Raw genomic sequence first — 72,089 nt, 5'->3', positions numbered from 1 at the left:
CAAACTGAGGACCACGGTCAGATACAATACTAGAAGGAGCTCCATGCAGTCTGAGAATATGCTCAACATATAGATCTGCTAGTTTTTCGGCATTGGTCTTGGTCTTAACTGGTACAAAGTGAGCAATCTTGGTCAAACGATCAACAATCACCCAGATGGAATCATTGCCTTTCTGTGAACGGGGCAATCCAACTATGAAATCCATAGATATACTCTCCCATTTCCACTCAGGAACGTCAAGAGGTTTTAGCAATCCTGCAGGCCTTTGATGTTCAGCTTTGACTCTATTACAGGTGTCACATCGTGCCACATGTCCTACAATGTCTGTCTTCATGCCTTTCCACCAGAAGTGTTTCTTCAAGTCTTGATACATCTTTGAACCTCCTGGGTGAATACAGTACTTGGAATCATGAGCTTCTGACAGAATTCCCTCTCGTAGTACCAGGTCAGATGGAACACAGATTCTGTTCTTGAACCAGATGGTTCCTTGTTCATCTTCCTAGTGGTTGGTCTTGTAGCCTAGTTTCATTAGACCATGGAGATATTTGATCTCTTCGCAACTTTTCTGAGCCTGACGGATGCGATCTGTGAGATCATACTGTATGTGGAGCTCATTCAACAAGCCATGCGGTAGTATCTCTAGTTGGAAATCATCAATCTCTTCCTTGAGCTTAGGTGGTACGGATTTAGTGATCAAGGTGTGACAGTAACTCTTGCGACTAAGAGCATCTACGACTACATTAGCTTTTCCCGAATGATAGTGAATTTCTAGGTCATAATCCTTGATCAACTCTAGCCATCGGTGTTGCCTCATATTTAGATCTTTTTGAGTGAAAAAGTACTTCAAGCTCTTGTGATCCGTATAGATATCACACTTGTTGCCTATCAAGTAGTGTCTCTAGATCTTCAAGGCATGCACAACTACTGCTAACTCAAGATCATGGGTTGGGTAACGATTCTCGTGTTCTTTCAACTATCGAGACACATATGCTATCACTCTCCCATCTTGCATCAGTACACAACCAAGTCCTTGATGGGATGCATCACAATAGACTATGAAATCTTTACTGATATCAGGCAATGCTAGCATAGGAGTTATGGTAAGCTTCTGTTTCAATTTCTAGAAGCTTTGTTCGTACGTGGGTGTCCATTCAAACGCCTTAGTCTTCTTCAGAAGGTTGGTCATTGGACGGGCTATCTTGGAGAAGTTTTCGATGAATCGGTGATAATATCCAGCCAATCCCAAGAAACTTCTGATTTCTATCACATTACGGGGTTGATCCCACTCTTTCATAGCTTCAATCTTGGCTGGGTCAACTGCGACACCTTTAGCTAATAGTACATGGCCTAGGAAGGCAACTTTCTGTAGCCAAAATTCGCATTTGCTGAACTTTGTGTAGAGCTGATGTTGGGCTAGTTTCTCAAGTACGGTTCTCAGATGATGTTTGTGTTCTTTAGCGGTGTGTGAATAGACGAGGATGTCATCAATGAATACTACCACAAACTTATCTAGTTCATTCATGAAAACCTTATTCATCATGTTCATGAAGTAGGCGGGAGCATTCATGAGTCCAAAGGACACCACGGTGAACTCAAACTGCCCATACCTAGTCACAAAAGCTGTCTTCGGGATGTCACTCTCTCAAATCTTCATCTGATGATAGCCAGATCTGAGATCAATCTTGGAGAAATACTTGGCACCTCGAAGCTAATCAAGCAGATCATCGATTCTCGGCAGAGGGTACTTGTTCTTGATGGTGACTGTGTTCAAGTTCCGGTAATCAATGCACATTCTCATTGAGCCATCCTTCTTCTTAACAAACAGAACAGGGGATCCCTAGGGTGAAGCACTGGGTCTGATATATCCCTTCAAGATGAGCTCATCAAGCTATTTCTTGAGCTCAGCCAGTTCATCAACTAACATACGATAGGGTCTCTTGGCAATGGGTCCTGTTCTCGGCAAGAGATCAATGATGAACTCTACATCATGGTCTAGTGGCATACTCGGTAATTTTTCAGGGAATACATCGGGATAGTCTCTGACCACAGGCACATCATGAACTGTCTTCTCCTCTTTTTGTGATTCTAAACTCGCTTTAAGGGCACATAAGATAGAGGTGGACTTTCCAGACTGGGGTTCACATCTAATGACTTGGCCTGATGGGTGGGTCACTTGGACATATCTAGGTGAGCATGATATGATACCTCGATGAATGGTTAACCAATCCATACCTAAGATGACATCTAGGTTTGTGGAAGGTAACAGGGTTAGGTCAGCTTTCAAGATAAGACCCTCAATGGTAAGACTCACCCCCTTATAGATATGGGTGCACTTTAGGTCTCCTAAAGGTGAGCTAGTGATGATAGGCTTTTCATGTGGGGTTATAGGCAGGTCATGTTCTCGTGCAAACTTGAATGATATGTAAGAACAAGTTGCTCCAGAGTCAAATAGAACTGATGCAGTATTGCCATTAACTAAAAATATACCGTACACAATGTCAGGGGCAGCTTGTGCTTCCTCGGCATCCAGATGGTTGAGATGTCCACGAGTAGCAGATCCCTTGAACTGAGACTTCTGAGCAGCTGAGTTCTGAGGGCATTCAGTGGCTTTGTGACCTAGTTGGCCACAAGCAAAGCAGGTGAAAGGCATACCACCTATAGGGGTTGGCATGGGTGCCTTCCAGTTTCCAGTGCTTGGTGCGAAGCGGTTCTGTGCTGGGCATTCATTCACGGAGCGGGAACGGTTGAAATAGTCCTAAGTGTTGCGGTCCTAAGTATAACGGTCCCAAGTGTATCGCTCCTGAGTAGGGCAGGAGTATTTGGTGGTGTAACCTCCACTACCCCTACTCGATCCAGGGTTGTCATCCCTGTTGTGGAGAGAGCGTTCCCTGGATGGTGCATCTCTAAGAAACCTCTTGCGATCATGGCCACGGAAGGACTCCTTAGGCTTACGCTTCCTCTCCCTGTACTCCTCCCCAGCTTTAGCACGTCCTTCTCAATCTGGATGCAGCGATCCACTAGAGCACGCAACGTGTTACTCTCAATACCGCCAAACTTTAGCTTGATGTGCGGGTTAAGTCCCTTGCGGTAATAGTATAGCTTTTCCTTCTCAGAGTTCACAACATAGGGAGGTGCATAGCATAGAAGGTTGGTGAAACGAGTAGTGTACTCAGTCACCCTATCCTTTCCCATCTTGATGTTGCGGAACTCCTCAGCTTTGGCCTCCATGACACCCTTGGGAATGTGATACTCAGTGAATGCTTTGGCGAACTCATCCCACGAGATGTTGGTAGGGTCCTCATGGGAATCACTGAAACTATCCCACTAGGCGCGTGCTACACCTATGAGCTAGTGTGTGGCTACTCCAACACACTCATTGTCAGTGAAAGTAGTGAGGTCAAGCTTCTTCTCCATCTCCTTGAGCCAGTCATCGGCTACAAGTGGGTCAGGGTCGGTGCCATCATAGGTAGGTGGCCTTAGCTTCAGGAATCCTTCCAGCTTCCTTTGGAAATCATTCTGCTGACCTCCCTGGCGACGGTTTGCTCCTTCAACAAGAGCTACAAGAAGCTGGGTCTGTTGTGACATTACTTCTGCCAGGTTCGGTGGTGGTGGTGGAATGTTCTCCTCAGGTGGTGGAGTATTCTCTAGGTGGAAGGGTATCCCTCCAGTCCATGGCCACGGCCACGGCCACGATTGTTGCCACCACGTCCCCCATTGGGTTCAACTGGTTTAGGGGTGGGCGCACGTCCTTGATTCATTAGGCAATTAGATCAGCGGTTCGGCTTACATAAAGTTATTCCAACACACTCTTTACACAAGTGGGATTTGTGGTGTTAGCTAACATGTTTCCTTGGGTTGTTGAAAAGTGGAACAGTTCTCGAAACAAAGTCATCTTCCTAATTTCACATCTTAGCAACTTGGAGTTTTGAAAGTTTTTCTCAAGAAAAAGCATAGTTCACTTTATACTCCTCAAATGGCACTCTCAAATCACTCAATGGTGTATAAATCCTTACCAAGGCATAGGAATGTTTTGCCTTCTTTTGTTTTCTCCTACTTCTAAAAAAGTTTGTGTGGAGCTTTAGGAAGGGATAAACAATATAACATACTTGTATTGCATATGTTGTAAAGTCAAATCGAGGATCCAAGGTGAGAAGTGCCATACTCTTAGATCAAGATGTGCATGTGTGTGGAAAGAGGTCAACTAAAACAATACTCCTTTTGTAGATTTGATCTCTCTCTATAACTTATTGTTTTGAAACATGGCTATCTTTCTCTTTCTTCTATTGTTTCTTTTTTTCAATACATGAGCCTTCATGTGTTTATCATTTTTTTTCTTTACTTGGACCTTCATGTGTCCATATTTTTTCTAAGCTTTTTGCATAGCCCATGTCTCTTCTTCTAAACCACATATTTAGAGAGAGGTCACTATCTTTTTAGAACATGGAGTATTTTTTGGCTAACATACATTTTTTGTCTACACCTAGTGTGGGAGCAGCATTTTTGGTGGATTTAAATGGAAGCATGTTTATGCGTACTCCCAGTGTAGGAGCAGCATGTGTATGTGGAGTGTATGTGATCTTGATCTTGGGAGCATGATAAATCTCTCAATAAGGGTCAACAAGACTTGACCAAACTCAATACAATAGCATGTAGTGTATGTAGAAGGCTTGAAACTTGCAAGATGTCATGTTGGGCTTTGGTAGGAATTGCTCACTAATTGAGGAGTATGTGATACTATGGTTTTATAATATTTTTATCAAAATAAATTCTCCAAGTATTTTGAATAGAAATGGTAGGATTTCTAAGTTAGAACTATATCACACCTCACAACAACTTAGTCAACATGATTGTCCTATTAGAATATTTTCCCACAAGCATAAGTGTATGTATATGGAACAAACTTTATGCAAGCTTCTATCTTAAAGATGTCATGAGCATGTCACTTTTCAAACTTATAAACAAAGTGTGATTTGTAAAATTGTATAGGGGCATTATTGGTTCATTGAGTTTAATTTTAATGATCAAGATTATGTTTGTTTTAAACTCAAAATTGTAGGAAGTTGAGGGTAGAGTTTGAACAAACCATCGTTTTGAGGGGAAGGAGTTTAAGGATTAGTGGTTATTTGGCTGAACCAGAGGTTCAGTCAATCCTCTCTAAAGCTATCTGTCATGTCCTTCTATATGATGCTCGTCCACGGTTGTGTAACTTGTTGGTGGGAGATCTTGAATGTGTGTTCATAATGCATGAGAGATCTCCCCACACTTATTCTTGTACCTGTTTTATTTAATAAAGAAAACAAAAAGGAAACAAATAAGCGCTCTACCAGTTTGAACATCGGGGAGCCTAAATCATTTTATTATTATTATATTATTATTTGTTAATATTATTATTAGGAGCTAGTTCACTCAACTTTTTATTTATTTTTTACTTAACTCAAACCAGGATAAGGGTAAAGTTTTCAAAATAAACCTAGCCTTGATTCTTCTCCATCATAACTTACTTCTTTTGTTTTATGAAAGTAATACTCAAAAAGTTCATTAATCAAGATTCAACACCATGCCAAATTTTGATTAAAGAATGCTATTTTAACCTAAGCACCATGATTAATTTAAAAAGCCTATGGATCTACCTTAAGAATACACCCAAACTAGAGCATTCATCATAAACAAGGGAAGTGTGAACTTCAGGTTGTGTCCTTATGGAGATAAAAATGAGTTAACAGGAGTTGGTGAACATTTATTACCTTTACACACCTATGTACTTATCGGTAGCATGCGTGAATGGAAGTTGTGAGACTACTACAGCGGTGGCTTGATTGCACATGGTCCATCTCAGGTGAGCAACAAGGCTAGGTCACACACATGAATGTGTGCATAGACCATGGGCCTTGGTGGTCGGAGCAAAGGTCTAGAATAGGAGTGCCAGACTTGTGGCTCCTTCTCTTTTCTCTTTTTTTCTCTCTTTTTTATATCATATATTGTTTTTTCTCTCTTTTTTTATATTTCTCTTTTTTCTATCATATTTTTTTCTTTTTAGCTTTCTTTCTTTTTTTAGCATGGTAGAGCTGTCATCATTTTTTTGGATGGCCTTTGGCATGGATGGAACTTGTAACAAAATTCTCACCATCCTCCCCCACACTTGGACTTTAAGTCAAGTGTGCAATGTCGAGGGTTTCCCTTTGAGTGTGTTCCATCACAAAAGACCATCGATGTGTATGGTTGATGCAGCTCCCATGTTCTTTAGCATCATATGTACCTTGTTCTTCTTGATCTCAACCTGAAAGGGTTAGCAACCAAGAATACCTGAAGGTGCATACTAACTTAACAACATGCTCTTGCTTTTATTAAAAAGGAAAGTTTTTTTTATGATAATCATTATTATTAATATTTTTTTGATAATCCAGGGTATCTCCCTATAGTGCTTGGTTTATGGTCTTAAGCTTGACCATGGGAACTTCATCTTGCAGCTATCAATGGTGGTATAGTTCCCAGTTTAGCACCAAATATTTCGTAATAATGTTCAAGCTGCAAGGTTAGTACCATAGTGATACTATGGGATTTGCAATGTTTGTGATAAACGAAAGCATCCATAATCACCCTCTTAAAAAGTTTGTGAACGAGGATTAGGAGGAGGTTGGGATCCTCGTAGCTACATGTGGTACTGAACAAGATGTCCATGGCATAGATGTTTTCTTTTTTGAAAGATGCATCATGTACGATCATCATTGAATCTCGACCATCATTGAGAACAACGTTTGGATGGCCAGAGGGACATGGTTTGGGTTCGAGTGAGGGTGGTGATGGACGTTCAGTTTCATAAGCATGCTTAGGTGAAACGAACGGAGATATAAACTTTACCTCCTCGAACGGGTCATGGTTGGGACGCTGCTTTGCCATTGGACTTTCTAGGCAAGGGAAAGGAGTGGTGGAAGTAGTTGTTCCCAACTTTTCATCAAGGCCCCCATAGAAAGGTTTTTCTTGGAAAAGATTGTCCAAGGGGTGGCCTATGAGAAGCTCAAATTCAAGGATGGCACAGATATGGAAGTATATGAAAACCTCGATTTCATTTATTTTAATTGGCACAGCCCTAATAATCCCACAACACTCAAAAGATGAGTCCTGATGAACTTTTAAAGAGCTTGTTGGTCAGGACTAGCGACATATTGCCTAAAAGATTTTTCGCCAGAAATTCTGACATGATACTAGTCCCGATTGTGGGGTTATGTAGGGCTTCTATGATAGTTCCCCTTAACGAACAAGGCATGGCCGTGGAAGGTGAAAGAATCTAAATTGCTTCAGAAGAATGTTTCACTTTTATTAACCATTCCTTTGATGGTTCTACCTTGGGAGGAACTTCTTCGTGAGGATTGCGCCAGAAATGTTTTGAGGTATTGCCATAATCCTCGAATTTGATAGGGAACTCCAAAGGATGAATTACTCTTTACTTCAGTGTTCGTGGTTCGGGTGAGGGCTCATGAGTCAAATCTAAAGATGGTATGGGTTTGGATTTGACTAATGAAGACTCCTCAACACTCGACATGACTTTGGCCTGGAGGGGTTTGGTTCTTATGATGGAAGAAGTGTGTCTATCTATGAAGCTTTTAAGGAATTATACTTGTTCTATCATAGGTTTGTGTGTGAAACAACCTCTGGCAGTCACGTCTAGGCATAGGTCAGCATCTATGTCAAGACCCAAACAAAAGAGACACAAAATCATGCCATCGGCTAAAGACAAATCTTGGCCAATTTGTATTAACATTGAAAACCAAGCCCAGGCTGCACCTATAGACACCTTCTAACGCTGCTCAAAGTTGAGGATTGCCCTTGGTAGAGAGCCGATACAGGACATGGGGAAAATGCAAGACAAAATTATCTTTATGTTTATCCCAGTCCCCATTCATACTTTCTATGGCAAACATGTACCATTACTTCTCCTTTCCTGTGAGAGATAAGGGAAATAATTTCCACTTTAGTGTTTCCTGTGTCATGCCTGAGATACTCAGTCATGAACACATCTCCTCGAACTTGTGTAGGTGATGGCATGCATGAGATAGGGTTCAAGGGGGTACATATGTTTTTTACAACCGGTTGGAACTTTAGCCCATATTAGCTAATTTTTATAGATTAGTTGGCTAACAACTAGTTGGGGCTTTGGCTAAATTTTAGACCAACATTAGCCCTCCTATTTGGATTCTTAAAGACTAAAGTTTAGTAACTACTCTCTTCGTCCCAAAATAAGGTAGTGTTTGGTTGGAAGTCAGCAGGAATTGGGATATCCCACCTAGGAAGGATATATACTCGAACTCTCAAGCAGATAGCAGCTAGGCTTGAGCTTTTGCCTCCTAGGTCTCCACCTTCAGATGATGAGCCTAGTGAGTCAGAGACTAGGGAGCAGCAGCAGATCAGATATGATAGACAGTTTGTTGAGTTCCTTCAGTGACAATAGCAGCAGGCATAGCAGTAGCAGGCTTAGCAGCAGCAGCAACAGACATAGGAGCACTCAGACACCTTGCCACTATAGGCTAGAGTGCCTCCTCACTTTTAGCCTTTCCCTAGTGTAGGAGAGGAGTATGGATTAGCTATGTGGGAGGATTTCTTTGGCTATCCTGACTATGGGTTTGGTGGCTAATGGTGCTTCTGTGAGGGTGGTTCTCATCCACCTAGTGCTCCATGTTTAGACGATGAGCATGATGGCAGATGTGATGACGACGATGATTGTTGGTATTTCATAATGCAAACAGGAAGAATCTGTAAGCGCACAGAACAATCGTTATAGCTGTTGGTATTTCTTAACATTTATAGAAAGAATCCGCAAGCGTATGGAATTACCGTTATAGCTTTCACCCAGAAGTATTCAGGGTACCATATTTCCATAGGGAATGAAGGTATTTCTTTTACCTAATTCATCCAAAGACAACACAAGGATAGCTGATAAGGGTAGAGAAGGATTTCTAAGGCTTAGGGTCTAAGGATAGATAAACTCTACTTTTACTTGCTTACTTCGAGCATCGGGTTGCACCTAGTCTGTCAGGCGATGTCGGCCTCCAGCTCTATGCCATACCCAAATGTGGGGGATTATAAGGGATGGACAGGGCTATCACCACCTATCGCCTACCCCTAAACTAGAGAGTACAAGACAAACAAAGGTAGCCTCTAGCCTATACACCACGTCTACGCTATAGACTAGTACTCTAGCGTCAGCTAGGAAGATCCGTCTTTATCAGGGGTCCTCTACTAGAGCATCTACCATGGGAACGGACGACGAACCCGCAAACTAGTAAGAGTATAGCTTAACTACTCAAAGACTTTATACTAAAAGAATCACGAATACTCACTTAGTGGGAAATCCCATTGAGGCACATGTATTCATCAAGGCACAGGCGGGGAGACACCGACAAGCCCGGCTCTTCCCCATACTCTTCCCTCACATCATCCCTACTTCTCTTCTAGAGCTAGCTATGGCCTAAGCCCATGGAGTGATGCTCTTGGTCTTGCTCTTTGATGCTCTTGTACTCTCTTGTGTGTTGTTGGAATGAGGGGGGTGACATCCTCCTTTTATAGGTGGAGAGGAGGGGGTTCCTTGGAAGATTCTCTATTCCCATATGGAAGGAGCAAACTGCCTTTTAGGTACGTTGAATCTACACAACACCCTGTCAGCCGCCCTTGGATAGGCGGTATGAACCGACCAGACGTGGTTGGGCCCGAGGTGAGGCACTAGGGTGCGCCCCCACCCTAGTTGGCCCACCTTGAGTCTAGTTTCGTTAGGAGATCTCCTTTGACCTTCTAGAGTGGGCCTACATGGGTTTTTGTGTGAAGTTGAGATGGTTTGTGTTGGATTTTGGCCTGTCCTCCACTCTTATGGGCCCTGATTTATTTGGTAATGGGCCTTCTCCCCCTTGGGCTCATGTCGGATGTTTATGTTATTGTATTTCTAGTGTACTTTCGGTACATTTCTTGTGTTTATCCTAACATGTCCTCCTACAAATGGTAAATCACCAAAACTCGTGGAATCGATTAGTTATAAGCCCTATTTCTAGTTTTGGTGTCTGTATGCTTGGATTTTATGCAAGAATTAGCGGTTAGAAATAGTAGTTAAGGACCACCAACAAGCTCCCCCATACTTACCCCTTTGCTCATCCTCGAGCAAAGCTTGGAGGTAAAAGCAATCATGAGCATAACATCCTAAGATATATGGCTTACATAAAAGTTATTCCAACACATTCGTTACACAAGTGGGATTTGTGGCGTTAGCTAACATGTTTCCTTGGGTTGTTGAAAAGTGGAATAGTTCTTGAAACAAAGTAATCTCCCCAATTTCACGTCTTAGCAACTTGGAGTTTTGAAAGTTTTTCTCAAAAAAAGCATAGTTCACTTTATACTCCTCAAATAGCACTCTCAAATCACTCAATGGTGTATAAATCCTTACCAAGGCATAGCAATGTTTTGCCTTCTTTTGTTTTGTCCTACTTCTAAAAAGGTTTATGTGGAGCTTTAGGTGGGGATAAAGAATATAGCATACTTGTATTGCATATGTTGTAAAGTCAAATCGAGGATCCAAAGAGAGAAGTGCCATACTCATGTTGTAAAGTCAAATCGAGGATCCAAAGAGAGAAGTGCCATACTCTTAGATCAAGATGTGCATGTGTGTGGAAAGAGGTGAACTAAAACTATACTCCTTTTGTAGATTTGATCTCTCTCTATAACTTATTGTTTTGAAACATGGCTATCTTTCTCTTTCTTCTTTTTTTCTTTTTTCAATACATGAGCCTTCATGTGCTCATCATTTTTTTCTTTACTTGGATCTTCATGTGCCCATATTTTTTCTAAGCTTTTTGTATAGCCCATATCTCTTCTTCTAAACCACATATTTAGAGAGGGATCATTATCTTTTTAGAACATGGAGTATTTTTTTTGGCTGACATACATTTTTTTGTCTACTCCCAGTGTAGGAGAAGAGTTTTTAGTAGATTTAAATAGAAGCAAGTTTGTGCATACTCCCATTGTAGGAGTAGCATGTGTATATGGAGTGTACGTGATCTTGATCTTGGGAGCATGATAAATCTCTCAACAAGGGTCAAGAAGACTTGACCAAACTCAATATAATAGCAAGTAGCGTATGTAGAAGGCTTGAAACTTGCAAGATGTCATGTTGGGCTTTGGTAGGAATTGCTCACCAATTGAGGAGTATGTGATACTATGGTTTTATAATATTTTTCTCAAAATAAATTCTCCAAGTATTTCGAATAGAAATGGTAGGATTTCTAAGTTAGAACTATATCACACCTCACAACAACTTAGTCAACATGATTGCCCTATTAGAATATTTTCCCACAAGCATAAGTGTATGTATATGGAACAAACTTTATGCAAGCTTCTATCTTAAAGATGTCATGAGCATGTCACTTTTCAAACTTATAAACAAAGTGTGATTTGTAAAATTGTATAGGGGCATTATTGGTTCATTGAGTTTAATTTTAACGATCAAGATTATGTTTGTTTTAAACTCAAAATTATAGGAAGTTGAGGGTAGAGTTTGCACAAACCATCATTTTAAGAGGAAGGAGTTTAGGGATTAGTGGTTATTTGGCCGAACCAGAGGTTCAATCAATCCTTTCTAAAGCTATCTGTCATGTCGTTCTGTATGATGCTCGTCCATGGTTGTGTAACTTGTTGGTGGGAGATCTTGAATGTGTGTTCATAATGCATGAGAGATCTCCCCACACTTATTCTTGTACCTATTTTATTTAATAAAGAAAACAAAAAAGCGCTCTACCAGTTTGAACATCGGGGAGCCTAAATCATTTTATTATTATTATAATTATATTATTTTTAATATTATTATTAGGAGCTAGTTCACTTAACTTTTTAGTTTTTTTTACTTAACTCAAACAAGGCTAAGGGTAAAGTTTGCAAAATAAACTAGCCTTGATTCATCTCCATCATAACTTCTTTTGTTTTATAAAAGTAATACTCAAAAAGTTCATTAATCAAGATTCAACACCATGCCAAATTTGGATTAAAGAATGCTATTTTAACCTAAATACCATGCTTAATTTAAAAAGCATATGGATGTACCTTAAGAATACACCCAAACCAGAGCATTCATCATAAACAAGGGAAGCGTGAACTTCAAGTTGTGTCCTTATGGAGATAAAAATGAGTTAACAGGGGTTGGTGAACATTTATTATCTTTGCACACCTGAGTATACTTATCGACAGCATGTGTGAATGGAAGTTGTGAGACTGCTGCAACGGTGGCTTGATTGCACATGGTCCATCTCAGGTGAGCAACAAGGCTAGGTCACACACATGAATCATTGAACCCAAAAACCTAAATTCTTATTTTTTTGTAAGCTTTAATCAAGTTGTCATTAATCATCAAAAAGGGGAGATTGAAAGTGCATCTAGCCCTTTAGTGGGCTTTGAATGATTGAATGGCAACATGATTAAAGGTCTAACCTATTTGCTAAATGTTGGACAGGAAGTTGGTTATCTCACAAGTACTTGGTAAAGGCCAAACTAATGTGTTGTATAAACAATCTAGTTCAAATACAAGACAACAATATAAAAAAATTCATGCAAGGCTTACTTATTGTGGGATTTCTATGATTTATGTGAAAGCAAGCATGTTAATAATTAATTAATGAGACATGAGGGATTGCATATAGAATGGTCTCATATTTAAAGCTTGCTATATAAATGAAAGGATGGATTATGGACTTAATGGATGATCCAACACAAGGTGTGACTTGATTGATTGAGTTGGTGAAGATAGCAAGGAAATGCTTCGAGGTACTAAGCAAGGGTGAAAGGCAAGCGATGGCTTGGTGACCGAGGAACCTAGCTAGGGTAAAGAAGAAAGTACTTGCATTTAGTTGAGGTACCAATCAAACTTTGATAGTCACAACGAAGTGGAGGATCAAATATATATATTGGATAAAATGTTAGAAGTGACTTGATGCATTTGAAGTCAATTCTCATTTATTGAATGAGATCAAGTCACATGCTCAAGATGACTATGCTCAAGAAGAAAATCAAAGTTGATATGTTGACACCCTCACTTGATGAATATTGAGAGCTATGGCATTTGGTTTGAAGGAAATCAACTCAAGCGATTCAAACTCAGTTTTCATTTGATCTTGAGTAAATAGGTATGTCATACTATTAAGAGGGATGCATCATGTTGATAGATGATTATTCATAAGTGCTCAAGCCAACCTATATGAGATTTGAGTGAGAATGAGACACTAGAGCTAACTTAGCCATGCTGTGTCCAGTATGGATATTGGACGTGTCCAATATGGGGTCAGTCATAGTAGCTTATCTGTGCTCTCGAGTTTAGTTTGTTGGAAGTTCCGACAAGAGTCGGGAGTTTTGGGAGTCTGAAGTCCTGGCAATCCTCGGGAGTTCCGATGCCTCACGCGCCGCTAACTTTCTAACGGCTTTATAACGGCTAGTTTTTGAGTGGGGTCTATAAATACCCCCAAGCCTATACCTTTGAAGGCTGTTGATTCTGCTGGCTCTCGTACATGTTTTTGAGCCTTGAGAACACTCTCCAGCCCTCTCTTAGTGAGTGATTGATCCAATTTGTCAAATTCACTTTATGGGTTAAGTGAGATTCAAAATTGAGAGCAAACCACCCTTGAGCACTTGTGCATATTGTTAATCTTGTGATTTGCATTTGTTATTCTTAGCCTTTTTGGTCCTAAATGGTTAGGCTTCGCTGGAGAGCACCCAAGAGATTGTGGTATGTCTCGAAAAGTTTGTAACAGTCGATTCCATCGTCGTAAGGAAGGGATCAACTAGTGGAAGGAGAAAAAGAAGTTAGAAAAGACTCCGGCTAGAGTTGACCTTCGTGGGTCCTCTAGAGCTGATCTTTGCTGGGTCGCTCGTAGCCCCCTCACCGGAGAGTAGGACTCGACAGAGTCTAAACTTTGGTAAAACAAATATCGTGTCTCAATTCGCTTTTATTTGATATTTGTGTTTCACTTGTGTTGCTTGAGTTTTCGTGTAGGTCCTATGTGTATCATATTATCTCTAGTAGGTACCTACAGCTTGGATTGAAGTTTGAAATCGAAAGAAACAAGTTTGGGGCTGATTTGCTGAAATCGCGAGTGTCCGGTATTTTCCTCCAGCATTGATTCTATTTATTCTCTGATCTAATCTTTATTTTGCAGGCTTGTAGCTCCTAGTCTTATTTAGTATTTGCTAAACACTCTGTGGTTTACTCGCGAGGGGTCTAATTCTCTAATTCGGAGCTTTTAAGTAATTGAAAGCTCTCACACTAATCGTTTCCGTATTTTAAGATGTTCATTTTTTAGAAACGCCTATTCACTCTGTCTAGACGACACCCTCGGCCCTTTCAATAGGGCTACCTGCAACGTCCGACGCTAGAGAGAGGGCGTGACGACGCTCGACAGTCCGGCGAATGGGTTAGGCGCAGTGGCGGTGTATTGTTGTTGCTGTCGAGCGCTTGAGAACGAAGCGAGAAGAGAAGATAAAGGCGACCAAAGAAAAAAAGAAAATTAACGGGATGACAAGTGGGCCCCATAGGTAACTGCTGCTAATGGCATCAAATCCACTATCGTTCCCATTCTTATTTGCTCTGTTCGCTTGGCTGATACGTCATGGCTGAAAGTACTGTTGGCTGATTTGTTGTGAGAGAAAAATACTGTTTGTTGACTGAAAAAGTACGGTTTATAAGCCAAGCAAACAAAATGATTTATCCCTTCAACCAAACACAGAATGGATTGATCTCGTCTCTTATCAAACAAACAGAAAATAGAGCCATTTTGTCCCCGTCCTGTCTCCGAAATTAGAGATGAGGCCGTCCTACTTTACCCTGACTCTTAACCAAACACTATCTAAGTGCACTTCTAGAGTTTTAGTGAAGAGACCAATGCTAATATTAAAGGGATATATATAATTACATATATATCCCTTTAAAGATATAATCATTTCTCTTAGGAAAGAGAGAAAGTAGATAAAGATAATTAAAGTTAGGTTGTCTTGTACCTAGATGTGTATTTATTTTGAGATAAAATTTTAAACTTCTATAAAAATGCACTTAATATGGGACCGAGGGGTTAGTTGTTAACCCAAAGTTCCAAGTCCCTACCAAATTTTGTTTGCTCCAACTCGATCACAAACCACGCGGCGCTAGTTATATATTTTTTTTCTCGGTTCGGAAGGGTGCCGATGAGGCGATGACCAATATCTCCGACCGTGACGTACCTGTCTGCCCCATCATCGTCACACTCCTTGTGTCCACCGCTCCAGGCTCCTTTCCCTTCTACATTGCGACTGCGAGGGGGTAAACATAACGAACACGTGCGCAAAAAATATTGACGAAAACCGGAGGGGTAAAAGGGAAAAGGCGACGGCCGCCTGGAGGAGCGAGAGGGCGGAAGAGGGGGAGAGCGGCAGCCCGCAGGCCCGCAGCTCGTTGATGGTGGTTAGGGTTTCGCCGCCCGCACCCTTGACCCGCGGTTGAAGAGGCGCTCCGGGGGAAGAGGAGACAGGCAGCGGCGGACCGCGGCGCGCAGCTGATGGCGGAGCAGGAGCGGAGGGACGCGGAGGCGGGGGGCGATGCCGCGGCCGCATCGGTGGCGTCGCACGCCAGCAGCATGCAGGTGAGGTCTCCCCTCCCTTATTCTCGGCTGCTCTGTACAATTCTGGGAGCTTCACGATGCGTAGATCCGCTCGCTACTATTTGATTGGCTAAACCTGCGTCCTTCGCGTGTCTTGATTTTAGTTTGTTAGCGCGTAGTGGGTTTCTGGAAGGGAGCTGTCGGGAATTTTGCATGGGGGCGGTGGGGAATTTCTGGGGGCCAACCGTGCCATAGATCCGAGTTAGCTGCTCTTGGAGCTGGTAATTTAGTGTTTCAAGAGGGATTGGTTGTGCTTGTGCTTACTTCTTGGTGAACTGTAGTAATGAGTGAGGTATCATAAGATTTGGTTTTTTAATTCATGAGGAATAAGGTGGGTAGGGGTTTTTGTTTTTTGTGCAATCCCCATGCTGCTGTACCAGCACCTGCATGTTTGGAACTAGTGAGGCCTGCTTTACTGCAGAATTAGCTTGTGTCACCTGGTTTCCGACTCTCTGTCAGTGAACTTATTGGTGATAGTCCAGATGTGAGCAGTTTCGACATGTGTATTAGCCTTGTCTTTACTTTGTAGCATGATGAATTTGCCAATTTAAATGAAGACCGCCTTGATCATGATGTAGTCACTACCCGTATCATTACGTCAACGTGGGGCATGCTTGATTGACTCATATTGATACAAATGCCATGCCAGTATATATTAGCTGCTACCATTTGGGTTATTTCTGTGCCGGCACTAATATACTTCTATCTTGAAAACTGTAGAGCCTGCCCATCTGATCTAAAATTTTATATACAATCAAAAGTTCCAGCTTAGGTGTAAGTAATCTACATTGATAAGCTCAACATCTAGGAGCTGAAGTTGCTTTGATTTAAATTTATTGCATCATTTGATTATATGTACCGGTGTGATTTTGTTCCTCTGGAGACAAATACCCCAGCTTCATTGAACATCCACTTCATGGAGAAAAAAATTGACTTTGTATTTGCAGCACTCCTGAAAAGACGGTATTACCATGCAATTTAGTAGTTTGACCTAAAAGAAAGATAATAAAGGGAACTCATGATGCTCCCAATCAGTGGTTGTTGTGTATGTCAGAAAGATCAAAACAGCTTGTGATACCTGCCAGCTGATCTATGATCATATTTGTATCTGTAGTTATACTATCCAATCCAAGTATTGGTCACTTCAGTATTAAACAAACACTGATAGCCATGATTTTGGTAGACATCATTCCCATGGACTAGATGATATCAGATGAATGTTTCACTTGCTTACGTAATTAGTGCGTATGCCCCCCAACTAGGCCTCGACGAGAGTGCTAAGAGACAGTTCTGGGAAGACTTAGATGGCTTGATTAGAGTTGTACCTAGTAGTGAGAAGCTTTTTATAGGAGGAGATCTTAATGGGCATGTAGGTACTACAAGCGCAGGTTTCGAGGCAGTTCATGGAGGTTTTGGGTATGGTAGTAGGAATCAGGAGGGGGAGGAAGTTCTGGACTTCGCGGTAGCTTTTGACCTAATGATAGCCAACACTTTCTTTAGAAAGAGAGAATCTCATCTAGTGACCTTCAGTAGCGGGCAACACTTTAGCCAGATTGACTTTGTCCTCGTAAGAAGAAAGGACAAACGAGCATGCTGGGGTTGCAAGGTGATACCAGGGGAGTGTGTTGTTTCTCAACATAAGCTTTTGGTGGCAGACTTTCGTTTTCAGGTGCATGCCCGTAGGGATAAACAAGCTAAGATTGAAAGAACAAAGTGATGGAAACTGAAAGGGGAGACGTCAGAGGTATTTAGGGAAAGGGTTATCAAAGAGGGCTCTTGGAAGGAAAAAGAGGACATAAACAACATGTGGGAGAAGATGACAACCAACATTCGGAAGGTGGCCTTAGAGGTGTGTGGAGTAACCAAAGGAAGTGGAGGCGAGGCTAAAGATACTTGGTGGTGGAACGAGGAAGTCCAAAGGGCTATTAAGGAGAAGAAAGAATGCTATAGACGCTTGTACCATGACAGGAGTGGACAACATAGAGAAGTACAAGGTGGCAAAGAAGACTGCAAAGCAAGCTGTAAGTGTGGCAAAGGGTAGAGCGTACGAGGATCTTTATCAACATTTGAGTACGAAGGAAGGAGAGAAGGATATTTATAGGATGACTAGGGTTCGTGAGAGAAAGACAAGGGATTTCAACCAAGTTAAGTGCATTAAGGATGAAAGGGAGCATCTCTTGGTGAAGGAGGATGAGATCCAACATCGATGGCAAGAGTATTTTGATAAATTGTTTAATGGTGAGAATATGGACACAACCTTTCAGTTGGATGACCCTTTTGATGACACCAATAGGCGCTTTGTGCGAAGAATCCAAGAATATGAGGTCAGAGAGGTGTTGAAAATGATGAAAGGAGGTAAGGCGATGGGACTGGATGGTATCCCAATCGAGGTGTGGAGATGTCTCGGGGACATAGCTATAGTATGGCTAACCAAGCTGTTCAACCATATTTTTCGATCAAACAAGATACCTGATGAGTGGAGGAGAAGTATATTGGTACCGATCTACAAGAATAAAGGGAATATTCAAAGTTGTACTAATTACCGGGGAATTAAGTTGATGAGTCATACTATGAAGCCATGGGAGAGAGCTATCGAGCATTGCTTGAGACCAATAACGCGGGTCTCTATGAACCAATTTGGTTTCATGCCCGAAAGGTCAACCATGGAAGCCATTTTCTTAATAAGACAAGTTATGGAGCCGTATAGGGAGAAGAAGGACCTACACATGGTTTTTATTGACTTGGAGAAGGCTTATGATAAAATACTAAGGAATATTATGTGGTGGGCTTTGGACAAACATAAAGTCCCAACGAAGTACGTTGGGCTCATTAAGGACATGTACAACAATGTTGTGACTAGAGTTCGAACAAGTGATGGAGACACGGATGACTTCCCGATTAGGATAGGGCTACATCAAGGGTCAGCTTTGAGCCCTTATTTGTTTGCCTTAGTGATGGATGAGGTCACAAGGGACATACAAGGGGACATCTCTTGGTGTATGCTTTTCGCGGACGATGTAGTGCTAGTTGATGAAAGCCGGACAAGAGTGAATCAGAAACTGGAGTTATGGCGGGAGACTTTGGAGTCCAAAGGTTTTAGACTCAGTAGAACTAAAACTGAGTATATGAAATGTGACTTCAGCACTACTACTCGGGAGGAGAAAGATATTAGTTTGGAAGGTCAAGTAGTGCCTAGGAAGGATACCTTTCGATATTTAGGATCAATGCTACAGAGAGGCGGGGATATTGATGAAGATGTTAGCCATAGAATCAAAGCAGGGTGGATGAAGTGGCGGCAAGCATCTGGTGTCCTATGTGACAAAAGGGTACCACAGAAGCTAAAAGGCAAGTTTTATAGGACAATGATTAGACCTGCTATATTGTATGGTGCAGAATGTTGGCCTACGAAAAGACATGTTCAACAGATAAGTGTCGCGGAAATGCGTATGTTGCGTTGGATTTGCGGTCATACAAGAAGGGATCAAGTTCGGAACGATGATATACGTGATAGATTAGGGGTAGCACCAATTAAAGAAAAGCTTGTCCAACACTGGTTGAGATGGTTTAGACATGTCCAACGGAGACCTCCAGAGGCACCGGTGAGTAGTGGAATCCTAAGCCAGGATAGTAACGTGAAGAGAGGCAGAGGAAGACCGAAGTTGACTTGGGTAGAGGTAATAAAAGGAGACTTGAAAGGATGGAATATACCCAAAGACTTAGCCTTAGATAGGAGTGCTTGGAAGACAGCTATTTATGTGCCTGAACCTTGCTTCTGCTGGGTTTCAACTCTAGCCTACCCCAACTTGTTTGGGACTTAAAGGCTTTGTTGTTGTTGTTGTTGTTGTTGTTGTTGTATAAGGATAAGAGGCCCCTGCAGCAGCATGTCATTAGGTTGAGGTGCAGCAGAGGTACCAATGATAGCAAGGTACGACAGTAGCTGGGCATATTATGGGAGAGTCTAGAGGGCAGATCCAGTGCAGCAGAGATGGATAACAGGGTGACAGTCTAACCACGGAAAGAGTCCCAGTAGAAGTCTTAGCATTGATATGATTAGATCAAATTCTTTCTTTTAGGAATTTGCAAATTTTGATGAGTCCTGACTGTGCTAGTTATTTGTCCAAGTGAAGGTTTGATTTGTGTTGACTGATAGCCTTTTTAGGTTCTCTCTATAGAGGAGGTCCACACGTATAATATAATGTCGAAGCATTCTTTTATTGTCTGTCTCTCAAGTCGTCTAGTTCTATCTACCAAGCTATATCTATCTGTCTCGTTACAAACCTTAACCCCATTGAGCCATGTCTTTTGGCCCACTTCTCCATGTACTTGGTCCAATGCAAACCAAAGTTCTTATCAAGTCTGGTGCATTTTTAACACAATTCTACGGACCACATACGACTTCAAAATATTCTGGGAAAACAGACACAAACTTTGGTATGGATATAGAAGTAGGCAGATGGGAAAAGTCTGTTCAGCTGGTTGGATGTCACTTATTGTGCAGCACGAATACAGATAAGTGCATCGGAAGGATACAGATATGACAATTTTCCCAAAAAAAACCCTGATATGTGGATACCTTTTACTATTTTTTAAATAAATAGATAATAATTGCATATTAAAATTGTGAAAGTAGTAAATACCTTGCAAATTGCAATAGCAATTACTGGCAAAAGCAGCATTGGAAGACCAGAACTTGCACACAAAAATCAAATATGAATGAATGTATTACTAACAGTGTTATCAGATCGTATGATTGAGGCTAGTCGTAAGACCACCGATAAGACGACTAATCGCGATTAGTTGTCGATTACTCGGTCCTAGTCAGCTAGTTGGACATTTAGTCATCCATGTGCCTAAATCTGATCATAAATTGGCAAATGGAAGAGGCAAGCATAGGTCACTTAGCAGCTGAGATAGAGGTAACAATTATCCCAACAAGTCCTGTATGATATGGATTTTGAGTGGGGAATACAAGAGCTGATAACCTCCCACTAATTGAGTGATGGGCTTTGTTTTTCTTTCAGTCACATATAATATAAGTATAAAACTAGCAATCGTGTCCGTGAGTTGCAACGGAACCCCAATACGTATAGGAATTAGGCTCCGTATCATCACTAGATGCGAGTTGTTCTAACTCGTATGAGCTTGGGTCACGAGTCTGAGTCACATACAAGATACGTAGGCCGTGGCTCAATACATATTGGAATCAGACCCCATATTTATCATCTCTAGAAACGAGTTGTTCTAACTTGTATGAGTATGGATCATGAGTTCGGGTCACATATGAGACACGGAGGGCGTGAGTGCAGTTTGAGAAGTAAAAAAAGCGGGATGGAAGAAACTCTCCACTGTCTGGGTAGTTAGTGGGAGGTGGACGAAAAAATGGGTGGAGAGAAATTTTGCCTCTTTACTATTAGGTATAGGTATTTTTATTGGACTATTGCTTTAGTTTTACATCGGGACACTGTTCCATGAATCACCATCACAGTATGAAATATGAAAATGGTGTCTACTTTGACAAGGTTTTCTTATAGTTACCTACTTCCCTCGACATTGACAAAAAATAAAATTTGAAAAGTTGACTGTGTCATTATTATTTGTAGAAACAGCATGATGGCCAAATGAAGCATGGAAAGCCTTTAAGTTGGCTTTGTTGTTGTTGTTGTTACTATTAGGTATAGGTATATATAGAATATAGAATAAGTGAATAATGTACGAGTCAAGTCAGATTTATAATGGTAAGACATCACTGTGAGTATGAGGTGTTGTAACTGCTGTAGTTGAGTTATGAATTCCACCTTGACCGCTGAAAAGCTGCTGCCCTTTTTTGTTGGTCTATGGGAAAGATTTTGAATTTTCCCTTGATTCTGATAATAACAAGCGAGCAGGGTTCAGTCGTCCATGTTTTTTCTCATCAACTTGATGAACTAATATTAAGATAGGACCTCCCTGTTAGAGATACCTAAACCACAGGTGTGGATCTATGGATATGGAATGATGCGCTAGTGTCTATACATGACAAGTGTCAACAAGTCCTCCAAGAACGTTGAGAATTCGTCCTGGTGTAGCTCTGTCTGATTGGTACATCAAAGAGGAGCTCCCATGTCAAGCACATTTTGGTTCCCGATGCCATGGTTATGCCAAATCGTCACAATTTGTGGGATAAACATACCTTAGAGATGGAATTGAACACCACATTTGAAGTAGAAAATGTGGTTTGTTACTTTTGTTACGTGGATGTAATAGGTCGTATACTGGCACCAGACTACTGTCATTATCCTTTCTGTTTCAAATGCATGGTTTTTACCTTTCATCATCTCTTATTGAGCAGTGCAGATCATATTAGTTTCTGTATTTGACCAATACGCTCAGTCCTCTAATTTTAAGAAACTTATTTGTCTTATGTTTTGTATACTATTTATCTCTTTACTCCAATATACTATAAATGATGGTTACAATCCTAACTGTTCCAGCGTGTCAAAGTATACCGTTTGACTGATGCTGGGAAGTGGGACGATCAAGGAACAGGTCATGTTTCTATTGATTACATTGAGGTATGAAAAATTTCTTTGCTAATATGTGTGGTATTTATTATTTCTTATTCATGGCTCTAGTTAATTCTCACACTTTCTCCTGATTTTCTTTGATAGTGCCCAAATATTTGTTTGCCCCTTACCCTTAATCTACTTTCAGTTTTGCTACCTTAGTACCTTGTTTTGACATGCTTCATTTGGCCGTCATGCTGTTTCTACAAATAATAATGACACAGTCAACTTTTCAAATTTTATTTTTTGTCAATGTCGAGGGAAGTAGGGAACTATAAGAAAACCTTGTCAAAGTAGACACCATTTTCATATTTCATACTGTGATGGTGATTCATGGAGCAGTGTCCCGATGTAAAACTAAAGCAATAGTCCAATAAAAATGAAAATAAGCACAAATTACTTGATGGTGATTCGTATCAGTGTCCCGGTGTAAAAGTAAAGCAATATTCCAATACAAATGAAAACAAGCAGAAATTACTTGTAGTCTATGGCACCATGGTATTCCGTCATTGTATTATGATTTCTAATCTGTGGGCTTACTTTTTGGACGTTATATGATTTATTCTTGGGTTGGTTCCAGGGTTCAAAAGAACTTGGTTTGACTGTTTTAGATGAAGAGGACAATGAGACGCTACTTATGCACAACATCACATCTGACGATATTTACAGAAAACAAGAAGGTGAACTAACACAGTATCATTCTATTTTCGAGCTAATTTATATCTTTTCAAAACTTTCTAATCCATTTTCTTTGTTAGAAACAATAATTTCATGGAGAGATCGTGAAGCAGCGACAGACTTAGCGCTAAGCTTTCAGGAAGCTGCAGGATGCTCCTACATATGGTGATGGAAGCAAGAGCTGTGGCGCAGTTACCAAGTTTTTGTTTAATTACTCCCTTTGGTTTATTTTGTGTTCTTTGTTGGTTCTGTGCAGGGAACACATATGTGAAATTCAGAGAAACCTTCAGTTCAGTAACCTTGGTGGTGAGTTTTTTAAAATCAGCTGCGACTGTTTATTCATACCACACATATTTGCATGCTCTTCTCATCTTAACCATGTCCTGCAGCTCTGGAAGTTGGTCCTCGTCAATCATCAGAATCTCTAGAAGCCTCTAGAATAATGCATTCAAATGGTACACCCCCTTTGCTGAATGTCCACTTGAGATTGTGTATCTTTTCAAAAACATTCATTTTGAAATTATTTTAAAGCAATTTGCTGAAAATGTATATTTTTGGGACATAACAGAAAAGTATTTTACTGTCCATTGCAAAGTCGGTGATTAGATTCTGGAGTGCAGCACAACTAGAACCCAGCCATTCACTATTTTTGCTTGGTGTTATTATGTGAATGAAAAGGCTTGCACTATTTGAATATAAATGTGTCCTATGTTAGTAGAGTTCAGTAACCATTTGCTACTCTATTTTGTACTTACTGTTAGCTTGATAACTAAAACAATTCCTTCAATTGTCCTCAAACATTCACAACAATTTTTGACTCATGATGACCTTATATAGAATTCCTAAAACTCTGATTAATGTATCAAAGTCTTATTCAATGTATTGAAGAGCATTGTATTATTATGTGGTAATATTTTTTGAATGCAATCAAAGGCGGATCCTTAGGGCATCACTTTCTTAAATTGCCTGAGATGCTTGGCGAATGAAAGAATCATTCTTGAGAAGTATCAGGCCAAAATGAAAAGAAAGTTCCTCTCGGACCCATATACATTATGGAGAAAAAAAGCAGCCTGTTTCTTCCACCTGTTAACTATGGTAGTAATTGATTAATAGACATCATCTGTAATTATGTTTCTTATTAAGGCGTATTCATATCATGTATAGAATAGCAGTGCAGTTAGGTATAAACTAATGGATAAAAACATGACAACGCCAACTCCTGAAGTTGATAAAAGATGATTCACTAGGACTTGAGAGATATGGGCAATGTTTTCAAGTTGTCCAGTCGAACCTAGTCGCCATGGGACCGACCAGGAGACTAATCGTGATTAGTCATCGACCAGGCCGATTAGTCGAGCCTAGTCGACCCCTGGTCGTCCTATATATCAGGACATATATACCTATATATACTATATAGTATACACAATAAAGCAAGCATCAAGACTACATTAGTGTTTAGCTGGTGACTTACTTGTGGGAGTTGTTTTCTTCTCTTTTCTGCCATGTCCAGAGGTCCATATTCCTGTCCCAAACTCCATTTCTTTGCTGACTTGCTGCTGGAAGCCTAAAATACCAAAGAAGACCATAATTAGCAACACTAATGTAGTCTTGATCTTGACACAGCTCAACAGCAGCACTGCTGCATTAGCAAGCACTGCTGCAGTAGCAAATAACTAGCATTTAGCAGTTAGCACATAGCAGACCATAGCAGCCACATAGCCAGCATATTACATAACCAAACAAGTTCAGTACACATAAGCTAAAGTGGTCAACACAGAGTCACAAACATGGACATTTAACAGTCCAACAAAAGTAGGCAACTAGCCATCTAATTAAGCAAATCAACATTAAAATTGAAGCCTCCATCTCCATCTCCAGTTTCAGTTGGTGCAGATTCTTCATCCTCCTCCATTGCTATTGCTGAATCTACATGCTAATCTTGGTCCTCATCATCAACTTCATCAATATCTTGAGTCACTGTGTTCCTTGGACGCTTCCTGTTCCTAGCATAAGTACGCCTCACAGGGGCAGCAACAGCGGCACGAGTAGCAGCAGCCCTAGGCAAGTTACGTCCCTCTAGACCCTGAGTTACACCAATAGCCTCATCCGCAACAGCCCAAGTCATAGCATCGCCACCACCTTCCTGAACTGGTTCTGGTTCACAATTTTCATTGACCCATTCATTTTCCCAATGAAATTCATCAAGCAAGAGTGGATTGCATCTCTTTCCTTTGGAACCCAGCTCTCTAATTTTTTTAAATCTGTTTTCCATCTTGCGGTTGTAACTGACATATACCAACTTATTTAACCTTTGGTGCTCTAATCGGTTTCTCTTTTTTGTATGGACCTACACAAAATATAATGCAGAATCACATCAATATTACTACCATACTTGCAGCATGTGCCTGCGTGCCTCCTGCTTTTTGGTGCCTATTCTAACCCTAACAGACCAAATTGCAAGCCCAATAGGCCACATATAGGCCTGGTTAAACAGGCCCAAAAAACAGAGCAACCAAACTAGTCGTCCCTGTCCTAGTCGGACGATTAATCGCGATTACTCTTCGATTAATCGGACGACCAGCTTTCTGATCGAGCTGGTCGCCTCGGTACCCCAAATCGGTCACTAAGGACCGATAAGGATGATTAGTCGCGATTAGTCACGATTAATCGGACGACTTGAAAGCATTGGATATGTGCATGTTTTCTGGGCTAATTTTGGTTCATTGACCTTTTGTTTTATTTTTGGTTTCTTCTCCACCTTTTTTTCTTACACTCTGTTATGCAAACATGTGAGCAATGACTTGTGCTTTGCTCGGCTGCAGTTCGTATTACTGTCCGCTTTGCTTAGCTGCAGCTTATATTAGTGTCTAGCATATATGCATGTGTACTTTACCTCATCTAGTGTTTGTCTCACTGTTATGTCTAGTAATCATTCTCCCCTCTGCAGATGATTCATTCCGCTCTGCTAACGGCGAATTCAGGGAGCTTCCTCCTGTTGAGTTGTCTAATCTTCCTTTTATTTTGAAGGTTAGATTTTTCTTGTGTTCTTCTTATATGAAAATGTTATCATTTGGCCTCCAACACGTAGTCACAACATTTATTTATTTTATGTTTTTGGTTGAATGTTTACTCTCGCTATCATTGTTACACTAGTAATATGCATTTTGTCTAGTCTGAGAATATAGTTTGTGCTTGCCTGATCATGTCTTTTAAGTCTGATATCTTGATGAATACATGTTGCAATTTGGTAGTCCCATACTAGCTGCTTATTCTTCTATTTGTCTAGTGTAACCCAGAGTGTGAAGGTAAAACTATGATTATCTGTTTTCGTATGTAATCATTGATACTAGCGGTGAATGGGGTTGTCGGGTTGTTTGTGAATTGAGACAGTTTTGGAACCAGGCCAGTCCGTCTGGCTATTGAAAGGCATTGCTGATATTGCTAGTCTGATATGTACCTATTTCATAGAAATGACTTTAAGCTTTTGTATACCCTTTTTTTTTTTTTTTTTTTTTTTTGGGGGGGGGGGGGGGGGGGGGGGCAGGTACAATGATACATTTATCAATAGGAAATTATCATATATTGTTTTGATGCTTGGGAGCTTAAACGAACTAATTTAAAAATACCGGTGACAATAATCTGCAGACTGTATTGGAGGGTGGCATTACAGATCAGATCCACGTGGCAGAGTTGATAACACAAGATGTAAGCCATCTAAACTTTGCCATGTCATGGTCACATGTACGAAATGTACTGGATTCTTGTTAGCATTCTGCTAATTGTATTGTAAGATATTACTTTCACCGAAACATCAGCCAACCACACGTTACTCCCTAAAGCATGGATCATGGGTTTGGTACAGCACATTAATTATAACAAAAGCCTACAGACGGATGCATTTGTGCTTCCTTATTACTGCGATTTTGAAAATAAGTAAACTTGAGCTTTTTGTTGAGTCTTTTGGGAAAATGCCTCTCGATATGTAGGCATCCATAGTTTCTTTGTTGAAAAGTCATTATTGATGGGCGAGACGCATCATATGCTGCATTATTGGCCAATACACTCTCAGTTTGATTGTTCTTTTAGGTTCATTACCTCACTCTTTCTTAGACATTAGATGAAATAATCTTACATAGAGTTTTGTTTGTAGATAATGTTTAAGCAAGATTATTTTCCACATGCTAGTTTGTCAGAATATGTAGCAGTCTCCTAAGGAGCTATTTCTTTCTTGATTAAGTAATTGTACTATTGGCTACACAACGTCTCATGCCTGTGTAGTGTAAATGTCATCTTGACATAAGATTTGTTAAACTCATCTCGTTCCATTCAAATAGAGATGTTTGCTGGAGTCTCACTGTTCTTATGATCGGAGTAGTTATTGTTGTACATTCATGTAACAGTAGATCAAATGTTTTCTAATGAGTTATATAAGGAGGAGGAATTCAAATGGTGATGGTGATAAGAACACGTAGTTGCAATCCAACTGCATGAATGTAATTATACGATTCTGATATCATGTATGGGCGGGTGGTTTGATGAAATGTGAGTCCAGTTAGACTGGAATGACTGATAGACTGATATGGATAGACAATGGTGGCACTGCATTTTCTTCAAATCTGATATATGGTGCCATTAACTCCAAATAAGAATGGTCTTAATACTTTAATAAACTGATTGATGGTGCTTTCCTGCTGAAATCCCTTCTTGACTCATTTTGTTGGTTTGATGTGGATCAACATAACTAAGTGTCACTAAAACTTCAGGAGAGGGCTGCATAACAACAGATGCATAGAATTGATTATGCCATCTTTTTTGGGCATGATTTTTCTTTGACTGAAGTCTTGAACTATTCTACATGCAAATTCCTGCAGCGTGACTTTTTCCCAAAGCTAGTGGACATTTTCAGAATGTGTGAGGATTTAGAGAACATAGATGATCTTCACATGATTTTCAAATTGGTCAAGGGAATAAGTAAGTACATGCCTGTATTAAAAGTGCACTTAGTAGCGTTTTTATACTGGTACTGATTATTAATTTTCATTCTGCAGTATTGTTGAACAGTCCATCGATCTTTGACAAGATTTTCTCTGATGAGTTTATTCTTGACATAATAGGTGCCCTTGAATGTATGCTATCTCCATTGTTTCCCCATGTTTCTCATATACCTTCATTATAGCATGCAATCATGTGTGATCTTATTATAACTGCAATGCGTCAGTCCAAGGTTGCTGGTTTCTTATTTTAACCAGATATACTCTGTACAGATGATCCAGAGGTTCCAAGAGTGCAAAAGCACCGTGCTTTTCTAAAAGATCATGTAGTGTTCAAAGAGGTATTCTGAGTTTTCTTCCACATGTTGTCCTGCTTGAGAAGAAATGGTTATTTAATGTATATATAACCATGTTTCTGCCACAGGCCATACATATTGAAAATGTTTCTGTTGTTTCGAAGATTCATCAAACATACAGAATAGGCTATCTTAAGGTCAGTGTCTCTTCATAATTGTTAGCTAACTTTTGTACCTCCTTGGTGTATGTTAATATTCCTTTTACTTAGCCTCTTCTAGGGCATGACTTTTTTTTGGGGGCATTTGCAGGATGTTATACTACCACGAATATTGGATGATGCCACTCTAGCAAGTCTGAACACAATGATACACTCAAATAATGCTTCTGTTAGTGTTTCTGCCTCACCCCAGTGTTGGTATCCTTGAATCGTCTCCCATTTGTTACTTGTGATATAATGATCTGCCTGCAGGTTATTTCCTTGCTAAAGGATGATGCACTCTTTATAAGACAACTATTTGCTAGGATGAGGTCATCAGATATTTCTATGGAATCGAAACGAGAATTGGTGAGAAGGCTTTATTGTTCTTGTTAATGATGACTTGATGTCTTTGTTTTTTTAACATTTCTTGAGTGAAGTCACTAACTCACTATTGTAAATTAGTTAGCATCATCACAATAGAATTGAGTTAGATAGTTGAAGCTAATAAGGCGAGACTGCCCCATTGCTGTTGGCATTGATGCAAATGATAATCTAGGACTGAAAATGTCACTATCTTCATGATTTTTATTGATTTTTTTGTTGTTTCTTTATTTCCTAACAGTAACAAGAGACAGCTGGATTAGCTGGGCTGTGTTTTCTTGAATGAATTATATAATTGCTAAATTTGATTGTTACCTGAGTCTAGTTCTTTATAGGATGTTAAATGTTTAGGTTTCGCTTGCCTTTAGGCAATTCGGGTTAATGCTACACAAGTTTCATCACCTTAAAAATTGCCACTCATGTCTCCTGGAGTTCTGTATGTGGCTCGCACATTTTGGACCCACCTCATTTCTAACGAAATTATGAAATTGCTCAAGGTTTCGTCACTTGCATTTGCTATCACAGAGGCTCTCTTATCTTTACGATTAGTTAATCTGGAGTAAGCTAGCTTGCTTTGCCAGTCTGTTTGCCTTGCAATTGCTGGAACCTGGGTTGAAAATGGAATGCTTTGCACCCTTTTTGTTGACCCTGCTAACAATGTTTCTGTATTTCCAGGTTCTGTTCTTGCATGAATTTTGCACACTTAGTAAGAGTCTACCACTTGTTCAGCAACTGCGACTGTTTCGGTAGGTCCTTCAATTTCATTCTTCTTTCTTTCTACCAGTAAAAGGCATAACACAACACTGCCACGGTATTGTATCAATTCTCCAAATGTGTAAATGCATGGCTGCAGGCTATCTGTACTACAAAAACAAAAAGAAATATGATCATATAGTACCGGTGTGCCTGAGCTTGGTGTTGTCATTGTTTTCTCTGCTTGGCAGCCCTGTGCTTTGCCTCGCTATCGTTTGACTTCAGATTGCTGAGGATATCTTGTTATAGGTATATCAGGGGTTATCATTCAGATTTTTTATGTGTTTGTTATCTAATACATATAACCTTAAATCGTTGTGTGCAATGTGACTAATAGAGTGCATACAACCAAACCAATGTACCTTACAGATTCGAAGACAAATGTGCTGCTCTACTTTAAGATAGCTGTGAACTCTTTTTGGTTGCTGGAATTCTTGTAGCCAGGAACTAACCACCAATTTTTCTTCAGGGATCTTTCAGGTGAAGGCGTTTTTGAAATAATTTCTGATGTGTTGCAGAGTCAAGATAGAAAAATCGTTTCAGCTGGGTACTTATTAAAGAGTGCATTTATATAAGCATCTTTGTTGGCAAACCACATTTTGTTCGATGTTCTAACTGCAGTTTATTGACGAATGCAGGATAGATATCCTTATACTTTTTCTTAATCAGGACCCTAACCTATTGAGGTCATATATTGTCCAGCAAGAAGGAAATTCTCTTCTAGGACTTCTGGTAAGTTACAACTTCTTGGAGGTCTGAAATATACAGTAAAGTCTTTTATACAGTACTCCATCCACTCCAAATTTAAAGACGTTTTGGCTTTTCTAGATACGTAGCTTTTGCTATGCACTTAGATATACACTGTATCTAGATACATAGAAAAAGCAATGTATCTAGAAAAGCCAAAACGTCTTATAATTTGGAATGGAGGGAGTAACACTTATTCCATCCTTTGTGCTCCCTCTGATTGAAACTATAAATTATTTAGGATTCATTTTCGTGAACCATTTTAAGCTTTGACTATATTGAGTGTACAGAAGTAGGTAGATTTACAACATAAGATGGATATTAGTAGATTCACTTTTAGAAAGTACTTCTGTAACAACCCTTTTTTATAAATATCATAATCCTATAGAAATGAGTGGTTAAATTTCAATCTTGTAGATTGTGTTGACATTCAAAAGTAGTTATATCTCTGATCAGAGGGAGTAGCATTTTGAATATATGAAACTGCTTGTCATTTAGCTGAACTGGGGTGCAACTGTGCATTTCTTATCTCACATGTTTTAAACAAGAAATGATAACAGGGCCTCTTTGGATATGATCTAAATTTGTGTTTTTCTAATGATATAGCAATAAAACACAAGTATCTATCTGTCACCAGCGAGTTCGTTTACTCTTGGTTGCAATTGACTTGACGTGAAATGAAAGATGACCAAACTTGCCCCCTTTTCTCAATGCCTCTGTATTATTATTTCTTCCTAGTCATGTTTTGTGTATAATTTCAATGCTAATTTGTAGGTGAAAGGCATGGTAACTGACTTCGGTGAGGAAATGCACTGCCAGTTTCTAGAAATCCTGCGCATATTGATGGATTCTTTCACTATGTCTGGAGCACATGTAAGTTACGTTTTCTACCGAACTGAATTTATGTTACATATTGACTTTCACTCGGTAGTCGCATTACCTCGAGTTGTTCATTTGAGTTAGTCTTACAAATTTGGCTCACATCTTGTAATATGTGATATTTAATTGATAAAATTATTTGGAACTCCACTACTATACAACAACCATGGAATAGATTTTCCCATGCTAGTTCAAGTTTCCAACTTTTAATTTCAGTATATGGTGATGTGGACTGTGTTTATAGCACTGCAGTATTGCACATCCCTACCATTTGCCACCTAGGGTACAATCTGTTGAATGATTCAGTTATTAATTATGCGATGTGAAATTATAAAACATTATGGATTGCTTGTCTCTTCTAGGCTACCCATTTGTTATTGCTTCCACTTTGCTTATCTCTGAACTCTGATGGATAGTTTGCCATTGTTGTTTTTTTCTTCTTATTATAATGATACGCAGCTCTCCTGTGTGTTTCAGAAAAAAAAAAGCTGCCTTTGTTTTTGGTAACTTTCGTGGTGGTAGATCATGGTCATTTTTCAGCATCTTGTGTTGAAAACTTGAAATCTGTTAAAAATCTCTGAAATTCACAAAATCTTCTGACCTGATTTAGCTGCACTAAGTCTTCATTCCCTTCTGCAGAGAGACATAATTATTGAGATTTTCTACGAAAGGCATCTTGACTATTTGGTTGATGTAATAGCATCCTCTTGTCCCCCGAGGAGCTTGTCTCGATCGACATCTAACTCTGTACGTGTTGGTGGAAATGCTGAAGGAGACCGTATCAAGCCTGAGATTTTGTTAAATGTTTGTGAACTGCTGTGCTTTTGTGTAGTTCATCATCACTACAGAATTAAGTACTACTCTGTACAAACTTCTTCCATTATACCATGATACTTCTATGATTTTTATATGCATGTTTCTAAATGTTTGTTAATCTTGTGTAGGTGCAATTTTCTTATGAACAATGCTATCGAGAAAATCCTTACATTGACTCGACGGAGGGAGAAGTTTTTGGTTGTAGCAGCTGTTAGGTTTATGCGTACTATTATATCCAGAAATGTAAGATTTATGGATTTTGAATTTTTTTCTTTTTATGTTGTTAGAAAATTGGAAGTTCCCTTGAAGTTATGCCCTATCATGGTTGAAGTGTTCCTCAATGTATCCTAGCTCTTGCAGAGGTCATTTTATGGTAGATATAGTTTCAGTCCACTAATGATGTGCTATTGTAAGTTTCAAATATAAGGTATATGCTATTACCAGGCATTGCATTTTACCTTTAGCACAATAGTTTCCCGCAGAGAACTGTTCCTAGGTGATATCTGCAGGATAATAGCTCGCCTGCTTTAATGTTAGCACACCATGATTTCCTGAACAAACTGTTTATTCGTGATTTAAACCAGACCCCAATATTTGTCATTGTTTGATTGCTTTATTTCCTGGATTCTCAGTACAACTACCCGGGCATATATATTTTCACTTATGCTTAATCCAGATATATGGCTAACTAACGGATCCCCATTACGTGTGTTAGTTAAACAAGCAGCTAGGCATCATTCTTGTATCCCACTTGATATATCCTTTATATTTTGTAGGATGAGCATCTCATTCGCCATGTTGTGAAGTTCAACTTGTTGAAACCAATAATTGATGTCTTTGTTGACAATGGGGAGAGATACAACATGCTACATTCAGGAGTACTTGAATTGTTGGAATACATACGAAAGGTACAATATCAGGTTGCCGCTTTGAATTTTGTGGTTTACCTGGTTGCCACTTTGAAATCTGGCTTTTACTTCACCACTATGAATTCTGCCTTATGCACTGGATACTTACCTACAGGAAAATATAAAACCTCTCATTCTCTATGTTATCGAGTCTTTCTGGGAGAGGGATGAACTTGCCAAGTTTGAACACTTTGGGAGTATTCAGGCCTTCAAACTCAAGTATAACCAGGTTGAACCATTTCTTGTGTACTATTGCATCCCATGTTGAGCTTTTGATAAAGTGACCTTCATACTGCTAACACTAGTTTCTGCCTACCTTATGCATTATTGAGTGAGATGGTCTCTCTTTTGTTTCTTCCTTCTTTTGACAAGTACCTGGAGAGTGCTGAACCAAGGTTGAATGCTAGTATGCCTGACATGAGAAAGAAGGCAGAACAAAGAGGTCTTGAGAAGGAAGAGGAAGACTACTTCAACGAGGACAGGTATGTTATTGTTTTCTTACTGGTAATTTCTTCATTATTTTAGTAATATATAGGCGAGATTGGATATTGAAGGGTGCTATTATGTTCAGAGATTATACAGTGAATTTGCAAGTGAAATGATATTTGTTCTTTCTAGTGATGAAGAAGGTTCAGGCTCCGGCCGGCGGCCTAAACATGCACAGAACCAGCATAGCAAGCCTAAGCCTAAGGTCCCTAATGGAAGTGAAGCCGACGACACTGATGACGCCTCTAGGTATTGTTTCTTCAGATACAGTATGAGATGATCTTGAGTTCCCATGTGGTAGCTTATATCTGTTGTATTGCTTTCTCATGATATCTGTTGTATTGCTTTCTCATGTTACATTTAATGACAATCTTGAAAATCATATCATGCAGAACTCGATAAGTTCTAGTTTAATTTGTTAATGTTGGTTGCTTCAGTATTGATCCCTCCCTTTTCAGGCCTAAATCTGCTGGACTTGTGGACTATGACGATGATGACGATGAGGACTTTAATCCACCACCAAAGGAGCCTTCTAGGCCTGCAGAGGATGATGTGCCGTTAAACATATCCCCGGTGAAGCGGAAGCCAGTGAATGCGGTGGATGGGAAACATGCAGATGGGGAGGGTCGCAGGAGGCAAAAAATAGAAACCAGAATTAGTTGTGCTAAAATTGCTGCTGTTACTAGTACAGCTATTAAGCACACAGATCTACAAAACAAGCATGCCTCCCACTTGCCTACATCAGCCACGCCAAGTACTGAAGCCAATGGTGTTTTTAGGGAGCGTGGCACTAACTCTGAGGAGCATCAACATTCTGTAGAGAACACAGAAACTTCACGACAAGCTGGTGGTGATTGTATAAAAGATGTGGGCAGTATGTCTCCCGAGAAGGCTGTAAATACTACCAACACAAGCGATTCGGAGCCTTATTCAGTAAGATGACTACTACACAGCTGGTTTGCCCCTGTACCCAACCTTTTTCTGGCCAGCAGGAAGGAATTGGAATGTGGTCGGCTCCAAAGGCTGAATTCATTGATATCAAGCTGGAAGCATGATTGGAGGTGACATAGATTGCAGTTGCAGCTACCTTTACATCTCAAGTAAAATTCCAGTTACCCCTTTTTGAGGCTGTAAAGTTAATTTTCCGCAAGGAAAGATCTGACAAACATGAGAATTGGAATGACTGTAGATTCGAACAATGAATGGGCCTTGCTCCTGCTGCTGCGCTCGCTATTGTATCTGTTTATGAGCTAATGGAGTAGCAGTGAATATGTGCCTTCAACTTCATTATTTTTGTCCACAATCATTGACTCTGATGTTACTGCTGTAAAACAAGTAGGATTAAGGCATAGTTTCTGTTGAATAGCGTTTTTTGCAAGAGTTGTGCTAACTCATCTATACGATTGTAATTTGTTGGTTCGTAGTTTTGGCTGGACATGCTGTCTTGGATAATTAATCTAGCCTTGTGATAGAATAATTTACGCATGATGTTTTCTTCTTTAAGCCAAAGATGTGCTTCTGCACATTTGGCACAAATTACTCAGGACTAAAGTAAGGTAGAATTTCAAAAGTGAATAATGTTCGATGTATTGAGATCTGGGTTATGGATGGTGTACTTGCGGCTGCGATTATATCCTACTGCTCCAGAACAGGTTCACTAAATGCTGTGGTCCAATCAAAAAAACTTTCTTGCTCTTGTTAGGATTGTAATGTCTTTAACTAAATTACACAGGTAACATGGTTACTCCATCTGCAAAACAGAATCAAGAGAAATGTGAAAACATTACACAGGTAATATGGTTACTCCATCTGCAAAACAGAATCATGTTTTCAACCAGTGTCAACTCTGATGCCTTTTTCTTTGCTTGATCCATGCTCATCTGGGCGTACAACGAGCCTCCGCCCTGTCTACTTGAATATGAGGCCTCCATGGGCAGCGAAGAATGGCGCAAATACTAGAGACTCCACGGCCATGAGCTTGATGAGGATGTTGAGGGACGGTCCGGAGGTGCGCCCATGGTGTCGCCGATCACGGCAGCCTTGTGAGCGTCCGACCCCTTGGGACCCAGAGACTTAGCGTGGTCGGACGCACCTGCCTGTGTGAACAAGGCGGAGAAAAAAAATAACCTCGGATGTATCTGTTGAAACAATGTACAACAACATAAATTAACAAAGGGTGTGTATTGCTAGAGGTAGAGTCAGTGCTTTTTTTATTGGAACATGACCTTTTGGTAGGTTGCAAACGTCAGATATGAACGGATTCTACGGATAGGAATACAGATAGCTATAATATTTCTCGGACTCAAATTCGGATACAGATAAATATTATTTGTACCAGATAAGATATGAATAGATATTGACATCATATATATCTGATTTGAGTGTTCAAATACAGATATAGTGTCGAGTAGTGTTGGGTACTAATTATCCGGACTCAATACAGATATATTTCAATTTCTCTAAATGGATTTGAACTTAGATACCAAAGAAAAATATCCGTATCATCTCAACTCATACCATTTGAGTTTTGAGTACCTTAGTAGCTATAGTTACTCTTTTAGGACGTGTGGGCCCAGTGGCGGAACCAGGGAGGGCTAGCAGGGGACAATGAACATTTTTAATACATATAAATATTTCAATCGTAGAGCAAAAAAGTTATTATTTCACCCATTTTTATGATAATATTGTGTTTTTTTTTTATGAATACTAAATACATATGTAGAAGCATTGGAAAAGCTATTGAGACATACGCTTGATGTATATATTTATCACATTTATGAGATGTTATATCGTATTGCCCTGGCCTCCCATAATCAAAAGTCCTGGTTCGACCACCGTGTGGGCCGACTTTGCGGTCGCTATTGCTAAATGGTTGGTCGCCATGAGTAGTGTTTAGAAAGTCTAGATGGTCGACTATACGGCTTACGCTAACAAAGACTTCTATATTTTTTTTTACTAGTTACATGCTATATTTGTTAAGAAAATTTTAAACATACCCTTCAAAGGTAAAATGAAATATGAATTTGGTCTTCCATTGTGCTCTTAAATAAATTTATTAGATATTATCAACAATCAATATAAAATACTATCTCCGCTCCAAAAGAAAACATAGAGCGCGTTCGGCTGGCTGGTTGCCGCGGCTGGGGCTGGCCTGCCCACTCACGCGGGCACTGTTCACATAAACAGTGTCTTTCAGGCAGAACAATATTTTTTCTCACAACAATCCAGCTGTAATAGTATTTTTGCTTATTCAACCAGCCAGCCGAACACTCTCATAACATTTTAGTTATCATATGTCAAACTATCTTAGATTTGGCCATGTGTTTAGATAAAGATTGTCACATTTATGACATCAAATATATACACGGGAAATATATATCCTCCACGATAAATATAGTAATACTTATTTGCTAATATATATATAAATACTATTATTTTTTGTAAACTTAATCAAATTTAAGATAGTTCGATTTAGAACAAAATTAGAATGTCAAAATTTTACGTTTTTTAGGACAGAGGCGGTAACATGTTGTCACCTTACTCAGCAATCCACCCGTCACTTGGGTTGCCACCGACGCTGACCATTTAAATTGCGCAAAAAGTCGTGGTTCCACCGCTGCGTGGGCCGACTTTGCCGTCGCTATTGCTAAATGGTTAGTCGCTATGATTAGTGATTAGAAAGTCTAGATGGTCGACTATAGCAAAGACTTCTATATTTTTTTTTACTAGTTACATGCTATATTCGTTAAGAAAAATTTAAACATACCCTTCAAAGGTAAAATGAAATATGAATTTGGTCTTCCATTGTGCTCTCAAATAAATTTATTAGATATTATCAACAATCAATATAAAATACTATCTCCGCTCCAAAAGAAAACATAACATTTTAGTTATCATATGTCAAACTATCTTAGATTTGGACATGTGTTTAGATAAAGATTGTCACATTTATGACATCAAATATATACATGGAAAATATATATCCTCCACGATAAATATAGTAATACTTATTTGCTAATTGTTTACATCCAAAATTTGTAAGAAGATGTTACAGGGACCCGAAAACTCCCAAGATCATGTCACCAAGGAATCAATTACGTGTAGATCGGGATCAGCTGATTCAGATGCAGAAAATGGAATCGACTTTCCACAGATAGCACCAGCAGATAACAACAGAGGCTACGTTCGGCTGCCAGGACATAGTATGCCGAAGTCTACAAAAAGGAAAAGATTAGAGTCCAAGTTATCTTAAATTAGGAATATTTTCTCTAGGGTCAAAAAATTGTAATAAGTCGTGCTTAGACAGGAGTCATACACAGGCCCCGGGTATAAATACCAAACCCCGGCTATGATTCTGCCTCATGCCCTACTGATATTAGTAATGAGTTAGGGTCATCGAGTCTATTGTTATTTCTATGGCCTGCATGATTCTACCTCATGCTCCACTGGTCATGATGATAGATGAGATCTAACATGTTCATTCGATTTATCTTTATTAAATGGTTAAGTGGTGTTGAATTATTTCTTTATATAAAAAGGGGTTCGGTTAATTATAATCAGTGGCTCAGCACAAACCGATCATTGTTGACATCCTATTAGTCATTGATTAATATCTGTTCGATTAATGATATTTATCCTAAATGATAATCGATTCTTCTTACACAACCTCATGAGCTCTAATTGATTTATTCTCATGAATATACTAGAATCGACTATTTAGTCGATCTCCTTTCATATCGGATCTCATAGCCGCACATTCGGAACTATTTGGCAACACCGGCAAGTTTCGCCCTTAATTACTGATGAACTTTCTCTTCTTGTCAATTGCAGGGTCAAATTGACTGGCATGTCTTGGAAGGATCGCACAGGATCGACCACCCCTGCGTCGAAGCTAGGCGGATCTGCTCCATCGAGTGGACCCTTCTGGCTTGCTGCGTATGTCCTCGGCACGGGACGAAAATTCTGTGTCGACACACGTTTCTAGCACGTCCGGTGGGACCCCACAATCGTCATGGCGGTTCACAACAACGACGACATCCTTATGCTACATTATGAAGATCTACCTGATGTGGATAAGGGTATCATCAGCAAAGCTATAGAAGAGTTTTAGAACAAATGTTTGTTGTCCTACACCAAAACACATGACAACACAATTGTTCAAAAATTTTCACTACCAAGAGTTCTGTTACACGGGCAGACGGATACAAATGAAGCTGAAGATAGGTGTTTCTTTAAAGAGGTTGTGGACAAATCTATTTGTGATGCCATATTGAGCCATAACGAAGCTTTCATGGACGTATTTCATAACGCCTTGAAAGAGACGATTCATGAATTTCTAGTTGGTCAAGGCTTATTACAACATTCCAGATCCATCGACCCAGGGGACCAATCAAGTTGGTACCAGCCATCAAGAAGCAACACTGGCTAGCAGTGGTGATGTCCAGATAGTTCAGGGTTCATCTAAACAAACTCAAGGAACTACTACAAATCAAACACAGCACCATCCTGGACCACCAGTACAGCATGTGCAACAACCGGCGGGGCAAAGTCGTAACCAGGTGATCAATTTTGGCACATCAGGCCACATACCGTCGTTGGCTCAAAAAATAGCACCATCAATTCAAAGGATCCGTAGAGATATAGATCATTGTATCTATAATCAGGGACTTCAAGCAGCAAGCCAGCAAAGGACTCGTTAGATTGAGATTCCACAAGGGTATCACTATGGCATAGATTATAACACCCTCCATATGATGCCAAATCTAGAATATCAAGGTATGTGGGATTTCAATTCACAGATAGATCAGCAGGTACAGAGGAATCCAAATCCGCAAGCTGATGAGTTATTGTTGAGGGTGACTGAGATGATGAAGAATTAGTTCGGTCTGAAGCCAAAAGGTTGACCTTTTCGTACAAACGGCTATATCTAGAATGGTATAATTTGGTCGCTCTTCTAACAAATTATAGGCTCCCAGAATTCGCTAAGTTCACTGGCCAAGATAGTACAAGTATGATAGAATATGTCAGTCGGTATCTTACACAATTGGGTGAAGCGTCAGTTGAAGATGCCCATCAAGTTCGTTTTTTCTCTGTCCTTATCAGGGCCAGCCTTCACTTGGTTTTTATCATTGCCAGTCAATTCCATTGCCAATTGGGCTGATCTGGAGAAAAAGTTTCATACATATTTTTATACTAGGACTAGAGAAAAGAAGATTACCGATCTAACAACCATAAGATAGAAGACTAATGAATCGGGCACTGAATTTCTTCAGAGGTTTCGAGAGACCAGGAACTTTTGCTTCTCCTTAAACTTGGCTGATGATCAACTATCTGCTTTGGCTGTTCAAGGAATGCTGTCGATGTGGAAAGAAAAGTTGTTGGGACAAGAATTTCAATGAGTAGCTACGCTTAATAGCCAATTTCAGAGTATATGCAGAGATACCTGGTTCTAGAAGAGTACCTCAGTAGCCGAAGCTTATGATTCATACTCAGTCGATGACGGCTATGAAGATGAAGAAGAAGAGGTTGCTGTAGCTGAATGAAATTAGGGCAAGAAGACATTGATGGTGCCAAATCCTTAGGGAAGAGGAGTCAAGGAGAGCTATGATTTTGTTGTCACCAAATCAGATAAACTCTTTGATTTCTTGCTGGAGAAAGGGTAGATCAAGTTGCTCGATGGTCATATCATGTTGCCCCCTGATCAGTTGAAGAATAAGAAGTTCTACAAGTTCCATAATGCTACTTCTCATATCACTAATGAATGCAGAATCTTCAGACAGCATATACAGAGAGCTATTTAGTAGGGGAGACTCAAATTTGATACGCCTCAGAAAATGAAAGTTGATGATAATCCTTTCCTAGGAGATCAAAACATTGTTGATGCTGGGCTATTCAAAGGAAAAACTAAGGTCCTAACATCAACTAAATCAAAAGAAGCTAGAACAGTCGATCCCAAGATGCAAATATCGACTGATGAGTATAGAAAAATTAGGAGACGTCATGCCGAGCAAAAGAGCCAATACGAGCAGGGGAAGATGTTAAGAGCAGAGACGACAAAGCCGCGGGTCACATCTCGGATTCTATTAAATAAATGGCAGCGGTAGAAGGAAAAGGATTATCAGAGTTGGTTAAAAGATCAAGCGTACCAGCATCAATTGAAGCAAGAAAGGTATGAAAGAGAACAAGCCGAATTACATTGGAATTGTCCTTTTTTCAGACATTGCTGGAATGAAGGTTTGAAGTTGCCTACCAGACATGACTGTCTAGGATGCAGCAATCAATATCGAGAGTATAGGCAGTCTCAAACCAACCACCGGTCTATCTATGCTCAAGATGCATATCATCATAATAACATGGATCGGTGTTTAAAAAATAAAAGTGTTCATGATCGGCTTGGAAAAAGAGTCATTGATCAGGACTGGGCTGATCATGAAGAAGAAGGCACTGAAAGAAGATATGTATGGCAGGAAAGTCAGTGGTGTCCAGGAGGTTTAACAAGAAACCAGAAGAGAAGGGTGCAACGTCTAAGGAATAAAGAGATGGAACAGGCTTAGGCATCTGATAAACTCAAGTGTGGCGTAGCCTATAGAAAGCAACCATTGGCTAATATCCAAATGGTTTTTCTGTTGCCATCAGAGTTCAGAGTCAATGGTGAAAACCAACAGCCAATCCAAGCAGTCAGCTTTGAAAATTTATATTAATGGATAATCCAATAGATGGTACAGACGGAAAACTAGGACATGGCTTCACGTCAGCCAATGAATTAGAAGAAGTAGATATTGGTCCTAGAGATAGACCTAGGCCGACGTACGTGAGTGCTAAGTTGGATCCGGAGTATAAGCAGGAATTAATTGACTTATTAAAGGAATTTAAAGATTGCTTTGCCTGGGAATACTATAAGATGCCTGGTTTAGATCGGTCAATTGTTGAACATCAGTTGCTAATCAAACCTGGATATCGGCCGTTTAAAAAAGCTCCGAGGAGATTCAACCCGAACGTGATTGATGATATAAAAAAGGAGACTGAAAGGTTACTAGAAGCAAAATTTGTCTGACCATGCCGATATATAGAGTGGATATCGAATGTTGTCCCTGTATACAAGAAGAATGGAAAATTGAGAGTTTGCATTGATTTCAGGGATCTAAATAAAGCCACACTTATGGATGGTTATCTGATGCTGATAGCTGATATGTTAGTAGATGCAGCAGTCGGGCATAAGGTTATTAGATTCATGGACGGTAGTGCAGGATACAACCAAATTTTCATGGCTGAAGAAGACATAGCAAAGACCGCTTTCAGGTGCCCTGGCGCAAATCGGTCTATTCAAGTGGGTTGTAATGACCTTTGGACTAAAGAATGCCGGTGCGACTTATCAAAGGGTGATGAATTATATTTTCCATAAGTCGATCGGCAGGATTGTTGAAGTCTACATCAATGATGTGATGATAAAATCCAAAGGATACAAAGAACACCTGGCTAATTTGCGTGAGACTCTAGAATGCACTAGAAAGCATGGTTTGAAGATGAATCCTAATAAGTGTGCTTTTAGAGTATCAGCCGGATAATTTTTAGGATTAATGGTCCATGAGAGGGGAATCGAAGTTGGTCAGAAAAGCGCGAAAGCCATTGATGAAGCAGTTCCCCTGACTACCAAAACAGAGTTGCAATCTCTGCTTGGTAAGATTAATTTCATCAGAAGATTTATTTTGAATTTGTCAGAGAGGATCCTACAATTTTCTCCTTTGTTGAAGTTAAAGAATGATCAAGAATTCAAGTGGGGTAATATACAACAAAAAGCGTTTGAAGAAATAAAAGAATATATGAAGTGTCCACCTGTGCTGGTCCCTCTTCAGCAAGGTAAGCCATTTAAGTTGTACATATCAACTGATGACAAGACAATTGGATCGACCCTGATGCAAGAATTTGAATGAAAAGAGAGAGTTGCTTTCTATCTAAGTAGAAGACTACTGGATCCGAAAACAAGATATTCTCCCACAGAAAAATTATGCTTATGTCTATATTTCTCTTGCACTAAATTACGACACTACTTATTATCGGCCGAGTGTACAGTTGTTTCTAAGGCTGATGTGGTTAAGCACATGTTATCAATGCCAATACTGAATGGAAGAGTGGGAAAGTGGATTCTTGTGTTATCAGAATTTGACTTGAAGTACGAATCGGCTAAAGCAGTCAAAGAATAAGTAATGGCCAATTTTATCACCCAACATCACAAGCCAAGCATTAGTTATGTAGAGCCGATGCCGTGGACACTGTTCTTTGATGGGTCATCATGCAAGCAGGGTGGTGGCATTGGTATTGTTATTATTTCGCCTCGGGGGGCAAGTTTTGAGTTCGCTCTTCCAACTGAGCCAATGATTACAAACAATCAAGCGGAATACAAAGCTATTCTCAAGGGACTACAACTTCTTCATGAAGTAAAGGCTGAAGCAATTGAAGTATTTGGAGATTCACAGTTAATTATTAATCAATTGATCGGCCTATATGAGTGTAAAGAAGAAACTTTGAAAGGATACTATGATGAGTGCCAAAAGTTACTCAAGGGATTTCTTCATATCTATTTCCAACATATTCTGAGAGCACAAAACCAAGAAGCTAACCGTCTAGCTTAAAGTGCATCAGGATATCGAGTGTTTCAAGAAGTCTTGAGTAGTGAAACCTCAAGTGATGATTAGAGAGTTGAAATAGCCGCTTACCTTAGAGATCCATCTCAGAAAGTTACCAAGAAGCTAAGGTATAAATTGGCTAAGTATGTTTTGTTAGATGATCAGTTATATTATAAAACGATCGATGGGGTATTGCTCAAGTGCTTGAACCAAGAAGAAGCTAAGGTGTTGATGGGTGAGGTGCATGAAGGGATATGTGGAGCTCATCAATCGGCTTATAAGATGAAATAGATTATTCGCAGAACTGGATATTTCTGGCCAATGATACTGGAAGATTGTTTTGAATATTACAATGGGTGTCAGGACTGTCAACATTTTGGTAATGTTCAGAGATCGCCTGCATTGGCCATGAATCCAATAACCAAACCATGGCCGTTTTGGGGTTGGGAAATTGATTTAATTGGCCAGATTTTTCCACCTTCAAGCAAAGGATATAAGTTCATATTGGTAGCAATAGACTACTTCACTAAATGGGTTGAGATAATTCTTTGAAAATGGTAACCTCAAAGAACATGATTGATTTTGTCAGGGAACACATTGTGTATCGTTTTGGGATTCCTCAAACTATAACTACCGATTAAGGGGCAATATTCACATCAGAAGAGTTCAGGGATTTTGCTACAGTATGGGGATTAAGCTATTGAATTCCTCACCTTACTATGCCCAGGCTAATGGTCAAGCAGAGGTGTCCAACTAGATTATGATTAAGCAGATCAAGAAAAAGATCAAGGAACAGCCAAGGAAGTGGCATTCGACGCTAAATGAAGCACTATGGGCATATAGGATGGCCTGCCATGGATCAATTAAAACGTCACCTTACGAACTTGTGTATGGCCATAATGTCGTTCTTCCTTAGGGAAGTTCAGACTGGATCGAGGCAGTGTTACACTACAGAATGATTTGTCAGCTGAGGTTTACAAGAATCTTATGATAGACAATTTGGAAGACTTGAGTTGCCTTCGACTGCATGCTCTTGAGAATATCAAAGCCAATAAACTGGGGGTTGCAAAATATTATAATAAAAAGGTTAAGATTAAGCAATTCTTCGAAGGAGACTTGGTTTGGAAAGTGAAATCACTGATGAGATCAAAGGACAGTAAATTCGGCAAATGGTCACCTAACTGGGAAGGACCCAATCGGATCAAATGTTGTGCGTCTGGTAATGCTTATATTTTAGAAACATTAAAAGGAGAGGAAGAATTTGGTCGAGCAATCAACAGGAAATATTTAAAGAAATATTATCCTAGCGTTTGGATCAATACTTGATAAAGATCTGTTCGGTCGATAGTTTTAATAGCCGATATTGAAAAGATATCGCCTCTAGTGCAAAAGATGAACCCAAAGGAGTAAAAGCTGATACGATGTGTATCGCCTATAGAAGCAAAGCAAACACAAACAAAATGATGGGTATGAAGCATGAAACAATGGGAAACCACTCAAGGAGAGGAAGTTATTTACTAAACATCACATATTACAAGCTATGGGCCAAAAAACACTTTGCCTACTATATCATCGGCTAGAGTATTGAAAGCTACAAAGTCGGCGGCGTTCATAAAATCTTCAACCAAGCGCTCATGTTCCCTAGGGTGCACTGTGTCTGGAAAACCATGAGGAAGAAGCTAGAGATTATGGCCCAAACGGGCTTGTGCAGCAGCCAACGCCATGGCGGCGCCATGACGAATGCCATGAAGGGCGACCTCCCTAACACGATTCGGGATGTCATGCAAGCGAACCACCAGAATAGCGTCTCGAGCATTAACAAATCTCGTTGCATGATCCACTGCTGATCAAAGACTCTCCAACTGAGCAGTTAGATCTAAAATATTCAAGGAAAGAGTGATAAAAAATCTTGAGGATAAAATCAAGAAGAAACAGAGAAATAATGGCAGACATCTCACCCATGATTCTAGCTTTAGCCCTGGCCAACCTTTCCCTCACCAGGCCAACCTTGGGGGGAGATCGATCTTCAATCATGGCCAAAGCCGATTCCGCCAGGGAGAGGCAGTTGGCTAGATGCTGGTCGATCCGATCGATGGAGGCTAGCAGATCATCATTACTAATTTGTTGCCTCGGGTGACAAGGAAGCTAGCGGCGGATTGGTGCCAAAGATGACTATCGGTGCGGGACCCATGGGATGCCCTGCAAGGAAGGGGGAAGATCTGGTCTAACTAGGAATTCTTCTCCTGTAATCTTAGTAGTAGTATTATTCTGTAATCCTACTAGGAACACTCATTGTAAACTGACTAGGATTCTAACCTCCTGAGTATATAAAGGAGGGCAAGGTTCCTAGGGATGAAGACGACAACACAACATTTTATAATCAATCCAATGCAAAGGCTAACGCCGACTGGACGTAGGGCTATTACTTGATCAACGATCGAGGGTCTGAACCAAGATAAATCGACTGTCTCTTGCGTTAACCGTCGAGTTCCACATACGCTGAAGCCCGAACATACTACCTCAGGTACCCCCATGGCAAGCTATCGGTGGTCAAACATCGACTAGCTGGCGCGCCAGGTAGGGGATTTCGGTGACTTTGCATCTGAGAGCTCGATGGACCTCGACAACATGATCTTCTTGATGGGATCAACCTTCATCTTCAGCTCATGGATCTGTGAGGCGGATGACAATGGCAAGCTCCAAAGCCATCTCCTCGAAGATTCGAATCACCATGAAGACCATTCTATTTCAGCGACTACGTTAGAATTCGCGCAGCTCATGATGTCCGATTCGATCCAGATCTCGCGACTTTACGCATCCAACTCAAACTCAGGTTCCACATCCAAAATGGAGTCTTATCCGAGTTCTTCTGAGAATCAGAGTTCTTTTCTGATGGGGCTTAAGAACGCAGCCTTGGCCTATCAAGACTACAACTCGGGGTGCACTCAAAGTCTTTTCAAGAAGTCAGGTCCTCTTCCGTTCGGACTCCACAACATGGCAACATCTTATCAGACACGGCCCGAAGGATCCACCAATCTGGTGCTTAGAATGCCACTAAAAGGAGCCTAGGAAGGTCTCATCTTAACTATAACATCTCAAGACTACATCATCCACTGGCTAGGTTCTGTTCCTAAGGATAGCGGCACCCAACTAGTCGACAATGCGACAACAATAATTCTACCCTACCAAGAAGGAGACTTGATTTGTGACCTAGAAGCCCCTACTAAAGTTATCAACTACTCTGACAGTGTGGAAACCGATGTCGATAGCGAAGCAATTCACACACGAGAAGTATTCATGGTTCACCATCCTCGATCACCATTGGTCCCCCTAGAAGCACCCGACGTCAGATCATCAGATGAATCTAAGTCCAACATATCACCATTTACCTAGGGGCACGATGGTGAGACTGAGAGTCAGAGGCAAGCCAGAGAGAGGAAGAACAAATTGAAACAAGGATGTCAATGTCGTGCTAAGCAGCGCAAGGAAGCTTGGATCAGATATGAGTCAGACCTAGCTGAGTACAATAGAAGAAAATCAGAGTGAGAGGTCAAAGAAGGACGAGCGGCGAATACACCCTATGATAAGATCCGAGAAGCACTAGAAGAACTCAGGGCGACTTCACATCCTAGTGAAAAACAAGAACAGCTCCGGGACTTCCTTTGATCAACAGTCCTAAGGATGCATGATGGAAGGGCCCACTCAAGACTACCTGACAGGTCAACATCTCATGAGTAGGAAGATCAAAATCAAAGGAAGTCTGCTTTTGAGAGACTTGGACCAAGTGGAAGTCACAACAAAGAAAGCAGAAGAAACCATAGTCAAAACGACCGAGTCGAACAACCAAGAAAGGCTAGAAGCAAAGCACCTATTCGGATAGCCATGCAAAACTACTCTCACCAAGACAACAGTTGGCAAGAAGGGGGCGCTAAATTAGAATACATAGAAGCTAGAACGCACTGATAGATTCCCCTATTTTACAAATAGACTTGCTTCAATATGACTGCCTCACAAGTTCAAGTCGTCCAACCACTCCTAAGTATGATGGCAAGACCTGAACCAATGCAGTGGCTCAGGATTTACTCAGCAATCGATTGAATTGGCCAAAGGAGACGATGACATCAAGACCTTGTTCTTTCCCATGGCCCTAGAAACCATGCCCCTTCAATGGTTTGACAAATTGAATCCAGAATCAATCAGAAATTGGGAGGACTTGCAAACAGCTTTCTATGAAAATTTCATAGGTATCATTACACACCTAATCACCCATGAAGAGTTAAAAGGACTCAAGCAGAAAGGAGGTGAAAGTCTCAGAAATTACTATCGACAATTTGGCGAACTATGAGATCAAGTACATGACAGCACCCAACAAGAAGTAATCGAAGCTTTCTCTCATGGAATCATGGCTTGGTGGCAATTTCAAGACTTCTGTGAAGAAAACCCAAGAAACAATGAAGAATTTAGATGAATAGTGGAAAAGATGATTACCGCAGAGGAAAAGACACGAGAAAGATTCCTAGATAGAAACAACCGAGACAACCCTAGACAAGCAAAATCATCGAAACAATAGACATCAGGAAAGAAAACGTGGACCAGACAACACCATAGCAGTGACTGACAAATCAAGGAAGTTTTCCAAGCCCAGAAGGTATGACGACATTGAAAACATGCGTTGCATCTTGCACCCTAAAGGAAATCACACCATCGGAGATTGCTACACCTTCAAAGATCGATACACAAGAAAAGATAGTAAGGAGAATACCAAAGAAGGCAATCAGAAAAAAGAAGAAGACAACCACGAAGACAAGGGATTCCAAAAATCCAGGGGGACAATAGCAATAATCTTTGCTGGGGTTCTAGATTCCAGAAGCAAACATCAAGAAAAGCTAGCGTTACGAACCATCATGGTAGCAGAACCGGCTACACCAAGATATCTTAATTGGTCAAAGTATCCAATCCAATTTTCAAGAGAAGACCAATGGACTAGCGTAGGAAACGCAGGCCATTACCCACTAGTTCTAGATCCAACTATTGTCGGTATGACTGTCATGAAAGTACTAATCGACAGGGGAGCCGGACTCAACATCATTTTTTCATAAACTCTAAGGAAGATGGGACTACAACTCGCCAGGATGATTACACCAACAAGCACGCCTTTTTATGGCATAGTACCCGACAAGGCAGCAATGCCACTTGGACAAATCACTCTACCGGTTACTTTTGGAACTCCCTCGAACTACTGTACAGAGTTCATCAAGTTTGAAGTTGCAGACTTCGATTCATCATATCACGCAATCCTCGAGCGCCTAGCACTAGCAAAATTCATGGCGATACCGCATTATCCGTACCTATTGCTTAAGATGCCAGGACCTAACAGTGTCCTTTCTCTTTAGAGTGATTTGAAGCGCGCTTTTGACTGTGACGTTCAGGCAATCTAAATTGCAGCAAAAGCACAGGCCGCTGATGGAAGAAAAGAAATAGCCACTGTTGCAGTAGAAATGAGCCCAGAAGAGCTAGAGATATCAGGCTAAAAAGCCCAGCATCCTAGCACCATCAAAAGAAGCCGACATCAAGCAAATCGACCTGGGCACCAGTGATCCCTCCAAAATGGCAACCATCAGCGCCCACCTCTCGGCAAAATAGGAACTCGCGCTCACCAACTTTCTTTGGGACAACAAAGATATATTCGCTTAGAAGCTGGTCGACATGCTAGGTGTCCCTAGAGAGTTGGCTGAGCACAGAATTGATATCAATGAAGGCTCCAGGCCTATGAAGCAACGACTACAACAATTCTCACCTGACAAGAAGGCAACAATTAAAAAAGAAATCACAAAGCTAATGGCAGCCGGATTCATCAGAGAAATCCTCCATCCAGATTGGCTAGCAAACCTAGTTCTAGTACAGAAAAAGAATATGGACGAGTGGCGCATGTGTGTCGACTATACTGATCTCAACAAACACTACCTGAAAGATCCGTTCGGGCTACCACGCATTGATCAGATAGTTGATTCAATAGCAGGATCTGCCCTATTATCCTTCCTTGATTGCTATTCAGGATATCACCAGATCACATTAAAGGAACAAGACCAGAGCAAGACATCTTTCATCACTCCATTCGGTGCCTGCTGCTACAAAACCATGTCATTTGGACTCAAGAATACTGGTGCCACTTACCAAAGAGCTATCCAAACGTGCCTTGGTGATCAAATCAGCGAAAACATAGAGGCATACGTGGATGACGTAGTAGTAAAGACAAAGAACTCGGATACACTAATTGAAGACTTAAAGCAAACCTTCAAAAACCTGAAAAGATGGAAGTGGAAATTGAACCCAAACAAGTATGTATTTGGAGTTCCTTTAGGACAACTACTCGGATTCTTGGTCAGTCATCGTAGAATCAAAGCGAGCGCTAAGCAAATTCAAGCCATAACAGAGATGGGCCCTCCTCGAAGTGTCAAAGATGTGCAGAAGCTAATAGGCTGCATGGCGGCCCTAAATCATTTCATATCAAGACTCGGCGAAAAAGGGTTACCTTTCTTTAAACTGCTGAAGAAGACAGACAAGTTTAGGTGGACAGAAGAAGCCAATGAAGCTTTCAAGAAGGTCAAGGCATACCTCACTTCCTCGCCTATTCTCACACCTTCAAAGAAATACGAAGACATGATGTTGTACATTGCGGCAACTTCTACTGTGATCAGCACAACGATTGTCGTAGAAAGAGAAGAAGAAGGGCGTGTATATAAAGTACAACGCCTCATATACTACATCAGCGAAGTACTATCAGAATCAAAATTCTGATACCCGCATGTGCAAAAACTACTCTATGCCCTCCTGATCACTTCACGCAAGCTTTGCCACTATTTTGAAAGCCACAAGATTACCGTGGTGACAGATTTCCCACTCGAAGACATCCTACACAATAGAGACGCAACAGGGTGCATATCCAAGTGGGCAATTGAACTTGGTGCTCTCAATATCGATTTCACCCCACGGAAGGCAATTAAATCTCAAGCACTGGCTGATTTTGTTGCTGAGTGGATAGAAATTGAACAACCTACGTCAAATACCATCCTTAATCATTGGAAGATGTACTTTGATGGATCACTCAAGCTAGGCGGAGTCGGTGCAGGCGTTCTCCTCATTTCTCTAGATAGAAAACAACTCAAGTACGTCCTTTAGATATTATGGCAAGCTACAAACAATGAAGCAGAATATGAAGCCCTCATCCACGGGCTATGAGTGGCAATTATCCCTCGAAATCAAGCGTTTACTCGTTTACGGCGATTCAGCAGTAGTCATCAATCAAGTCAACAAAGATTGGGACTGTACCAAAGAAAACATGGTGCTTACTGTGCTGAAATATGAAAGCTCGAAAAACATTTTCAAGGATTAGAAATTCTACATGTCCTGCGTGATTCTAATATTGCGACAGACGTCCTCGCCAAGCTTGGATCAGACAGGGACAAAGGTCCCACACGGTGTATTCATAGAGGAGTTATTAGCTCCCTCTATCAAACAACCTGGTGAGATAACCCCTGAAATCTCAGCTAAAGGTACCCAGATTTTGGTAATCACCACTTCATGGACCTAGGTTTTTATTGATTACATCAAAGAGAATAAGTTGCCAGCGGAAAAAAGAGGAAGCTACCCAAGTTATTCATAGAAGCAAGAACTACGTCCTAGTGGGAAACAAACTCTACAGAAGAGCCACATCATCAGGAGTACTCCTAAAATGTGTCTCATTTGAAGAGGGCAAAGAGATCCTAGACAAAATACACTTAGGTTGCTGTGGAAATCACGCTGCTTCAAGAACACTAGTCGGCAAAGCATTCCGCATCGGATTCTACTGGCCAACCACTTTGAATGACATAGAAGAACTTGTCAGAAGATGCAAAGGTTGTCAAATGTTCGCAAGACAAGCTCATGTGCTAGCTCACAATCTCATCTGCATCCCACCGCTTGGCCTTTCTCCTGCTAGGGGCTGGATCAAGTAGGACCTCTCAAGAAAGCAAAAGGCAGTTTCGAGTACATCTTCATAGCAATTGACAAGTTCACCAAGTGGATTGAATACAAACCACTCGCAAAATACAGCGCAGCCAAAGTAGTCGAGTTTATCCAAGACATTATGCACCGCTTCGGCATGCCCAATCGAATCATCACAGATTTGGGTTCTCCCTTCACAGCCACAGAATTCCAAAGTTGGGCACAGGACTGCGGCTTCAGAATAGATTACGCATCAGTCGCACATCCAGAGGCCAATGGACAGGTAGAAAGGGCTAATGGACTCATACTAGCCGGATTAAAACCAAGATTGTATGAAGAACTAGTGGACTATGGATCAAAATGGATTGAAGAATTACCCAAGGTCGTATGGGGGCTACGGACTCAAATAAGCAGAGCCACCGGATACTCACCTTTTTTCCTAGTTTACGGATCAGAAGCCGTACTACCTGCCGACTTGATCTGGACGTCACCAAGGATAGAACAATATGACGAAGGAGAAGCAGAACAAACCCAAAGATTAGAGCTCGACAGTATAGAAGAAGTCAGAGTAAACGCTACCCTTCAATCAGCAAGATACCTCCAAGGATTAAGACGTCCACTACAACAAGAATACCCAGCCTCGATCATTACAAGTCAGAGACCTAGTACTAAGAAGAATACAAAAAACTGATGGACGCCATAAACTACTCAGTCCATGGGAAGGTCCTTTTATCGTCACAAAAGTCACCGGACCAGGCACATACAAGTTGATAACTGAAGACTGAAAAGAAGTCAACAATACATGGCACATCAGCCAGCTAAGAAGATTCTACACATGAAAACAACTCAAGGAAGAATATATATACAAGCCACAAGAGATCAATGTTCATGATCAATAAAGATGGTGCTCCTCGACAACATATGTACTATTATGACTTATCAATGTTCTTGATCAATAAAGATGGTTCTTTCTCGACAACATATGTCTTATTATGGCTTTCCCCGAGTTGTTTCCAATGAGCATACCGGCCGAGAGCAAAAGAGCTAAAAAGATGCTTGAGCCCACCGATGAGGGTAGCTAATAAGCTAACACCCGAACCAAAAAGCAAAAAGGCTGAAAATATGCCTGAGCATACCGGCCGAGAGCAAAAGAGCTGAAAAGATGCTTGAGCCCACCGATGAGGGTAGCTAATAAGCTAACACCCGAACCAAAAAGCAAAATGGCTAAAAATACGCCTGAGCATACCGGTCGAGAGCAAAAGAGCTGAAAAGGTGCTTGAGCCCACCGATGAGGGTAGCTAATAAGCTAACACCCAAACCAAAAGCAAAATGGCTGAAAATACGCCTGAGCATACCGGCCGAGAGCAAAAGAGCTGAAAAGATGCTTGAGCCCGCCGATGAGGGTAGCTAATAAGCTAACACCCGAACCAAAAAGCAAAATGGCTAAAAATACGCCTGAGCATACCGGCCGAGAGCAAAAGAGCTGAAAAGATGCTTGAGCCCGCCGATGAGGGTAGCTAATAAGCTAACACCCAAACCAAAAAGCAAAACAACTAAAATTAAGCCTGAGCAAGACCCTCCAGCTCTTTGTTCCAAATAGCAAGAGGCTCGAGGGCCACACTCATAAGATCCCAAGAAGCGCTACATGGTTTCGCTCAGGAAAGCACTCAGACGATGTTTGTACCTACTCGGTAGAACCTGAAGGAACAAGACGAGGCTTCCAGAACTCAACCATGAAGTGCTCGGGGGCTGATTGTCGATCCTAGGATGTTTTTAGCAACTAGGGAAAGGACCAAATGATGACCACATCTCGAGTTAAGCCAAAAAGAAGAAGCTGAAAGATACTTGAGATCGTCAGGTCCTAAGTCTTTTCAGCACTAACAAGAACACAAAGATCTATACCGAGTTGTTTACACGGCACAAACAAAAGCCAGAAAAGCACTCGACAGATCAAGAAAGTTTGTCAAGACAACGATCTACCTAAACCAGATTGTTTACAAGACAAAGAAATATAGGCAAAGTTGCTTACAAGTCACAGACGAAAGTCCAGACAAGCACTCGTCAAATCAAGAAAGTCTATCAAAACAACGACCTACATATACCGAGTTGTTTACATAGCACAAACGAAAGCCATAAAAGCACTCGACAGATCAAGAAGACATCAACAAAAAATAAAGAATCTTCATTCAAAAAGAAGTTTAGTGTTCTATTACAGAAGCTGGAGCACAAAGGTCAATTACATCAAGCATTGTCATCAGGAGAAGAGATATCAATGTTAAGATTATCAACAATCCTCCTGGCTAAATCTTTGACCTCGGGCTCCACCTTCTCAACAGCATCCAGGTATTCTTGACTCTCGGCTTCATCAGCAACCTTAGACAAAGGAAACTCCGAGAAAGAACCTAGACCTAGGCAAGAACATTCCTGGTACATAGTTGGGCGCACCTCTTACACGAACTCCTAGAAATAGGTCGGCACTTGGGGAGCCCAAGATTGACCATCATCCGCTGAAGTCCAGAGAAGACCGACTACTGACCGAAAGGATTTCCACAAAGCATTCTAGTTCTCAATAGCCTGTCGCCAACTTGCCAGTCAAGGCTTCGATAGTTTTTTTGGGCCTACACAAGATCCCTATCAGCTCCACGCCTAATCAACTTAGCAAGCGCGAGTTCTTCTTTAGCTTCGAGTAATTACATCCTCAGCCTTATTGTGGTTAGTACGAACAAGTGTCTTCATCTCCTCGATACCCTCCGAGAGCTTCTGCTTTTCAACTCGGAGAGCTAGGCCAGACAACAAAAAACAAGTCAGCAAAAAGACAAGTTCGAATACAAAAGGAAACAAAAAAGAACTCGCAATACCTAGTGCACTCTTTCTTCACTGGTCCTACACATTTTTCAAGGCCTCCTGGGCAGCTGCATCCCTCTGCTTTTCTACCTCAATTACCTAGGCATGGAGAGCCTTCTCCTCCTTCTAATGCGTCTGATGCTCGGTCTCCAACTCGGCCTGACAGAGGTCAAGCTCTGCCTTTAGGGTACTCACCTCAGAAGACAACTTTTTCTCGGTTTCAGACGAAGAAAAAGAAGCCGGTATGATCATGAGAAAAAGACTGAGCAAAAAGAGAGAGAGAAAAAGACATAAGGACAGAAGAAAAATGAACATCCAAAGAAAGAACTTCAGAAAAACTTACCTAGAGCTTTTCCCCAAAAGAAGTCGTAAGGGTCGACAAGCTTCCCTAGGCGGCGGTTAGCTCTGACAACCGATGAGTAGCATCAAATTGATGCAACACATCATTGTCCAAACGCAGGAGCACCGGTACCAAGAGAGGCAGAAGGAGAAGCTTGGCGCAGGCAAAGAAGGAAGAACCAGGGCCATATCTTGGGAAGCCTCGGCTACCTCCTCAGACGGATCCACTCCCATGGCCACAGTCACCCCTAGAGTTAGCAGATCCGAAGCAGCATGATCACTAGGGGGGACCCTGCCTCCCTCATGGCCACCTCACCGACCGTACTTTCTGAGTCCTTTGACTCAGTATGTGGGGGCGCACCAGAGGGCTGACAAGAGGGTGGCTGAGGAATAAGAGAAGGCAAGGGTCTGCAAGATGATAAGAAAACTCAACTGATAAGAATATGAGTCAGGAAAAAGAAAATAGAAGCAAAGAAGCATGACAAGGAATCACTCACTCAGCTACCCTCTTCTTCAGAAAACCAACAGAGGACCTAAGAGGGGGAACTATAGCGGCAAAAACATCACCGCCACCCTACGACGGGAGCGGCACGGCCGGTACTGGAGCCCTAGAAGAACTCGAACCCGATGACCGCTTACTACAAGAGAACAAGACCAAAGTCAAAACAAAAAGAGGGGTTCAACAACAGGAAAACAAGAAAAGAACTCACCGACTGAGTAATGAGGGCGGCATCATCATCCTCTTCTTCCTCACTCTCGACCAAGGCCACCATAGCACCAGCTGAAAAAGGACAAAAGTACTCGGTCAAAGATAAAAACAAACAACAAAAGGATAGAGCTGTATTAATATGCTCACCTAAGAGCATGCTAGCTACAACTAGGAGTACCTGGACAAGTACTCGACTGGCGAGACTTCTTGGCAGCAGATGGAGCAGAAGAAGAACTATCCGCTCAGCCCCCTCTTTTCGAAAGTATGAGGAGCTCGAGGAACTGGACGAGGAACATACTCTACATATACATCAAGGTTTGCGGAAGAAACGCTAGGAAATATTGTGGTGGTCTGAAACTTACTGGTCAAGGATGCCCCAGCAATACTACCCCCTAGCCTCCACATTTGCAGGAAAATCATCAAGGGAAATTGGATCAGCAAAATTACGCCCCAATTCCTATAAAAGAGTAAAACAACAAGACAAGGAAGATTAAGCAAAAAGTGGATACAACAAAAGACATTCAAAAGTACCCGCATAAGAAAAGAACAACTCACAGCAGGGGGCGGGTTGTTAGCACTGTACTCAAGGATAGCAAGTGGGACGACGCTTACTCCTTTCAGCATCTTCTGAAGATGCTCGAGCACCTCCTCATCAGTCAACTCAAGGGTAGGGACCATACGAGAAGGGTCCTCCACCCCAGAGTACTCGAAACCATAGTTTTCTCAGCTCCTTCTAGAGGTTGAACTTAGCGGCGAAGAAAACTAGAAATAATCTCAAAGCCGGTCAAGCCTTGCTATTTCAGAGTACAAATCCTCTCAAGAAACTAGCTTGATCGCCTTGGACCTCAGCTATCGTCATAGGGTTCTTTTCCCATCGGTCCATTAACCAAGGGACCAGATCTAGAATGAACGGAAAGAGGAGGAATCAAGTTGGCAGGCATAAAACCAGTCAGTACGCCAATCCCTCATAGAATCAATCAGGTCATAGTCAAAGAATTTGCTGTTAAGACCCTGGCAAAACTGAATCCCACAGCCACCAAGAACATTGGTGTCATCGCGGCAGGGTTGTGGCTTCAGGCGAAAGAAGTAACGAAAGAGAGAAAGAGAAGGAGGAATTCCAAGGAAAGTTTCACAAAGATGAACGAAAACAGAAAGATAAGGATAGCATTGGGAGCAAGATGGTTCAGGCTAATCCCAAAATAGTTGAGAAATCGGTGAGAAGCAGGAAGGCAGAGACCGACACGAATATAGGAGACTGAAAAGAATAATCTCACCAGGACCTAGAGCAGGGACCCGATGCTCGCCTAGAGCTCTCCAATCAGCAATATCCTTGCTCTGAATCAGACCATCGCTAATGAGCTCAGCGAAGCTGATCTTCAGTCGTTGTTGGAGCCAGCCAGATCTTCTGAGCAACCCTCATGGCCATGAATTCTTGATTTTCAATAATGGAGAGCGATGCTTCCTCGTCGACAAAGGTCAGCCTAGGACTTACTCACCAACTTCTTCCTACCCATATACTAGCAAAAGCAATGGGGCACTAAGAATCGAGAAGGCTCAGACGGCAGCGCTCAGATGACGGCAACAATGGCGGCTGGCGGAAGTTTGAAGACTAGGGTTTCAAAGGAAAATTAGGGCAGTAAGGAAGAAGAAGAGGAAAGGCCCTTAAATAGATTTTACACCAGTAAAAACGTGGCCCACCAGGCCCGTTTTAACATGGCATGAGGACGCAACGGTCCTATTTACTGACACTAGCTAAAATGACAGGACGACACAAATCCACACAACGGTACTAGTTCAATGGGCAGATTTCAGACTTATCCATCTAGCACCACTGGTGGAGTTATCATATTGCTACAAAAAGAACTCATCAACCATCAAGCAAAGATGGGTTACCTCACAAGGAACGCAACAACCCAGTCCTTATAGAAAGAACTCGGGAATCTCATAAACAACCGGGACTTCAGGAGAATAAAGAATAACAACTCAGAAGACAAGATTCTTTCCATTATAAATGGTTTCAAAAAATAGAAGATTACACATCTTACAAGACCCAATGAATTCGATACTATGACAAGCAAGGTAGCATAGAGGAACCTAGACATGGCTAGGCTCTGGAACGACTACGTGTTCCAAATTGCTACTCGGTAGAACAAACCGCCCTCGGCTACACTGTTTTCTTCAAAGGACGGACGCAGTACATCCAAGGTAGGAAATCAGCAGCACGGTGGGACAACATGGAGCAGAGAAGGCCGGCAGGCATCTGTCTACCCAAGTCTAATGTGATGCTGGATATGGTGTTGATCTGCACCAGACAGTATCAGGGCAGACGACGAGGATCAACCCAGAACTGCCAGATGAAGGAACGTATCCCATATCACAAGACTCCCTCCGACTACCGCCATGTACTTCCAAGTACAATGCTGCTATAGGATTAGCCTACCTCTAATCCCTATCACAAGACTCCCTCCAGCTACTGGCAAGATACACAAGAACTGCAAAATACGCCCAGAGGCTGCTCTACTTCACAAACTACCATATTCATGACTATAGGAGATTTCACACCACGCAACAGAATGCTCGATGAATCAAAACAGCACACAAGGAGGATATTTATAGGCCAAAAGAAGCGATGCACATGGACCGGGAGCACCAATGGAACAAACCTAACAAAGGACACTAGTGAAAAGATAGAATTCAATGAAAGAGGACTCAGGCATGAAGGAGCAGTACTCAAGAACGAGCATATTCGGAAGAATATACCAACACTGTACAACTCGTGAACAAACAACATTTACTATCAACCACCACCACACAACTACATCTGACAACAGTAGACTACTAGAGAACATGCTAAGAACCTATATCCAAGTTCTTTTGGATAAAAGAACCCAGCAAGAGGCTCGGGGGCTACACTCAGTGAGTGCACTTTTTCCTTCAAAAAAGCGCACATCACTCAGAAGACTTCCTCAAGACAGCAGTTTTTCAAACAACATAAGATTCAAGACCCTCCAACTTTTTGTTCCAAATAGCAAGAGGCTCGGGGGCTACACTCAGTGAGTGCACTTTTTCCTTCAAAAAAGCGCACATCACTCAGAAGACTTCTTCAAGACAGACCACTTCAAGACCACACGACAAAAAGAACCCAGGACATGGCTATATCTGAGCTCTTTTTGACAAAGAACCCGGGTATATGCTGAGGAGCCCTTCGACGAAGAATCAGAGCGATTTCAAGAGAAGACCCTCCAGCTCCTTGTGCCAAACAGCAAGAGGCTCAGGGGCTACACCCAAATGAGAGTACTTTTTTCTTCAAAAAGGTACACACCACATGAAGATCTCACGAAGCGCTACATGGTTTTGCTCAAGAAAGCACTCGGACGATGCTTGTTCCTGCTCGAATGAGACCTGAAGGAACAAGACGAGGCTTCTAGAGCTCAACCATGAAGTGCTCGGGGCTTGTCAGTGACGGGACCCACGGGATACCCCGTAAGGAAGGGGGAAGATCTAGTCTAACTAGGATTCTTCTCCTATAATCTTAATAGTAGTATTATTCTATAATCCTACTAGGAACTCTCATTGTAAACCGACTAGGATTCTGATCTCCTGACTATATAAAGGAGGGCAGGGTTCCTAGGGACGAAGACGACAACACAACATTTTACAATCAATCCAACGCAAAGGCTAACGCCGACTGGACGTAGGGCTATTACTCGATCAACGATCGAGGGTCCGAACTAGGATAAATCGACTATCTCTTGCGTTAACCGTCGAGTTCCGCATACGCTGAAGCCCTAAACATACTACCCCGGGTACCCCCATGGTAGGCTATCGGTGGTCAAACATCGATAATGACCTCGAGGGCTAGGCGGAATTAGGCCCTTCGATCTGAGGCGATGGGAGCACCCGAAGATGCGTCCTCTTGATGATGAGGGCGTTGGCATGATGATGTGGATCCGTTGAGGGCTTCTTCGGCAGACCTCTTGTTATTCTTCCATGACCTCAAACCTACGGAAAGGCAGAGGATGTACTGAAGATGAAGAGGGGTTGAGACGAAGAGGGTTGTTTTTTAATTCGCGGCCATAGCCCATATAAAAAGCCCAAGGAAAGCAAGAAGATAGGTTTCGATGGAGGTGTGAAATTGAAATCGAAAAACGAAAATGGATCAACACTCTAGAAATTTAGGGGATGGATAACGAAGAGATAACTGGACTCGAATTTATCACTTCCCTAAATTACAAAATATCATGGGGTGGATATATTGACCAGAGATTAACCAACCAGAACTTTTTTTGGATTGAAGGGAGTCCTGGTTTCCACAAGGCCGACACTCATTGTGAACCAAGTCGCATCGGCCCATCAATAAATTATACTAGAAAAGAAGAAAGTTCGCCCAGCCTAACATATGCTCAACAGATTTCTCGATAAATTGAGGGACTTTGGGAAAGAAACCTAAGGCTATCTCGATGGGTGTTTGAAGGAGCAACAAGGGGAAGATGATCACACCTTCTAGCTCTTTCAAACACTAGAACAGCCTTGTGAGCATGGAGAGAAGACTCAGGTGATATCATAAGAATTCTTCTAACCACAATGGCTGGTCTTCTTATCCAATGAGGCATTAGAATAAGCTAATACAATCGCCCTATGCACAAGAATTCTTCTAGCCGCTTGAAATCTTCATAAAATAGACCATGGAGGGTCCTAGCAGAACCGGGAGCACTCAAGGGAGCAGATGGAAGAAAAGCATGGCTAAATTGTTGAGTTACTCTCGCCAGGGTCGGATAGGCATTTATAGCCGGCCTAGAAAGATGAATCCAAGTGCTCATGAAGCAGTGACGCTCTTGTAAAAAGTTTTGAGGCATAAGCTCTTGGGTGGACGCAGGCAATGACAAACAACGGACCCTAGATCAAGGTTCTCTATCCGTGACTGTGGACCAATCAGGAATACAGACATGATAATTTTGAAATAAAATTACTTTTATCCCAAAATTGGGGGGCATGTGTTTACACCCAAATTTGGAAGAAGATGTTACTGGGACCCGAAAGCTCCCAAGATTATATCACCAAGGAATCAATTACATGCAGATCGGGACTAGTTGATTCAGATGCAGAAAATGAAATCGGTTTTCCACAGAAGTGCCAGCAGATAACAACAGAGGCTACGTTCGGCGCCAGGGTAAAGCATGCCGGACTCTACAAAAAGGGAAAGATTAGAGTCCAAGTTATCTTAAATTAGGAATATTTTCTCTAGGATCAAAAAATTGTAATAAGTTGTGCTTAGACAGGAGTCATGCACAGGGCCCGGATATAAACACCAAACCCCGGCTATTGTAAAAGGAATCAATCAATCCTAAATACAAGTTAATTACTTTTTTTTGGCTCCGACCACCCCTTAGAAGTAGGAGTAGAGTAGATCTCGGTGAGTTCTTCAGCGAGTACGGCTGCATCGATCCGGTCGACCTACACTACTTGTCTGTAAGTACCGTCATGGATTTATACCTCTGTTCGTATGGCTACATCGATCCGGTCGACCCCCATTGTGGCTCTAGTATAAGCTAGTTATTGACTCTTGTTTAGTTCAAGTATGGCCTGTGTGATTCTGTCTCAGACCCCACTGCTTGAATTAGATCAAGGTCAAGTTATCGGCTCTACCTTAAAATGGCAGTCTTTGGTAGATTCATTAAGTTACCGATATTGCTTATTGCTTTCATTATTTATCTAATTACAGCAATATCACTCTGCCCGATTGAGATTGATTTAGATCGGCCTTATATCTTATTTGACCCATCGTTTGCTAACCTAAAACTGATCCAATCTATACCTTAAACGATGAGTTATGTCTTATCGGTTGTTTTACATCAATCTTGATCGTGCATAATGTGCGGTTAAGGCATGTTGCGTCTTGAGTAGATCTATTGGCTAGAGAGAACCGTTCTACGACCTGTTATCACGGCCTGTGTGATTCTACCTCACCCCACTGTTAGCACCGTGGAGTAGGGGATCGATATTTAGTAGATCTATTCCTGGTAAGGCATGACTTTAACTTATGCCTGAATCGGCTGTTTTAGTCGATATCGAGCACTTTTACGAACTAGTTCGTATCACGAGACCGTTGATGTAAAGATAGGTTGAAAGATATGTTAGCCCTATGATCTTATTATTATATTACGGTCCTGCGTGATTCTGCCTCATGCCCCACTGATATTAGTAATGAGTTAGGGTCATCGAGTCTATTGTTATTTCTACGGACCTGCATGATTCTGCCTCATGCCCCCACTGGTCATGATGATAGATGAGATCTAACATGTTCATTAGATTTATCTTTATTAAATGGTTAAGTGGTGTTGAATTGTTTCTTTATATAAAAGGGGTTCGGTTAATTATAATCATTGGCTCAGCACAAACCGATCATCGTTGACATCCTATTGCCATTGATTAATATCCTGTTCGATTAATGATATTTATCCTGAATGATAACCGATTCTTCTTACACAACCCTATAAGTTCTAATTGATTTATTCTTATGAATATAATGGAATCGACTATTTAAGTCGATCTCCTTTCATATCAGCTCTCATAGCCGCACATTCGGGACTGTCTGGCAACATCGGCAAGTTTCGCTCTTAATTACTTATGAACTTTCTCTCATTATCAATTGCAGGGTCAAATTGACTGGCACGTCTCGGAGGATCGCGCATGATAGACCACCCCTGCGCTGAAGCTAGGCGGATCCGTGTCGATACTAATATATATACAAATACCATTATTTTTTGTAAACTTAATCAAATTTAAGATAGTTTGATTTAGAACAAAATTAGAATGTCAAAATTTTACGTTTTTTGAGACCGAGGCGGTAACATGTTGACACCTTACTCAGCAATCCACCCGTCACTTGGGTTGCCACCGACGCTGACCATTTAAATTGCGTAGTTTAACTCATTGTTTTGGCTCTAAACTACTATACGCTAACCTACTGTATATAGGTTTAAAAGCACTTGTCTAGACGCATTTAGGCGAGAAATAGGTGTGGTTATGGTGTATGTGTTTGAGCATTCGAACTGTACTTCTGAAAAAAATACTCCTGATTGAGAAATAATTTTTTAAACTAATAAATGTTAAAAGTCCAAGGGAGTGAAGCCAGTGTGCACCTCTATATATTTCTTGGCATTGTCCCATGCTCCACCACTGTTGGAAGCAGATATGGCAATCTGCACAAGGCAACGTGGATCAAATAAACGTCACGCAGAAGCACCACGGCACGCCAATTCGTTGCCATATATACCTGGACACCGGGAACCAGTGCGCCGGCGAGCAGTCCAGCGAGCGTGCTAACTCCGAAGAAGGTGCCGGCGACCAGCGGCGCGAGCAGCACCAGCGCTCCGGGCGGCATCATCTCCTTGAGCGACGCGTCCGTGGAGATCCTGACGCAGCGGGCGTAATCCGGCGCGGCGCGGCCCTCCATCAGCCCAGGGATGGTGACGAACTGCCGGCGGACCTCCTCCACCATCTTCAGCGCTGCGCTGCCCACGCTCTTCATCGTCATCGCCGAGAACCAGTACGGGAGCATCGCCCCCACGAGAAGGCCGACGAACACCTTCGGGTTGAGCACGTTCACGTCCGCGATCCCCGCGCGGCTCACGAACGCGCCGAACAGCGCCAGCGACACCAGCGCGGCCGATCCGATGGCGAAGCCCTGCAAGAAAGTTTAATGTAATCATGCAATGTTGACGCGTGAGTTCAAATGATAATGATTGAATATGTACGTAACGTACCTTGCTAATGGCGGCCCTGGTGTTGCCGGCGGCGTCGAGCGCGTCGGTTCTCTGCCGGATCCTGCGGCTCATGCCGGCCATCTCAGCGATCCCGCCGGCGTTGTCGCTGATGGGGCCGTATGCGTCGATGGCCAGCCCCGTGGCGACCGTGCTCAGCATCCCGAGCGCGGCGACCGCGATGCCGTAGATGGAGGCCAGCGTGAAGCCGACGTAGATGGACACGGCGATGGCGAAGACGGGCACGATGACGGACTTGTACCCGAGGGCGAGCCCGAAGATGACGTTGGTCGCCGCGCCCGTCCTGCATGAGTCGGCCACGTCCCGGACCGGGCTGCGCATTGCATTTCAGACCACTGTTAACTAGGCAGCTGGTGGAGGTTACTTGCTCTGCAGCTAATCCATGGTTTCAACCAAAAATTACCTGTAGGCGTTGCTGGTGAAGTACTCGGTGGTGAAGCCGATGGCGAGACCGGCCCGAAGCCCAATGGCCACGCAGAAGAACAGGTGCCTGCCATTGTCAATTGCGAATAGCTTAATTCGGTATGGCGTGCATTTCTCAGGTAAGGTGGTTTCCATTAGCGATCGAGGACTGTCACTTTCTTACCAGTTCTTCACTTGCTTCACTTGTCCGAAATCGAACATGGTGAAGTTGGCGGGGAGCGCCGCGAAGGACACGACGAGGGGCGGCGACGGTCATCAGCACGGTGGAGATGATGAGCTGCAGCTTCAGCGCCGGCGCGACGCCACGGACGGTCTTGACCTTGAACAGGTCCGTGGCGAAGAGCGTGGTGACCAGGCAGACGAGGAGCCCCGCGGAGCTGATGAGCAGCGGGTAGGTCACCGCCTCGAAGTCGTGGTCGGCGCCGAACGAGGAGATGGACGCGACGAACAGCGCCGCGCAGGTGGACTCGGCGTAGGAGCCGAACAGGTCGGACCCCATCCCGGCGATGTCGCCCACGTTGTCCGCGATCACCGCGGGGTTCCTCGGGTCGTCCTCGGGGATGTTGCGCTCCACCTTCCCGACAAGATCCGCGCCCACGTCGGCCGCCTTGGTGTAGATGCCGCCGCCGACGCGCCCGAACAGCCCCATCGACGAGCCGCCGAGGCCGTAGCCCGTGATCGACTGATACAGGCTCTCCCAGTCGTCGCCGTAGTAGAGCCCGAACACCTTGACGGTGACGTAGAGCACGAGCAGGCCGAGGGAGGCCAGGAGGAAGCCCATGACGGCGCCAGACCGGAACGCCGTGGCGAAGGCCGAGCCGACGCCACGCCGAGCTTCCAGGGTGGTCCTGGCGTTCGCGTACGTGGCGATCCGCATGCCGAGGTACCCGGACACCACAGAGGTGGCGGCGCCGAGGAGGAAGGCCACGGAGCTGAACACCGCGTTTGCCAGCGCTGGCTTGCAGGTGCGACCGCTGGTGTACTGGCACGGCCGGCTCTCAGTGCTGAACCGGTGAACGGAGCCCAGGAAGAGGAAGATCATCACGGCGAAGATCGCCGTGAACGCGGCGAGGTACTTGTATTTGTGTGAAAAGGAATGAGTTGGCGCCTGCACACAAAATGATTTATTATAGGAGAAAAAAAAAGAATTTTCAGACATGAACTGCCCAATGGCACGCACATTTCATACGCTGGAATGCGCAGAAATTTCAAATCAAACAGTTAATTTCCAATAAGAGCGGAAATTTATTTTGCTACTTCTGAGCGAAAACGTTTGTAAAAGTACACCTATATTATAACCTAGAATTTCTCAATCTACTGTAGAAGTCCTTCAATATAACCTTGAATTCAATTATCTCAATCTCTTATAAGAGAATTTAAGGAAAAAAAGGTAAGGGGAGAGAGTGGAGATGCTCTAAATTGAAGAAAAAAAAAGGCAAAGGGGAGCGAGTGGAGATGTTCTAATGTATTAGTGTTAGTGTACCATTAAAAATTCACCTACTGAGATTTTTTTCTTTTTAGTGATCAACACTGCTATACGTAACCGTGTGTTTGCATAACGGGTTCACCAGGGTTAGGGAGGGTTGGAGTGGGTTATACCCAGTTCTCCTACCATTTGGTTTGGAGTTCATTTAACGTGGGTTGAACCCACCAAAGAATATCTCTGCTAGATTCGGGTTCAACGGATTCCTCCAAATTAGCTGGACCGCGCAAACCTAGATGAGCACGTGCGTGCGGATCGGAGGGAGGAGCAGCGCGGGCGAAGCAACGTAGGCGGGAGCGCCCAAGCGAGCAGCGCAGCCAGGGAAGCCGCAGGAGGGCGGTGGCGCAGTTGGGGAAGTCGCATGCGGGTGGGCAGCGACGGGGCCAGGGAAGCCGCAGCAAGGGCAAGCGGCGGCTCGGCCGGGATGCATCAGGACTCAGGAGAGTGCCTGACAGACCAGCGGGGGGGCAGCGACGCGGCCGCGAAAGCTGCCGAAGAGCCGCCTGTGCCCAGGAATGAGGAAGAAGGGGAAAGAGGCTGCCAAATGAGCCCCACGTGTCAATGACTCAACCCACTTCCATATATTTTTCCAACCAAACTCAAAACTAGCAGATCATGCAGGGCATTGATTTAGGTCAAATAGAAGAAACGGCATCATACTTGCTTGTTAAGAAAACAGAGAGAAAGATCTCGCCTAGGAAACGGTGAAGGAACGTGTACAGGCACAAGATTAGCTGAGTAGGAACACCGAACACGGCCATGTGCCAATATACTGGGTCAACCCTTTGACCAGCCAGAGTACCTTTTCTCAAGTTAGGAGCAAGTTTGAAATTCTAATATATCAAAGCAGGTTACTTTAGCCGATACTTAGGCCATCCACGTCACCAGAATTGTTTCCGGCTGTCCAATTCTCCATCGTGTGGCCCAGATTGCCTATAGTCGTTTCTGTTGGAATCTGCTTCTGACGGCTCCTCGTCGCTCTGGGTTCGTTTTGCTAGCTTCTGCGGCTTGTCATGCGAATCCGGTGGAACAAATATATACTCGGCTCCAGCTTCTCCTTGCAGATTCTTCCCTCCTCTCTCTCCCCATCGGTCTCTCCCTCTTCGTCCCGACGCGAGCAGGGGCGATGGGCAGTGAGCCGGGCGCGGCGGCAACGGCGGTTGTCCTCCTCCTCCTCTTCCTCCTCCTCCCCCGCCCTCCCTCACCCGCCTCTCACCTCCATTTCCTCCCTCCCCTTCCCTCCCGATGCTACGGTAGGCGCAAGGCAGCGGCAGGTGCCAGGCGACGGCGCCCCTACGAACGATGTGTCGCCACGGGAGGGGCTCGGCGGCCCCCTCCCTCTACCCCATCCTCTGTGCGGCCGCCTCAACGCCTCCTCCCACTGGGGAGCTTGTGCTCCTTTGCTCGACGAAACCCTAGGTGCCTATGTGGCGGCGGTAGCGGCGGTGAAGCTCGGCGACTGGATTTGACGGTGACTCACCCTCTTCTTCTCCTCCTTCGTCCCATGGCTCCTCCCCTAGATCCTCTCTCCCTCGCATTTTTTTGGAGTGGCAGATCCTCACAATGATTTCTATGGTAGTTGAGAACAGTAGATTCCAAAGCTTTTGCCGATTTAATTCCCTTTAATATTTTATTTGCTATTACCTGAATTAAAATCTGCTGGTTTGTTCAAAACAATACCTCTAGGTTAGTAAAAATGGTTACATGTACAATCTTGATATATTACTGTGCGTTGATTTGTCATCTCGTAATGGATTGTGTCCGTTCATTGAAAGAGCAGGAAGGCCAGTGACCTTTTTTTGCCAATTTTTTCTTGTGCGATTTACGATACTGATTGGTTAGTGCATATGTCCATGTCCTCCTTCCAGGAGATTCCTGTTTAACTGAAACCAATGAGTTTCCAGAAAGAATGATGCTCTATTTTTAATGTCATGCTAATTTTATCTCTATCTACACTGACTGGACTCCATTTTCTTTGTTTCATGATGTGCATACCATTTTTGATCCAGACATTTTTACTAAGTGTAGTTACCTAATGCTTAAATCTAGATGGGTTCTTGGTTGTCACATTGGTATTACTAGCTACTTCTACAATTGCTATTTAGCCTGGTTTAGGAGGACCATGTCACAGAGAACAAAGAAGAAGAAACCATATGCCTCAATGCATTTTAACTGATTTTAAGGTCAGCGGGCCTAAATCTTGGAATATTCAAATTGTAATGTCTGTAAAGCTTAGGTTGCCATATTTTTCTAAGGACATACAAGCATGGCTCTTACATGCATATGATATATGTAGGTTGGTGTCCCCCCTCCCCCAGCATGAATTGGTGTAGGTGCTCCGCGCAGAACCAATGATCGTCGTTTTGTCGGCTCGCAGGTTCGCTTCCTCTCCCTCTCCCCCTTTCTCCTTACCTCTCCTTGCCGGACCTGCCTCTCCCAATGCTCTCAGTCCTCATGCAAGCGGTCTTCCTGGTACCTTTAGTGCTTTTTCTTTTTTTTCTTTGATTATCTTCAATTTCATATACGATTATAGTTGTTCACGGTTTTTTGATATATGGTATGGCTCACAGGTTTTTTGTAAATTCGATATACGATTATAGTTGCTTTTAATGTTAAAAAAAGGTCTGTGGCATTTTCATATCGTCTTGCCAAAAACATGTCTGCTTAAATCTATTAGGTATTTTTTTCGTTCGGTTTTACGGTAACTGCAGAACAAATTTCTTATTGCATCTTGATTAGCCTTCCTGGTCAATTCTCATACACATCAGGTTAAGATTTGCGATTTTGGGACTGCTAGCATATTGGTACACTTCTCTCTTTTAGTTTATTCCTGCTGAATATGTTCATGGGTTTAATAAAGTGAAATATCTATTTCAATTCCATGGCGAGCCTAACATATCGTACATTTGCTCGCGGTATTATAGGGTGCCTGAACTAATATTTGGAGCTACGGAGTATTACTGCTGCGATTGATATCTGCTCTGTTGGTTGTGTATTGGCTGACCTTCTAATTGGTCAAGTATAGCATCTGAATCCTAGCTTCACGTTTGTTCCAGGCTTCGAACTGATTATTATGCCAACCATTTTATGAGAGGGAAATAATTTTGTTTTACCGTTGTAAAATCTTTGTCTTTTTTGGGGGTCAAAGATTACTATATAAACTACAAAATTGTATTTTTGAATTTCATGGACATTAGGATTTGATCAGCTCACTATTAATTGAGATACTTTTAATCTGTTGATAGTTTTGTTGATGTCCATTGGAGCCCTCCAATTGCAGCCTTTGTTTCCCTGTGGAAGCGGTCTTGGTTCAGCTGGTGCAAATAATAAAGGTTTGCATCTGCTAACGAATTATGTCATCAAATCATCGCTGATACTTTGTACAATGAATGTTTCTCCTTTTCTCTTTTATCCAAGAATTTGGGTACTCCAACAAGAAAAAAGATCAGGTTCATCAATCCAAAATATCCTGACTTCAGGCTCCCTCAGATAGGAGCCCTTCCATGGCACAATGTTAGGTATCTCTAATCACTATGGTATTTTTCATTTCAGCTGTATTCAGTTGACCAGCTCACCTGCGTTTGTTCTTTCCGTCTAGCTTTTTGGTAAGTGCATGCCACTTGAGGCTGTTGAGCCTATATCAAGGCTACTTCAGTACTCACCAAATGTGCGCTGCACCGCTGTAAGAACTAATTTGATATTATAACTGACCAATTAGCGAATCCAAATTAGGCCACATGTGTCACTATTGATACTAAGCTTTATATTTTTCCCTCGATTGAACCAGTTATATGCCAGTTGTAATATAAAATAGTAGTATCTCCTCATATTCGTTTTGTTATGGACATGAGTCGGTGGCCTTTCTATGTTTGGAGAAGTGCGAGAGCTTTGAAACTCAGTACTCTCTCATCAAAGATATTTGATTATATTTTCAGGTTGATGCTTCTATCCATGCATCCATCCTTTGATGAGATGCGGGATCCCAAGGTCTGCTTGCCAACTGGACGGCCACTGCCACCGTTGTACAATGTATAAAGTACTACCTATGCCATCAGGTTAGAACATCGCTAAACTTAAGTAGTCCCGTTATGTAAAATACATACCCATCCTGCTTGTAATACATTGTCAAATATTTCTCATGCAAGTGCTCTAACCTACGTAAAAAACCAATGTTCCAGCTTCCCTATATAACACATATGACAGGATGCATTTCCTCCTAACTTGCGACGCGCGCAATGGCACTGCGTAATGTACTAGTAGAAGTTAGAAGCAAATTAATTCGAATACTGGTTGCATTGCAATGTCCTAGGCTACATCAGCGTTGACTTACAGTATGGAAATGATACGTTAATTATCTTGGGGACGGAGAAAATTAGATAACAATAGAGGCTACGTACATGAACTTATTAAATACAATATTTGGTGATAAAATCACTGCAAAAAATTTTTTTTGGACGACACCGTGCTTGTGGTGAAATCATTGCAATCAGGGGATAGGGATCCCTTTTTAGTGTAAAAAAATGAAGTGTCTTCCTAGATGCATGATTATTAAACAAATTTAACTAAACCATTACCCAGATGTGAAATGGATATGTTATTAGACAAGTTGGAAAAAAAAAATATGCTTCGAGCGCGTTCATTGTATCTTGAACAACAATCTAGGCGACTAGGCTAGAAGTGTTTTCAAGATTTTTAGTTCTGCATCACATGTCTGTATGACGGAAAATAAAGCAAGGGAAATCATCATGAAGTAAGGAACAATGGAATCATAAAAAATGGTGATCGATCGGTGACTAGTTACCACAGGTGAAATAAAAGAGTTGATCAACCAAGAGTAGCAAAAAGTTAAAAAAAGGGCGTGGGAGATTGAACTCACCAACCGAAATGGTGCTCTGGATCTCCGCGCAGCGCGCCACCGCGACAGTGCCGTTGCCGGCGCCCTCCTCCTCCTCCTCGTCGCGGTCGCCGCCACCGCCCATGCCGACGTCCTCCTCGTCGTCCTCCATCTGGAAGACGGCCCCCCTGTTGTGGCCGTTGCCGGGCGCCGCGTAGGCGGACAGCTTCACCCTGGAGACGAGGAACCACTGCCACAGCGAGAAGGCGATGCCGACCGCCGCGCACGCCGGGATGACCACGTCCGCCGCCGCCGCAGAGCCCATAGTCGTCTAGTCCCCTCAACTAACCACACAGGCCGTGAACGAACTAGAAATGTAGGGGCGTACAAGAGGCGATGGAAGAATGAGCGCACGTCGTCGTGGCGCCGGTGCCGCCCGTGCGGTGGTCGTTGCTCGGCAAGTTGAGGGTTTTCTCTCTCTTTGTGTGTGTGTGAGAGTAATCTTTTCCAAATGGGCCGCCCGGCACGGCACGGCACGGCACGGGCACGACATCAGCACGGCATGGCGAGGCACGGCACTATGCGGCACGGTGGCCCACCGTGCCGTGCCTGTTAGTGCCACCGTGCCTAAGTGACAGCCTAGGCACGACACTATGGAGGGGAAACCGTGCCGTGCCGTGCCAGCAGGCACGGTGGCACGCCAGTGCCCGTGTCGGCCCAGGCACTAACATATTTTTAACCCAAGTTCATCAGCACAAGTGCACAACTCAACTAGTCAGGAAAACACAGCAAACACACAGAGTTAAGAAAATAGGAATATATTTGGAGCTGGCGTCCTCTGCTCCATCACCACCTTGCAACGTCGATCGGATCACCGGCTCCACCTCCAGATCCACGGCCGAAGAGCTCTTCTACCTCCTCGTTGCCCATGTCGTCGTCTTCGTCTTCTCCAGGGAGCTCGCGCAACCTCTCGGACTCCTCATGGTACGCAGACAAGGCAACCTCGACTGTCTCTTCAGAGGGGGCCAGGGAGGCATCGCCACTAGCCTCAAACGGCTGCACAAGTGCACATGAGCAAGAAGAAGTAGATCATTAGATCAAGATTCAAGAACTAAAGAAAGAACAAGAACGGTTAGGGTTAGGGTTTACTGCGGATTCTTACCTCAACGACGCCGGCGACGTAGACGGAGCTCGGAGCAACTGCGAATCAGCGGATCTGAAGAAAGAAGAAAAAAAAGATCAGGAAGAGAAAGCATCTTCCGTGCCGGAGCTGCCGGAGGGCGAGAAGAAGAAGAAGATGAGTGCTCTTACCTACATCTTCGGAGCCCCGGAGCTGCCGTAGGGCGAGAAGAAGAGGTGGGGACGGCGGCGGGTCGCCGTCGCCCGTCGGAGTCGTCCGGCGCCGTTGGAATCGGAGAGGAGAGCCAGAGAGAGCGAGAGGAGAGCGCGGCGAGGGAGGGCGAGAATGATTTAGGGTTTGGGGTGCGAGGGGGAGCCGGCCGACGACGCTGCTTATATACACCCCCACCCCAACAGCGGAATCCAACAGCTAGAATCGCAGGGGTCGGGGGATCCAACAGCCATGATGGCTCGAAGCCGTGCCGATGCCGGGCCAAGCCTTTTTTCGTGCCGTGCCTCGTGCCGGCCCATGGGCCGAATGTGCGGCCCAGGCACAGGCACGGCTGCGGGCCATGCCGGGCCCGATGCCTAGCGGGCCGGGCCAGGCTAGTGCCGTGCTTTTTAGGGCCGTGCCCGTGTCGGCCCATCGGTCCTGGCCCATCTGAAAAACTATATGTGAGAGAGAGAGAAAGAAAGCGCAGAACTGCCCTGCTTCTTGGGGACGTGATGGAAAGGATAAGACCAGTTGCTTCAACCAGACCGTGTTCTCCGGTGCGTACCGCGTACGTGCATGAATATATGGCTCCTGGACCAGATTGAATTGGATCCGGTCCGTGGCTTTCGATATATGCATGCGTGCACAGGTGAATGCTTCAGCTTTGACGAGACAATTCGAGTGCACATGGCGAATTAGCTTCGCAAGGAGGTAACGGGCCGGGTAGGTTGCTGCTGGCTTCGGTGCTAAGTAGTGAACAGCTTTTTCTTGCAGTTCAGTTTCTTCAGTTATCTATTTATTATGTTTTTTATTTTGTTTTGTTTTGTGCAAGGTGTCTGCAGAGATCTGAGTTGTCATGACCAGGCATGCGCTGCGGAGGCGTTAGCTGAAGAAGGCTTGGAAGGCGCGTTGTCTGACCACGGTTGTTGGCAGCCCAACGCACAAGTCAAGTCACAAGGAAAAGTCCACGTTACCTCCTATAATTTTCGCGAAAGTCCGTTTTTTCCTCTCTGAACATCAAAATCGGGCAAAACACCTCCCTCAACTTTTAAAACCGTTCATCTTACCTCCCTAGCCCAGTTATAAGCAGTTTTGAAGGCGGTTTTGTCTTTTTTTTTATTTCGGCTGAATTTTTAAAAAATCATAGTAAATCACAAAAAAATCTTAAAATGAAAAATTTATTTTTGTTGGACTCCACATGAGTAGATCTACACAGTGAACATATAATATGGTATGCTTTAGTACAAAGTTTTTGCTATGGCTTTAGATCTATGTTTTTCTGTAATTAATTAAAATAATTCATAGCTGTAGTTTCTTTGGTCCAATTATAATGAAATTTTTATGGTGGGCTAATTATTGTATGATTGAACAGTAGTAAAAATTTCATACTCATTGGATCATGTATAG

The 72,089-nt window shown here is 42.3% G+C and overlaps 1 protein-coding gene and 2 pseudogenes across 1 annotated transcript; 2 read left to right on the top strand and 1 right to left on the bottom strand.

The window, feature by feature from the left end:
- The first annotated feature begins 15,335 nt into the window (after positions 1-15,335).
- Positions 15,336-34,581, top strand: LOC136456008 (uncharacterized). Its single transcript, XM_066455759.1, has 25 exons — positions 15,336-15,632; positions 22,121-22,201; positions 22,773-22,872; positions 22,951-23,035; positions 23,127-23,176; positions 23,260-23,325; positions 25,818-25,897; positions 26,516-26,575; positions 27,742-27,841; positions 27,919-27,996; positions 28,135-28,202; positions 28,286-28,354; positions 28,467-28,544; positions 28,628-28,723; positions 29,414-29,484; positions 29,961-30,038; positions 30,130-30,223; positions 31,013-31,111; positions 31,757-31,971; positions 32,062-32,176; positions 32,710-32,841; positions 32,957-33,070; positions 33,214-33,323; positions 33,460-33,576; positions 33,786-34,581. Exons 1-25 carry the CDS (start codon positions 15,549-15,551, stop codon positions 34,267-34,269), a joined length of 2,724 nt encoding a protein of 907 aa, XP_066311856.1. The 5' UTR covers positions 15,336-15,548; the 3' UTR covers positions 34,270-34,581.
- A 307-nt stretch (positions 34,582-34,888) lies between these two features.
- On the bottom strand, positions 34,889-69,674 carry LOC136456009 (pyrophosphate-energized vacuolar membrane proton pump 1-like; annotated as a pseudogene).
- LOC136457274 (glycogen synthase kinase-3 homolog MsK-1-like) lies at positions 64,877-68,550 on the top strand (annotated as a pseudogene).
- Positions 69,675-72,089: the final 2,415 nt, after the last annotated feature.

The sequence above is a fragment of the Miscanthus floridulus genome, chromosome 6, assembly GCF_019320115.1.
Source record: "Miscanthus floridulus cultivar M001 chromosome 6, ASM1932011v1, whole genome shotgun sequence".
In the NCBI taxonomy this organism is placed as follows: Eukaryota; Viridiplantae; Streptophyta; class Magnoliopsida; order Poales; family Poaceae; genus Miscanthus; species Miscanthus floridulus.
Note: the sequence above shows the minus strand (reverse complement) of the source record. Positions and strands in the feature narration are given on the sequence as shown.

Bases quoted from the DNA above. Each gene is read 5' to 3' on its own strand.
- LOC136456008 (XM_066455759.1), top strand. From the start codon at position 15,549: ATGGCGGAGCAGGAGCGGAGGGACGCGGAGGCGGGGGGCGATGCCGCG. The intron at 22,202-22,772 runs GTATGAAAAATT...GGTTGGTTCCAG, and splicing joins TTTCTATTGATTACATTGAG to GGTTCAAAAGAACTTGGTTT. The intron at 32,842-32,956 runs GTACAATATCAG...ACTTACCTACAG, and splicing joins TGTTGGAATACATACGAAAG to GAAAATATAAAACCTCTCAT.